The sequence below is a fragment of the Eulemur rufifrons genome, chromosome 15, assembly GCF_041146395.1.
Source record: "Eulemur rufifrons isolate Redbay chromosome 15, OSU_ERuf_1, whole genome shotgun sequence".
Classification (NCBI taxonomy): Eukaryota; Metazoa; Chordata; class Mammalia; order Primates; family Lemuridae; genus Eulemur; species Eulemur rufifrons.
This window is the reverse complement of record NC_090997.1, coordinates 47,755,310-47,827,398: the sequence shown is the minus strand read 5'-3', so window position 1 is coordinate 47,827,398 and position 72,089 is coordinate 47,755,310. Positions and strand designations below refer to the sequence as shown.

General features: G+C 36.5%; 1 pseudogene; it reads right to left on the bottom strand.

The window, feature by feature from the left end:
• Positions 1-55,898: 55,898 nt before the first annotated feature.
• LOC138395329 (heat shock protein HSP 90-beta-like) lies at positions 55,899-58,136 on the bottom strand (annotated as a pseudogene).
• Between the last annotated feature and the right edge of the window lie 13,953 nt (positions 58,137-72,089).

Below are 72,089 nucleotides of genomic sequence, written 5' to 3'. Positions count from 1 at the left end.
TCTAGTGCCTCCTGTGAGTAAGGTTTCCACCTGTCATATTCTTTTCATCTATTCACTACTCAACGTCCAGAGTGAATGTTTAAGAATGCAAGTGTAATCTCAATATATGCCTGTTAAAAGCTGTTTAATTTCTCCTTAGCTAGCTGACTAGATGTTACAGTGGTCCTGGCATATTTATTAATAATGCCTCCTTTCACTATGTATTACATATATACACGATATATTAAACATATAATATTGTAATCACTCCAGCCTTACCCTAAAGTATAAAATCCAAATTCATCATTGTGATATGCAAAATGCCTTTCATGACCTGACCTTCGGACCCCTTCTGTCTCATCTCCAATCACTTTCTGTCTTTTCCAGTTACATTGAATTACTTGCCACCTCTGCATATGCTCAACTCTTTTGTGTTGTTATGGAGCAAGCCATCTTCCACCTGAGTCACAGTGGAATACTCCCCATTCATCCTTTAAGACTCAGATCAAGGATGTTCTGTGATACCTTGCCTGAGCTCTGGGAAGGGCAGACAGCTTTCTCGTTTTTGTATCTACTTTTTTTATAACAGCCGCTCATTTTATTCCTTTTCTTCTTTTAATTATATCTATGTATATGAAATTGTGATTCCTTAGAGGTCAAGAGCTATGTCTTATTTACCTTTAGTTTCTTAACACATTAACACAATTCCTGGCACACAGAAAGTGCTTAACACCTGCTGAAAGAACAGGTGCTTGAATTGATGAACATCTTAGCAAGTTCTAGTTGATGAGAGAATGGAAATGAGCAGAAGAATGTTAAGGTCAAGAAGGTGAATCAACATGGCAAACTACAAAGCCTCATTTCAACCCCTGTGTCTGAGCTTTAATCTCCCAATTCAAATTCCATCTATGCATAGAAGTCTTTGGCTTTGAAATATTAACCAGCAGTAAAGCCACCCACTTGAACCACTGGTTCTCACAACAGGAGAACAGGGAACAGCTGCCCGTAGGACTCTTTTTCAAATTCAATTTTCAATTAAAACAGTAGGGAATTGCCATTTAAATAATTTTTGTTTTGCTAGAAGCCTGCAATCTAGAATGAGTCATATCTCAAAAATAAATAAATACCATCAATAATTTGAATTAGGAAGCTTCACTGCCACCCACATAAAGATGTTTATCTCTCTAGGAGAAGCTCTTGGTTTCCTTTCCCAGTGGTTTACCTATTTCAAAGCTTTATAGTCCTTATCCAGGGAAAATCTTTGACTCCTTAAATACACATCAGATAAGCATCAGAGCTGGACTGGCCTTTAGAGATACCTAGCTCTATCCCTTCATCTTTACAGCTGAAAAAAAAAAATGTAAGTACCCAAAATCATACTTCCTGTGAAGCGAAGCCCTTCACCTCCCTTCTAGTCCTTTCATCACTCCCGTTATATTTAAAGTCAAATAAAGCCCTCAGATGAAGTGGTACGTGTATCCAACCCCAAACGCTACTTCACTCTGGTGTTGCTGGAAAACTTGCATCACCAGAAACGCTCTCGATGTTCATCAGTCATTTTTCAAGATGCTATTTTGAACACAAAATCATATCCTTTATCATGTGTATTTCTAACGTGACTCCTTGTCCCACTCCTCTACTCAATCCTCTGAAAAGAAGAGTACTTTCTACTTCATTCCCATTTACAAACTGAGAAATGACTCAATAAGCCCTTTGGTCTCTAAAGCACTTGCTTTATATGAAATAATCACCATACTTTTAATTCCACCACTCTCTAATCTACCATCCTTCTCCCCCTTTAAAGTGATAATTGTAGTAATGACCTCACCATCAGGTATTTCTTGGGAATTAATGATCAACTGAGGTTAATGGCCCACAGAATAGCTATGGTCCATCAACTCCACCCAGCCTGTCATTAATCCCCAGGAAATGTCTTGCTTCCCAATTGTTATTGCTTAATTTAGATTCTCTTCATTCTCATCAAGCTTTGCAATATTGCTACATCCACCAAGCAGCTTTGTTTTGTTTTATTAGTCTACGTCTTAATGGTTCAGCAAGAGTGGTTTCCCTAACTGATGATCAAATAAAACTAGAATGTACCTTATTAAAAGTTACCTTAAGATCCATTAAATATCTCTAGACATTTTAATATTTTATACATTTTTATACTACTTTTAAATCAGCAAATGGAATGGAATTACAAGAATATAACCTTCAACAGTCCCTCCAATTCAACCTTAGCCCTCTCCTTTCTTTACCTCATAGAATAAATCTAATCCCTGTATTTATTTTTACAAGTCACTCTCCCAGGCTCAAAGTGGTTTTAAACACTAAATGGTGTCATAAGTTGTCTACAACACTAAAATGTTACATATCCCTTACTAGCAGTTTCCAGACGTTATAAAGCCCACAGGGCTCTCACCTCTTTTACTTGCTGTGCCTACAATGCAACATTTCATTCAGAGATGCACAAAGCTTTGCTGGCCCTCTTTTTGGTCCATTTCCTTCTTCAGGTTGATGAATGGTGCTTCAGTGGGGCTAAGGGAGGTAGGACTAGAGTGCATGGAGAGGGAAGTCTGGGGCAGCATTTAACAAGCCAGAGCTCTTTCAGCACCAAAGTCAATTTTAAAAATATAACCAGGTCCCTATTTCAAGAACAAAATATATTATCAACAAATTGTACTTAATAAAAATAGAGGAAAAGGATATCTGTGTTGGAAAAGGATATGTTACACCCATATTTGTCTATTGGTGTAAAACATAAGAAGGAAAATCGGAGAGGGAACCAATGCTTCTTGTTAATTCCATAACGGTTCCTTTGACACAGGTAAAATGCACTAACATATATTGAGGGATTCAAAAACAAGTATAGTGGGACATACATAGGCATCAAAAGTACCCGAGAGGTGTGAGCTTTAGTCTTAGATCTGCCATTCATTAGCTATATGACCTATGACAAGTTATTTGTTCTTTTTCAGTTTCAGCTTCCTCATCTAGAAGAAAAGGTATTGAAATCAATAATGTCCTAGTTTCTTTTCAAAAATAATATTTTATGATCCTTTCAATCTACATAATAACCATTACAATAGAATTTCATTATATATGACATGGATTTTTTCAAAATATTTATTTTCCTTTACTCCAAGTTCATGTATTGACTTATACATGTCTTTGTTTCCCAAATGTTAGAACATATACTATGAGGTAAACAATGTATATATAACAGGGAATACGGTAGAGTTGATACAAAAACCAAAAAGTACATGGAAACCAGAATGTGATCCCTCCCTCCATGCCAAGTAGCATACAATCTAGTGGGAGAAACAGAAAATAATATTAATAATGACAAATGGAAATGAAGAGGGTGAGAAAAGAGACTAAAATGGACTTGGAACAGGAGATAACTGAGAGGCTGAAACTAGAAGCAGAAGAAACTATTCATATATTAAAGCTTAGGGTAGCCGGACAACTGGGCTAGAAAGCAAGGAGAAGTAGGTGAGGTTGGAAAGGCAGGCATGGCTAGGTCGAATTAGACCTCAGAGTTCGTAGCAAGGAGTTCGGATTTTATTTGAAGTGGAATGGGGAGCTATTGGATACTTTTATTAAATGATTAACTAGAAAATTAATTTTTGACTTTTCCAAGGAGAATATAAAAATTGTTTTATTTAACCAAACATTAGAAACAGAAAGGATTGCTGGTCTACCAAACTTTGAACACAACTTTTTAAAGCCACATTTAAAATATATATGTATATATAGGTATTTGTATTAGATAAATGGCTATGCTAATTAGTTGGATCAAAATCTCTATGTCAAGTTTATATTTATACGATGAAGCCCAAGTGCTGTTTTTACCTCCAAAATGTGAAATAACTCTATCAAACATTTCACAATTATTTGGAAAGGATTTAGAATTCAGTTATAAGTCAAATGGATTTACCAAGAGAGAATGGACTTAATCCGTACAGATATGCAACTCATAGAATGTTCAAAGACAAGAAAAGAACCAAAAGTCACGAGGGCATTCATGAAGGAAAAAAAGGGAACTGTGTCTGAGCAGCAAAATCTCACAAGTGACAGCAATAAACGAGCTTACTTTGGGTTTCAGGAACTGTTTGGTATGCTCCAAACTACAATGTGAGATATAATCTTCCAAAGGACTTGATAAAAGCCTTAGCATTTGGGGCTTTTAAATCCAGACTGGATAACATATTAGGAAGGATTTTCAAGGAATCAGTTCTGCACCAGAAGAAACTGAGCTCCATGACATGTTTGTTTCTTCTACTTTTCTACTGTTCAATATAATTTTAAAGAATGGGGGGGGGGCAGATAATTCAGAATCCTTCTTATCTTCACATATACTAGGTTTTATTTTTTTCCTCTCAAGGATAACTATACTAGTACAACTAATAAAAGTGAAAATAGAACTTGTATTATACCAATGCAAATTTAGATGTGTAGGGTAAGATGACATAGAGGAAATAGATGCAATTTGCAATTGACTAGAAGCTGAGGAGTCATGAGTTTTTACAGAGATTTGAGGCAAATCTTTTAGCTTCTTTGCAGCTCAGATTTTTCACCTGTAAAATAGGAAGACTGGGGCTAGATATCTATATAGCATGTTTGTATGTTTATCAATCTTTGATCTATGTTTATAACATAAATAATAAATACATATATTAACAAATCAACATACACATACTGTTCAGTCAAAACTCTTTCCCTAGCAAATTGAAATTGGTTTAGGCAAAAAGAAAAAAAAAAGGGAATATGTTAGTTACTGTAACTGAAAAATCTAGAGGGTAGATCCAGGTACTGCTGGATCCAGGACCTCAAACAATGTTTTCGTGAGAAAACTCTAGGCATGAATATAGAGCATAGATGGGGTGGGGCAGTGCTGGGCAAAGGGAAAAGATACCAAGGCATTCTGAGCAATAAACAACAATAAAATCAACTGCAAATCCAAACATAATGTTTTAACATGAATTAGACTCAGTTGCTGGTAACAGCAATCCACAGGAAATAAAATTTTATTTCTTTTTTTCTAAACAACCCAGATGTAGGCACTCCAGAACTGGCTTGGAAGCTCCTTCGTCATCTGCAAGCCAGGCTACCTTTGTGGGTGTGGTCCTTGTCCTCCTTTTCCAGGAGGGGGTCCTAGCCATTATACCTATATTCCCAAGCAGCAAGAAGGAGAAAGGAAGAAAGGTGGCAATGGGACTCAACAGCACTTTTTGGAAGAAATTTTCTGGAAGCAGCCACACTAGATTAGACTTCCACTTACTCTCTTGGCCGTTCTCAACCCCAAGGCATGTTGGGACTTGGCATTTTTGTTCTGGGCAGCTATGTGCCACCTAAAAGTTGGGGGTCTTAAGGGGGAAAGTGTGTATATTAGAGTAACAAACTGTTTGCCACAACATTGGTACATATGCCCATAGCAAAACGTAAGTGCTACGATCAGGGACTTTTGTCTGTGTTGCTCACTTAATGCCAGATTGTGAAACAGTTCCTGAAACATAGTAAGCATTCAATAAATATTTATTGAGAGAATCAATCAGTTAATGCATGCATACGTAGGTACAAAAACACCCAGAATGTGTGACTAGTACTACAAGTTCACCAAAACTTCTTTAGATTGCAACAGCACAAATAACATAAAAGCAGCTTCTTCATGGTTCACAGATGATGTGGAAAAAACATGAGCTGTGAAGTCACAGATCTGGATTGCTAACCTAGGCTCACTGCTTATTTAATATTGTGACCCTCGAAGATTTATCTCACTTTGTTGACTCTGAGTACGTAAAGTTGGGTCTAAAAATCTAAACTTTCAGGAGAATTTAACTGAATTAAAGTATGTGAAAACACAAAATATAGTGCCTGACATATAATAAGCTCTCAATTATGATCACTTCTTTTCCTTTTTCAATTAAAGTCTGTATACCTATATAAACCTTGGCCAATTACTCCAGCTCTCTCTAAGATTAACTCCAAAAGACTCTGTGCTTCATAAAATTATCCTTGGCTGGGGTTGATTGGTGCTCTTGGCATATAAGGGCAGGTACTAGAAACTTGAGTTCTACACATTTTTAGTTCAAATCTCCTTTTGGTAGATTGTTACATGCAAATGTATTAAAGTTAAGGCCCTCAAAAGGAACCTGATAATGGGCAAAGCCCTTGAAAAGAATGTTAAATTTTGGAACGTGACTCTGTTAATCACAGACATTATTTTTGTTCTTAAATATATTCACATGCATGAAATAAAGCATTCATTTTAACACGAATTATAGGTTGTCATACTCTGGTAGTCAAATCTAACATGCTCTGATAGAAAAATCGAATTTGAAGAAATGAAAACAACAAAATAATGGAGGAATAATATAACATAACATGTTTTCTTAAAAATATAAACACAAACACACACAAAAAAAACTCCCGCTAATTCTTAAGATCATCATATTTTTATTTTTTGCTTGACATAATTCCGAAAAGAAAAAAATACATGACTGACTAAAAGTAAAGTAAGCCTGGTCAAGATACATTTTATCTTTGCGAAGTCGTCTGAAGAAAGATCTATGGCTAAGATAATCACTGAAGGTTGAGTTCACGGGAAAAACTAATTCTGAAGTAGGTCAAGAATTTCTTCAAAGCAGTAGATACACTTAAAAACATCCAAACTGTCAACTGCAAATCGAGTAACAGTGTTGATCCTGCAAAATTTTCTCACTGTCACTGTGAAGTGAACTAAAAAGAACCAAGGAGGTGGTCAACGCCACGAAAACTATAAATTGCTTTTAGGATTTATATTTTTCCATCCTTCTAAAGGTAGCATTTAATAAAATAATCTGGTTCTTTCTCAAATTCGATCATAATAAAACAGAGATTTCCAAATCCAATTTGCTATTATTTCTTCACTGAGTTTTAAGCACCCTTCATCCTTAGAACCAGTCTTGTTATCAGAAAAGGTATTTACCCATAAGCCCAATAAGTATTATGAATTTTTGTGAGAAAATAGCAATGACTTGCAACTGAAAGGCATTTCCTCCTAAGCTACATGTGTGGACAGCCCATATAATATAAAGCCCATATAAATTCTCAGGCATCAATCCCTGAGAATTTGCTTGACCATGTTTGTGGGAGTTTGTTGTTTTGTTTCTTGATGGAGAAGAGCAGAGAGGGAGCTGGCATTTGTAGAGCACTTACACTGAGCCACAGGCTTTGCAACATTCTATACTCAAAACCTGAGAAGTGGAAGTTAATATTTGCATTTTACACTTGGAAAATTGATGCTCCAAAAGGCAATGTGATAACTCACCAGGATGTGTCAGATCCTGACTCAGGCAGGACTTGGTTTTTCTCAGAATACCTCTATCTATCTTTTCAATAAAGTGGCTAAACAAATGCTGCTTTTTGTGTAGTAAGCTAAGGAAAGTGGGGGGAAAAGATACACTCTGTCATGAAGAAGTGAAAAGCCCTCTTATCAAAGATAGCCCATAGCCCAAAGCAGTGAACTGGTATAAGCAAATGATGTATATATAAGAACTTCAGTTTAGCAAAGCAAATTTTCCATCCCTCACACAAGCTCTTCTTGTGTGCCCTCTCATGCATACACAGCCATCACAGATACCAGATCCAAATTTGTGACCCCAGAGATATTCCAGGGGGCAAATATTTACAAACAATTCTCCTCAAACTTGCAGCCAAAGGAATAACAGGAATCAGATTTCATTTGGGGAGGTCCCCTCTTCTGGGATCAGAACCATGGTAAATATAGTGGTAATAACATCTACCACTTGTCAAGAGCTTACTACACACTGTGATAAGGGGGTTTCAAGCACTATGTTAATTCATCTTCAAAAATACCTTGCGGGGTAAGAACTATTAGGGCTCCATTTCACAGGTGTAGGCAATGTGTCTTAAGAGGTTAAGCAGCCCAGCTGAGGACACACAGCTGGCAAGCATCAGCGTGATGCTGGAGATCTGATCTGCCCGATGCCCGAATCCACGCACACTGGTGCACTGTGCTTCCACCACGACCAGGTCCCTGTCCCCTTCACTCTCACCCTTTCCTTCTCCCAAGGATGGGCTTATGGCACAGAAATCATGCACAGGAAGTTTTCTCTAATGTATTGCCCTAATTATTTTCTATAATTTATATAGTTTATACAAAAAATTTTTCTTCTTTGAGCATTTCCTTTAATTGAGATCAGCTTTCTTCTCCATTTACCACCTTTGCAAGCCCTACATAATCTAAAATGTGTTTAAAATATTAAAAAGTCTGGTAAACTCAGAGGAAAGAGGGAGGCTTCATTCGTAGTCTCTCTGAAGCAATATAATTCACAAACAAAACAGACCCACTCACAAGAGAGACAAAAATCCTTGCCTATTCACATTCTTATTTATCTCCTTTGGAATATTTTCCAATTGCTTTGTTCGAGGAGTGTCTTAGTATCTCTCCCTTTTTACTGCATTAGCAGTTTCTCATTTATTTTCAATCTTCTCTTGTTATCAGCATTTTTTTTTCCTATCTTAAAAGCAAAGTTATGAGTTTTCTGTCCCTTTAGACTTTATGAGATAGTAAAAATATAACTCTATGGAGACTTTTGCCTTATTCAATTTTTTACTCAGCTTGCATGTCAGGATCAAATCATTTCAGTGTTAATTGATTGGAAATACTGGTAGACTAGTTCAAAACTAGAAATAAAAGTTGATGCGCTCGACCTTGTCCCTAGGGACACCTATCACCAAATCCATGTGGGAAATTCTAATTTTAGAGAAGGTAAAAATGGAAATGGCCAGACGAATTTTGTTGGTGTGTCACTTCAATGGATGGGTGTCAGAAATGTGGAATACATTTGTCTTTTTTTTACAGAGGCTTTCTGACACTGTTGTTCTGTGTTATGAATCTCTAAAGTAATGATGCTGACTCCTACATGTTTCACTTGACAATCTCCTTCTTACTTTTGTAGTCCTTTTATTTATACATCCTATTCTATCCATTAATGGGAGTCTCCACAAACATGTCCCGCAGTATTTTAAAATGAGAATATTGTGTGACCTCAGAAAATTTAACTGACAATTTTCAAAGCACAATAACTTGGGTAAAGAAAATACAACCTCTGTTACTGACAGGAAACTTCCCTGTTTATCCGTCAGTCATCTTGATTACTTGAATCACAGGATGACTTCCTTTTAACTGCTGAAAATATCCTCTCTAATTTGAGTTTAAAGGGGTTTCTAAATTACTTGCATTTCCTTTTCACATTTGGAGAGTAAATACTCCATAGAAACTTGAGAATCGCTTGTAAAATTAAAATGAAACAAGTAATGTTTTGATGATATGACTTTCTTTTTTTTTAAACCCAGTGAAATAGAGGATCATCAGTCATATCTCAGGCACTCCTGGAAGACTGAAAACACTTAGCAGCCAAAGTAAAAAACTGTCTTAAGTGGGAGGTTTCCAGTCACACCTTTGATATAAATCGACTAGAAAGCCTCAGGAAACAAGACCAGGGTATTAGCTCGTTGGTTTGGAATCATCTGGCTGCAGGCCCTAAGGTAGAGCTTCTAGAAAGTCAAATATGGACAGCAGGTAGTTTCAGTTGTGGCAGATCCCAGCCGGGGAAGAGGGGAGCTTCTGTTGTTTTCAGGGATAATCTGATGTTTCTGGCACACTTGCCAGCTAGAAAATCCATGTTAAATCCTTACTATATAGAACAGTCATGTTTTTAGGATTACTAGGGGAAGATCAGAGCCCTAAATATTCACTAATTGGATTCCAAATAGATGATCTGATGTCTATGACGTTTGAGTACTAACATAGAGGAAGAAAAAAAATCAAATCTATCTGCCCTTTTCTCACATGAAAAAGCATTTCCATTTTTCAGGATTTAGCAGAGTATAACAGGAGTAACAAATGCTTTTTTAATAAGCAATGATTAGCAGCACCTTAAAAGCTTTTTTACAGGGCTCTGGGAGAATTTTGTCCTTAGCTAGGTGTCCCCATGTTCTCGAGTTTTCGAGGATTACTTTTTCCCCAAAATGTATTCCATATTTCCAAATAATAGCTCAAAACATCATGCATGACCTCAAGAGTATAACATTTTTGCCAAGTTCTCCCGGCTGAAGGCTCCCTCATGCATTCAATAATCAATCAGTGGAACAGAAAGGCATAGTGTTCTGCACACAGTAATGGGTGCAACAAACAATTTTCCAAGGAATGAGAAAAAGCAGAGTTAAAAGGCTATTCTCTTTCATCCTCCCTATGATGCTTAACTTGCCCTCCACCTCACCCCAGGTGGAATAAATTGCTCCTCTGTGCTCCCAGGTGGCTGCGTACATTCCTCTACTATGTACAGCACTTACCACAGTGTTGTATGGAGGCTTATGTCTCTCTCTTCCTATAAGACCCTTCAAAGCTTACACAATATGTTCTTCTGCTTCGGAGCACTGACATCTAGCACAATGCCTGGCATATCAAAAATGCTTCATAAATGTTTATTATTTAGATATCTTATATTTGAAGGGAAATCCTAACACAGACATTTAGCTGATAACTGTAGCCAACTGCTTATTTGTGATAGACTTAAATCATCCCAAATTTGGACTGCTGATAGACTAAAATATATTTTCCTCCCTATTATTTCTAGAAGACTCTTAGGGGACAAGTTTGTCCCAGTGACTTTGGTCTTTCACATTCATGGGGGAGTCAGAACAATATGAGTGACTGCATTTATTGAGCTCTTAGTATGTGCTATGTGTGATACAGAGAGAGGACGGAGGAGAGAGGGAGAGAGACTAATTTAAGCCACTTAGCAACACTGCAAGGTAAATGTTTAATATGAGACTGGGGGAAAAAAAGTTAAAGGATTTATTGTACGAATTAGAAATCTTTGTTTAATTGAGATTCTTAGCAATGTACTTTTTAAAACTAAAATGATCACATTTTAAATATATTCTTGCTGTTTAAAAATCTTAAAAACCATTTCTTGTTGATTTCTATCTCCTATCAAAACATGATTCACATCTATTTCCTTAATCATCAATTTTATAATCCACATTTTAGATTTTTTTAAGAGAAACAAAATGTTTGTGCACAAAATTACATTTATATGGTCTTGCCTCATCTTTTACAATGGTCATGAATGTGCTTACTCCAACCCCCCTCCAGTGTAAATCCTCTAGGTGTGTGGGTCCCCAACCCCAGGGCTGCAGACTGTTGCCAGTCCTCTGCCTGTTAGGGACTGCGCCACAGAGCTCTGCCCTTCCCCACCCCCACCCACCCCCACGCCGGTCCCTGGAAAAATTGTCTTCCGTGACACTTGGGCAGGGGTATACAGCAGGAGGTGAGCAGTGGGTGAGAGAGTGAAGCTTCATCTGTATTTACAGCTGCTCCCCATCGCTCCCATGGCCACCTACGCATCACCCCTCACCCCCCTGTCTTCCATGAAACCAGTCCCTGGTGCCAAAAAGTTGGGGACTGCTGCTCTAGGTCACTATTTTTCAAATATTTTATATAGTCTAGAACCCTTTGTTCAAAGAAAATCTTACCACAACCATTAACAAAACACACAGAGAAAACCACGCCTTCTCTTCGTAGGCTGCTGGAAGGACCATTGTAGAGTTGAAAGCTGTTGTCTCAGGACTAAGTTGATTCCTAATAAGAAATAAGGCTCTTAGAAAGTCTTCTGCTGGGTAAACATCGAGCCCAGTCTCAAAAACATTTAACACTTAAAACAAATAGCCAGGAAAAGTTACTTACACTAATTAGTTTATTTAAATGTCTCCTATATTTGTATGGCCATGAAAATAGATACTGGCTCCCTTTATCTGCAAATGTTAAAATTAAGAAAATTGAGCAGTGAGTGAAAATTAATGTATTCAATTTTTCTTCAAATTTTGTTTGGTTTCCGAGATTGTCACTGTAAGTCTCACTGGGCTAAAAATACACAAAAACTCAACAAGAGACATAACAAGCAATTCTATAGCAAGTAATAATGCACAATTTTTATTTCACTATATCGTTTACCAATTTATTTTACATGATATTTAATCCTACCCAATACCAAGCAGAAAATATCCTCATTTTGTAGGCAAAGAAACTATGGCTCTTCAGTGTGGTTGACATAAAAAAAAAAAAAAAAAAAACCTGGTGGGAGCAGGCTCAGGATTAACATTTTAATTCTCAAAAGGACTAGTATTTTTCTACTATGTATTGTTAAAGAATAATTTTTAAAAGGGTAAAATTATGGCTCTCAGACGAACATAAAATGGGTGCATGTCAAGGGTTTAATATTACACATTAATTAATGAGGTAACTAGTAAGATGCTAAAACCAAAGGTCATTTAAGAAGCTAGGTATATATAGGCAATTTAATAGATTAGATTAAATATGTGTTAGATATGAAGTTGGTTAATATCCAACATAGCTCTAAACCAAAACTTTTGGAGTTTTCTGTTCTACCTGACAAAAATCTACAAGTTAACCTCTGCCAACACATCACTTAAAAATAGCCCTATAAATTAAAAATCAAGCTCAGCTCTCTTCTAAAAGAACACCCAATATTCTCTTTTGCTTATTTCTGTGTTTTGGATAATTTTTCTAACAGTATATTATAGCTGTTTTACTACAGACAGAAGAAAACTTAAAGACACATTGCTATGAATTTTCCAATAATGGGGAATTGGCTATGAAATGTTGAGAAATTACAGTACAGAGAAAACTTGGCCTGAAGGCATTAGGAATAGTAGCTATTAATTTTCAGTGAGGGAATCAAGAGTGTCTGCCTAAAAGGAAGAACTGCAAATAATGCTAGGCTTGGAAAATAACAGCTACAGCCATAAACCAAAAGTATGCCTTTATGAATCCATTTTCATTTACTATTTCACAGGGTTCCTGTGCCAAGTAAAGCAAATACTCAAAGAGAAAGTGCCTGCCTGCCCTCCAGGTGCTCATGGTACAGAGGGGAAACCAGTTCTTCAACATAATCTGGTTGTCATAGATAAACTCCTTTGGAAGCATAGGTGAGAGGCATTTGGCCCCTTTTGGGAAAAGAGGCGAAGGGATTAGAAAAGACTTCCTGGAGGAAGTGGCCAGCCACTGTGGTTTGAAAGAAACATGACAGTTGTATGGAAGAAGGTAAAGGAATGCTACCAAGAGCAGATGCAGGGGCTTTAGTAGGAAGTGAGGCAGAGTGTACTGAGAAAGGAAAAGTTAAAGAGCCATGACAGGGGGCAGGGGAGGGGGCGGTAAGACAGGTTAGGAGCTTCTCTGCTTTGCTGAGATTTCTTCCTCCTGCAGGGAAAGGAGGCTATTGTAGGATTTTACACTGGGAAATACAGGCTTTAACTGGGTCTCTGGTGGCAGGATGAATGTTTTTAAAGCGGAGGGGACCAGAAGCAGGGAGACTAGTTAGGAAACTTACATGGTATAAGATAAGGAGGTGATATGGAGATAAGAAAGTCTAATCCAAGGCTGCATTAAATTGGGGGAAGATACAGTTCCTGGAGATGCTCCCCTAGCTGGCTGGCTTTCTGCTCATTCTGTTTTCTTCTGTGACAACGGGGGAAAAATGGTTTTCTGCTTCTTGCGATGGGTTAGCTGGAGGAGAGGCACGGCCAACTCCCCAGGAGCCAAAGGCGGAGGCAGCAGGCTCCCCTCCCACCCCCGTGCAAGCCTCTGACCGCTTGGCACCCATGCCGCCGCCCCCTCGCCGCTCCCCGCCGGTCCTGCTCCCTGACCTGAAGCCACATACATTTATTTCTTTACTTCATTTTTTAGTTTTCACACTCTGGGCTCCACCAGTGACTTCTGAAAGGAAGCACTTGCTCGTAAAAGAGCCATACATTTAAACAGAGCAAAGGAACTTAACAGCTTTATTCAGCAGTTTCTTCACAATTACCCATTTCTTTCTCAGGGCCAAAAAAGTTTAATCAGCTTTGAAATCCAAATGAAACCTCCAAGTACTTGCTGGGTACTTCATTTTGAAAGTAAGGGAGTCAGAGAGAAAAATATTACTTCAGGCTCTGCAAGACAAGAAATAGCCCCTTTCTCTACCCAAATCCATCCACTCCCTGGCCTTAGTTCTTCCTCAAACTTTTCTGCTTTAACATTCTCTAACTCTCTAGGAAAAAACAATTGTTAGTTTGGTGGTTTGTTTTTTTGTTTGTTTGTTTGTTTTGGCTTTTGATGGTCTTTTTTTTTTTTCTTTTTCTTTTTTCAAGGTACTTGCTCCATTCAACTAGTTACTGGTATGTCTCCTTTGACATATTCTCAGTTGAGGGGTGCTTGGGAACGAAAGCACACAGACTCAGTTGAAATAGAGAGACATCCCATGGGTGCTGAGAACCTCAAAGATGCTTTCTAATTTTGTATCCTTCAAGACTTGAGAACTTTAATTAAGAAAGGATATAAATATAACAAATGTGGAAGAATTCCCTGAAGTTTAAGATAGGGACCCCAAGATTATGCTAGGGATAAAAACTGTGCCTTGAAAATTCTTGATTGACTCCACTAATGAGAGGCTGAGATTTCTTCCGCGTAACCCTGTGCTTGTCTCCCGATTAATTTCCTCCAGTACTTAATCTTCAGTGCATGACACTTTAACCACTAAGCTTATTATTCTAAAAATAGTATTCTAGCCGTGCCATCTTAGCAGATATATATGTGATCTCATTTCTACATTTCCTTAGTTGCTTAAATATTAATATCAGACGTGCACAAAATGAAATAAACAAGCACACTAACAGATATAAGTAAATTCTCATCCAGCTCAATTTCCCAGCTCCTATATGCAAAAAGACTTTCGCATATTTTCCCACTCTGAAACCTCAGTGGAATTGGTAGATATTCTTTTATGGGAACAAAGAGGAAAGTCACTGTTTCCATCTGAGAGCAGTTGTGTATCTGTATGTATACAAACAGATCAAGGTAGTTCATTCCACCGTGGGCTGTGCCTTGGCAGTGAATTTTTATGACAACTTCTAAGATAAAAATAAATTATAGAGGATTTTATCACCAATCTAGGTTAAGAAATTCATTATGCCAGGGGAACATGGCAAGAGTCAGGCATCGAGACAGAATCAGAGAGAACAATTTAGGTTTGGTAATAAGATGAGATTTATGTTTCAATCCTTTTCTGTCTCTTGGCAGTGTTAGGTGAATAGATACACAGGAAGACATTTCAGTTTACATAAAACCTTTACTAGGAGAATGAGACACCCTCACACCTCACTGTAGTTTATTGAAAGCACAGTGCTTCCTGTCATGAATGTGGTTCCCTTGGTGTTTCAGATTTTCCTAAAATTATAATGTGATGTCTGCTATTACCACCTGCTGGGAATACTGCCCTGCTTCCTGGGCACACTGCTCCCTCCCTCACAGACAGAAGACTCAGATGGCCAGAAATCAAGATGAGCTTGGCTCTCTGCCAGGAATACTTGTAATCAATAGAAAAAACACACTAACCTTGCAGTTCTCCTTTACCAGTCCCCCAAACAGAGGTTCTTACCTCACTCTCTGTCCAAGGGAAAAAAAATTAGTTAAAAATTACCCATATAATTTTTGAGTCAGCATTGTTAAATACATTTGTAAAAAAAAAACACACAAATCTCAATGGCTTATTATAGCACATCCTAAAACTTTTGCTCTTCTTCAACATTGTAGCTTTTTAACCCCAGCAGTTCAGGTATGAAACAGAAACCATTTCATAGTCACTTCACAAGTCTGGGAAAGCATACACACAGGTGAATGATACTGTACTGTCATTATTTTAAAAATGCTGATTCTAAATATGTTCCAGTGAGCTCTCTTGTGCATTGTGCAAGGACTTTTAAAATTGTGGTGCTTAATTATGTGACAACTATTTAAAGATGGTCAGAAAATGTCATACTCCTCTGACTTTTTCCTCTTACTAACCACAACAAAATAGAGGGAAAAGATGGAATATGTGTAAATTGAAAAATCTCTTGGCTGTATATTGCCTAACACAACACATTTGCTGCTATGTATCAGTAATGCAACAGATCCATCCGTGTCATCTCCAGACATCTGGGTCATTCTTCATCCCTTCAAGTCTCTGTCTCCAGCCCAGGCTCCATCATTACCCTACAAACAAATGCAATACGCGCATGATGGCTCATTCAATAACTTGGCTTCTTGGTTCCTTGACATCTCCATCTCCAGAGACATTCTCTTTCACTTGCATGCAGTCATCCACTTTATCCCAGCGTTATAGACACTGACTCTTCCACTTGCAAAATAAATTTAGACATCTCACCCTCCTATCACTACTTTGTAACCTCCCAGCATTCTTATACATTACTATGAAAAAAAAAAAAAAAAAAAAACCTGTTTTTCAGGATCTCCAAGCCACAGGCCAATCTTTCCTCTCCATTTTTTGTCAATTCCCTACAGGTTTCATTTTCCTATGCAGGTTAGTTCACTACCCCCAAAATGCTGTTGCCCATGCCGTCAATTTCCTTTGCCTATTGCCTTTCTATCCACCCGCCTGAAAAAGTCCAGAAAATTCAATGTCTGTCAAACTAGGAAGATTGGTGCCAACATTAAATAATAGTCACCAATATCAATTGGACACTCAACACTGTCCAGATATTTCTCTTGTTGGCACTCTCTCCAATTCTTCATTATAGCGATTTCAAACATTCTGGAACTGAAGAGACAATGTTTATCTGAGATGTTGGGGTTACTGGCATATATAGTCAGTAAGTGAATCCGTGAGAGAGGATACAATTACCCAGGAAGAATGAGAGAAGTGAAAGGGAAACGGGCCCAGGAAATAGCCCTGAGTGACACCAATAATTTAACAGATGTTGAGAAGAAGAAAGAACTAATTTGCAAATGAAAGTGACAAGGAGTGGCCAAAAATGTAGGGCAAAAAACTAGGAAAAGGTGATGTCAGTTTAGCCAAGTGAAGAGATTATTCCAATAAGGAGGAATAGGTAAAAATGTCAAGCATTATGGATTGATTGTATAAGTAATGAAGACTGGCCCACCAAGTTTAAAGACAGTGATGTCATGAATGACAGACAGTGATGTCATGAATGACGATGGAGAGGGAAGGTTCAGTGTGAAAGTGAGTACAGATGCCAGATTTCATCAGGTTGAATCTTAAGGAGGGGTTGAGAAATTGGGGAAGAATGTAATCATTTCTGAGAAGTTTGGCCAGGAAGATAGAGACAGGAGTGCTAACTAGAGGGAAACATGGACTTGAGGAAGAGGCTCGATATTACTAAAAGGACCTGTCTTTTTAGTATTTAAGGGTGATTGGAACGTCTATGGAAACCATCTGAGATTGCCTCTAAAGACAGAAAGAACTAGTCCACAGAGCTGAATTGAAACAGACAGCGGTGAGAAAGGAAAGATGCAATTGTTTAAAGTGTGTTTCCATTTAAGTTCTGCTTATACAAAAAGGCTTTACACTCTAAATCCTTTGATTATTTTCCATTGCTGTTAGCATACATTCAAACTCTTTCATGTGAATTAAAGCCCCTTCATAACCTAGCACCTGCCTCTCTCTCCCCTGGGAAGTCACCCTCTTCCCCAGCGTCGCTGCTCCAGCCACACTGAACACCTCTTAGTTCTTTATATGTCTGTCCCACTCTCTTTCACCTCTATGGCTTTAGACAAAGATTCCATCCTCCAAGGATAAGATCTCCACTATTTTCCTGGCCCTCACACACCCTAACTTTGATTTTATACAATGATAAAACTGCTGAGATTAAAAAGCTACAATGTTCCTCAAGGGAAGCCTTCCCTGTACCCACAAACAAGGCCAAGGGCCCTACCACCACACTCCTATACCTCCTGCACTTCCCCATCACACCTTCCATCCATAACATCCTGCATCTGTAGCTGCCTGTCTCTTTCACTGTGCATTTGAACTCTATGAGAACAGAGACCGCATCTGTCACATTACCAATATGTCTCCAGAACCTTGTATGTTGCCTGGCATATAGTTGCTCAATAAAATCATGTTCCAAAATGACAAATTAACACATTTTAAACAAAGTCAAGTAAAACCATTAATTTAATCATGTAAGAATCTTGTTCAATATTAACTGAGATTCTTGAAAATAAGCGTATTTTGTCTATTAATACTGTGGCTTAAAGCATTTTTCTTGACTTCCAATATATCATGCTCTTTTTTAATAACACATTTCATACTCTAACATAATATATAATCTATTTATCCATCATGCTTATCATCAGAGCCCCCTCTCTGTCTCCATGGGGGTAAAGATCTTCTGTTTTCTCATTTATGTATGCCCGTATAATGATGTCCTAGCACATGAATAAAGAAAAGAATGAATAAGCTATGTAGGTAGAGTTTCCATATGTTCTTTTCATTAATTAGCCATTTTATAAGATTTTTACCCTATATATGTCTGAAAGTATGTAAAATGACTTAAATATTCAAACACAGCGCAAACTAACATTTACATTTAAAATAAATCAAGTATACCCAAAAGTAGCAGAGCTTCCAGGAATTACAGTTGAGAATATTACAATTCTTGGACAATTCATTCAGCACTAAATGTATTACTAGATAAGGTAAAGAGGAAAACCTGTTGTATTACATCGTTTTTATTACCCTAATAACAAAAAAGGATAAAACTTTCATCTGCAGAAGACTGCTTTTGCAACTGTTCTCATGTAGGAATTTATGACAACACTACTTGTATAAATACATAGAGTCTTACAATGGATAATATCAAAAAATTACATTTTTTTAACCAAAGGCATAAATATAATGGGCAAGAGGACAATTCTCACATCAGCAGAGGGCATACCATTTTATCATAACTCAGCAAAGGCATTTTTGTAGAGGTCTGATAATATAGTCTAGGCACTCTGCTTTTTATAGTCTATCAACACAAAGAAAGATAATCTTTGTTGATTAAAATGAAAATGGAGACAAATTAACATTCTATTATGAAAGTGTAAGAAACAAATTTAAAGCATAGATAGCTTACGCTTTTTAAAAAATAACTTTGTCCTAGGGAAAAAGCAGTACCTTTTCATTTGTTCAAAGTGTGAGAAATAAAATAATGTACACACAAAAATCACCTAAAATCCTGCCATTCCAAGGGAACTTATTTTGGTATATAGGTTAACATATAAATCTACCACACATACACACACACATACAATTCCCAGTCACTTTATATATAAAGTGAAATTATGGATCTCACTTGAGTTTAAAATTCAATATAGTCACATAATTATATATATATATATATATATTACTACGTGTTTTTAACTGAAATAATATCATAATATGCACAATGTTTTATAATTTACTTTTCTCCCTGATTAAAAATACACCATGACCACTATCAATTTCAGGCCAGAGGGCATGTGCTTTTATGCAGAATATATGCATATATATGCATATGTATATTTTGATTTTTTTCATACTTCCTTACCAGTGACTCATGTGACCTTAGCATTCTACATCAACAGTGTAGAGCAACATAACCTAAAGGCTGAAAATATTTTAAATTTGTTTAATCCAACTGTCCCCTCCTTTCAATAAAGTAAAGAAGCAACAGTAGGTCTTTGCTTCATTGTGTGAGTACAGCAGCCACTGGGTCAACCAAAATATTTTACCTGCAAAATACATCCCTGAATAGCTAAATATAACAGGCTGAACATTAAAAATAAAATATTCCCTCTACCTAAAGGAGAATGCTTATCTTAAGGAATCTTTGGGATAACTATATGGTCCAATATCCTTTATAGCTACAATTTCCTTTTATTCCTTTTTTTTTTTTAAACAGACTCTCACTCAGTCTCCCAGGGTTGGAATGCACCAGCGTCATCATAGCTCACTGCTGCAGTCTCAGACTCCTGGGTTCAAGTGATCCTCCCACCTCAGCAGCCTCTCAAAGTGCTAGGATTACAGGTGTGAGCCACTGCGCCCGGCCTCCTTTTATTCCTATACCATCAAAGTATGGTGGAAATTCTAAAACCACAGTTCTAATTTGGCACAAAAACATTACATGAGTTATACCCATTTTGGTCTTTCAAAATGATGGTCTTAGAGTATAGAGTGGGCAGACCCAGGTCTCTGAATTGTTTGCCAAGTTGTTTGAATAAAAGTTTTAAACGAGCATTAAGTTGCTGCCTGTTTGATATAATTTGGGATCACATCTCATGAGATTATTTCTTCCTGTTATGATTTTAGCAACAGTATTTAGAGACATGTTCATATATATATATATATATATATGTGTATGTGTGCATGGATATATATGCACACACAGTTGTCCCTGGGTATCTATCACATGGGGGATTGGTTCTAGGACCTCCTGAGGATGCCAATCTCCACAGATGTTCAAGTCCCAGTATAAAATGGCATATCCCATATACTTTAAATCATCTCTAGATTACTTATGATAACTAATATAATGTAAATATCATGTAAATAGTTGTTATGCTGTATTGTTTGGGGGATAATGACAAGAAAAAAGTTTGTACATGTTCAGTATAGATACAATTTTTTTTTAACATTTTTTATCCATGGTTGGTTGAATCTACAGATGTGGACTCATGGATACGGAGGGCTGACTGTGTGTTTGTGTGTGGGGGGGTGTATAAAATACAAATACGATTATAAAATTGAGGTTTTATAATCTGACCACACAGGTGACTTCTGTCTGTTGTACCAATAGCTAATGATGATTTGATGAATGCTGAAAACATCCTTGAGCTACTCTGAAAATTTCATTAATAAGATGAAACAGGGAACATCAGTGATTAACATGACTATCTGTGTCCTTATTTAAATCATTCTTCATACAAAGAATTATTTTGCAAAACCCCAGCCTTACAACTTAGGCTATTGAGGGAAAAGTAGCCTATATTTCTAAACAAGGTCTAATAAAATGATTGTTCTGTCCATATGAGACAATAAAGTATCTTATTTTCATAGATGAGATCAAGTATGATTTACACAAATTTTGAAGAAATTGGCTTGAGCAATATTTTAGCAAGTAAAGGAACTTACTCCTTGTATGAGCCAGCTCAGAGTGCCATAACAAAATACCATAGACTGTCATAAACAGACATTTATTTCCTCACAGTTCTGGAGGTTGGACTTCTGAGACCAGTGATCAGTGTGTTAGCAGAATTAGCTTCTGATGAGGGCTCTCTCCTTGGGTTGTGTTCTCACGTGGCCTTTCCTTGGTGCAATATCTCCCTCCCCTCCCTTCCCCTCCCTCCCCTGTTTCTTATAAGGTCATCAATCCTATTAGATTAGGAACCTAGCCTTATGACCTCCTTTAAGCTTAATTACCTCCTAAATTAAGTCACATTGGGAATTAGGGCCCCAATATATGAATTTGAGGGAGACACAATTCAGTCAGTACTTCTCAAAACAAACTTCAAAAAGTTATAGTAGAAAGAGAGTCTCTTAGAGAGTATTTAAAATTTTATTTTGTTAAAACAAAAACTTTGAATAAATGAAATTACTAATACCTTGGGTAGAAACATTTCTAGCACCTAAAAAATATGGAGATTATTTTAGGGCCTGAATTTTTGAACCAAATATTGGTTGAAGAGGGACACAGATTTGAGTTTCAATAATTTCTCTTAATATTTACTCAATTCATTTAACTTATCTTATTGAATTCATAAAATATTCCTGGCATTGCCCCATGCTCTTAGTATGTATCAGTAAACAAAATAGATACAAACTATCACCCTAATTGAGCTTTCTAGTAAAGGGCAACAAATGATCAATACATTTAAAAAATACTTTTTTTTGTTTTTGTATAGTATGTTAAAAGGAGAGTACTATAGAAAAAAGTAGAACGGGGTAAGGAGATAGGAAGTGTTGGAATATCATTTTAAATAGAGTGCTCAGGATTGGACTCATTGATAATATTTGAACTAACACTTGAAGAAGACAAGGAAGACATAGTTTATTTCTTCACTTCCCTGAATTTGGGCTGGCTTCTAAGTCTTTGATGGATATGCTATGGCAAAAGTTACACTAGACCAAGTCTAGCTGTCGATTTTAAGAGGGATTGGCAGGCTCCATCTGGTTCACTTGGACTACTCTCTCTTGGGGCACACCCTCTCAGCACCTAGTCACTATGCTATGAGAAGTCCCAGCCACTTGAGGGCCACCCCATGGTGCTCCAGTTGACAGTCCCATCTAAACTCTCAGTCAATACCCAGCATCAAGTGCTTGCCATGTGAGTGAGCCATGTTGGCTGTCCAACTCAATGGAGACTTCAGATAACTGCACCTTAGCTGACATACAGTTTCAACCACGTGAAACACTCCAAGCAAGAACCTCTCAGATAATCACAGTCAACCCACAGAACTGTGAGAAATAATCACAAATTTTTATTTAAGCCACTCAGTTTTGAGGTAGTCAGCAGGAACTGATGCTCAATTTGAGGTTGTTTATATCACTACAAAGTAACTCTCATCTGGTTCCTTACAATTAAATGTTCAGAAATATCTCCTATCTGCATGGATGTGTGTGCACACATATGTGTGTATGTGTGTGTTGGACATGAGTAGAGTTAGTAGAAATATGGAAATTATGAAAGAAACTGAATTTCACATGTAGGTTAAAGAGAAGCCATAAAAGTATATGTGGATACATATAGAAGTAGTAATCCTAAAAACAGCTCCCTGGGGAATTTTCTAGAAACCTGTAGAGTTATTTAATTTTCTCATGATATAGTATTACAAACTTAAAGAGCAAGGAGACATCAGCTGACATAAGGCTTCCCACTTTCTTTAGATAAGGGGAAATCAAACTCCATTTGGTCTATCCAAAACTGTCTTACTCACCTACTTATGTTCAGTGCCTAAACCATATATAGCACGTAATAGGTGCTCATAAATGTCTGCTGGTTGTTCAGCACAGAGTTAAGAAAGAGGATAATATAAAGGGCATTTCATTCCTTAATTCTTAACAAATTGACAAGCGAATTTGAGGTACTCCCACTCAACCTTTTCCTTTATATTCCAAAATATTGCCACTGCAGGAGTGAGACTAGGCAATCTGTGAAAGGGAACAGATGATTTCCTAACAATCTGTCAGTACAGATAAAGAATATGGAGACTAATGATTTGTTAGTCAGCATAATAGCACTACAGTTCAAAGTATACCTATATCTATTTTCTTTTAAATTTATTCATGAAACTTCCATTTCTCCAAAAAGAATGTGATGATAAAGCAGTTTCAGAGGGTGTTTTTTTTTAAATTTGGTTTAGCCAAATATTCTTAGAAAGTGTGTTCAGATTTTTAAATTAAGAATTGAGAGAACTATACTTTCATTCAAAATTCCCAATACAGAAACTGTTATTTTTATACACACGTATTATCAATATTTATGTATTCCTTCCTCTATGCAAAACAGATTTGAGACCATTGACACCATTTCATCAAGAATAAAATACAAAACCAAGAAAAATAGGATTATGATTATAATTATTATTAAAATAAACTACCTACAAAATGGTGCGCATTAGGCCTAAACCTCAAATTTGCTTCAGAGTTTTCTAACCTAATAGTCAAGAGAAGATGGTATAGATCTCATTATTAGAAAGGACTTTAAGGATATGCTCAAAGTCTCTCTGATTGATTTCAAATAGCCAAGGGATTGTTGCATAATGTATTTGATGCAATCTATACATTATGGATTTGTAAGAAGATGAATCAATACTGAAATGAGTAGGTTCACAGTGAATGGTTCATTCAGCACAGAGACTCTGGTCTAGGCTAAAGATGAATATACATAAGGAATGTTCTTCACAGGACAGATGTGAATTAGCAAAGCATTCAACTTAGATATATGTGCTAGGAATGTTGGTACACTGAGTGAGTCTAATGGCATAATAGAAGGCTCTGTACTCAATTCTATCCTGTTGAACAAAGTTTGTTAAGGATATTGATACTCTGCTGATAAACTTTGGAAATTACATATAACTGCAATATTAGTTAATGCGAAGGATAAAATAATCAAGATTAACAAGAAAAAGAGATTGTAGGAGATTGAACTAAAAATTATTTTTGTTTAAGGAACATACTGCCCATGTAGGTGTCCTCCACTGAAATGCAGAGGTCTGAGGAAGGATAAGAAGGACTGGAATCCACATGGGACCATCTACTCCTCCACCCAAGATAAAAGTGAGAGTCTCTGCATCTCAAGTATATATCTGAGTCAACTAACGCAGCCACATGGAGCCAGAGAGAGGGCAGAAAAGTAACAAGGTCTCAGAGATATAGAGAAATAATCTACATAAATGAAATTAAAAATTCAAGAGAGAGGGGAAAACCTGGGATTATGCTTTGTAAAGTATAGTGACTGACCTTGTAGTAATTGCAGACTAAATAATGTCTTAGTGCTGAACAAACAGATTGAAAACTTCTTCCTCCATTGAGAGGAAGCCTAAAGGAGGTGATCAGAGGTTGAGTGTGATCAGAGTTGGCCCTAGCACAGGAAAGGGGCATTCTTCTTCCTATGTCCCATCATATTTTTCTCTCTTAGCCCATTAGACATGGCAAACAAGCCCATGGTTAAGCAGGAATATGGCTGAACATTTCTAGGAATGAGCCTACGGGTGTGTCTGGGGGGACCTGATCCCACTTTACTGGAGCCATTTCTCAACATCTACACGGCTCTTTTGTCCTCCTGAGGATGGTGAAATGGGTGGTCTAGCTGTGGCAATGGAGAAAATTTCAAAATTTAATAAGTATTAACACAAATCAAAGACAGAGTCGACAGGGTGTTGAGAGGTTGTAAACACATTTTACCTGAATAACAGCTGAGGGAACTGAAGATGTTAAGCTTACGGAAAAGAGTGCACACAAAGACCAAAAACAATCGTATAATATTTAATAAAATGTGGAAGGCAGATGAGATGTATTCTGTAAGATCCCAGAGGGTCAAACTAGGTCTTCCAGATAAAGGTTATAAGAAAACAAATTTTGATTGAATGTAACAGTGCTGTAATAATTTAATCATCCTCATATTCCATAGGGTCAGGCACTAAATGAGATTCTTGGACACAGCAATGCTAAAGGCAAAACTCTAGTACTTACAGCATATTCTGATGAGGGATATAAACAAATCTATAAACAAGTAAATAAATTATACGTAGTTACTATTGTTATAAAGAATGTGATCGGCGTGCTGTGAGATCCTGTAACTGACAGAGGCCTTCCTGAGACAAGAGGGTCAGGAGGTCTCACTGAGAAGAATCAGCAGCCCCATGAAGAGCTAGAAGACAAAACAATAAGGAAATGGGTCAGCAGAATAAAGAGCTTGGCCTGTCCAAGGCACAGAGGGAAGGCCCACAGAATGAACAAAGGGTGAGGATGGTATGACACGCAGTCCGACAGGAAGGCAGAAGCCAGATCCTGCAGGAATTTGTGGGCTGTGGTGAGGACTTTTGATTTTATCCCAAGAGCACTGGGATGCCTCTGGTGTGCTTCAAACAGAGGAGTAAAACAATCATTATGTGTAATAGGGAAAGAATAACAGAAGATCAGTGGGAGAATTGGTGACCATAAACAACTGTAAATGACTTTCTTGTATAGACATAAAAGAAAAGGAATGAATAAAGATGACAGAGTCAGTAAGAAACAGAAGAGAAATATGGCAACCATCCATGAAAATAATTGAATTAATTCCTACCTGGTGGAATTAACAAGGGCTCTGCGACATGGAGACGACAGAAAGAACTGGGGAAAGCAACCAGCAATAACTGCTGGGCACGTGAGAGGGGGCTGAGGAATAGGAAATTGTCCAGAGTGAATTAGGAAATATTTTCACCCAACTCAATCACACTGAGGTGTGAGAGGCTCAGGTCTGGGGAAGGAGCACACTACTGTTTATCACAAAAAAGAAAGAGCCAACAGCAAGCTGAGAAGAGATAGATGTCCTTAAGTTCAGGAATGCCCTGGAAACACTGGGATCCTAAGTCGTGAATCCAGTGTAGCACAATGGCTCACGCCCACCCAGAAAAGAAATGAAACGGTGATATTGCTTGGTATCTGCAGGGTATTTGTTCCAGAATGAGGGTTGCAATGCATTAAAATTTGTTTTGGGGGGCATAGTACATGAAAATTGGATACCTAATTAAAGTCAGCTCTGAAAAGAAAAACCTAAACCAAAAACATACCTAATGGTCAGTCAATGATGTTAATTTCCAAAATATTAAGCTGCCCTTCCCTAGGGAAGTATTATACTTTCCAATCCCTCTGATGTCAGGCCTAGCCTTTTGACTGGCTCCAGAAAATAAAATATGAGCAAAAATGATATGTGACATTTTCAGATAGAAGCTTTAAAATCATGGATGTGGTCCACCATAGTCTATCTTTAATCTCTGTCAGATCTTCAGAGTTCCAAATAGTTGCAGCCAACCTACAGTAGACATGCAGCACAAGCAAGAAATAAATTTTTGCCAATGTAAATCACTGGAATTTGAGATTATTTGTTACTGCAACATAAATTAGAATATGTACTTACTTATACACCATTCATCGAGGTAATAAATCTAAAACAACAAAAAACATGCTTAGACATAGACATCATTGCTTTTCTTGGGACCATTCTTTGAGCCTAATGGTCCTTGATTTCTTTGTGTGGTTGATGGATAATCTTAACTCATTTTGGAAGCAGAATGCATTTCCTGAAGTGTAATTTTTTTTTTTATAAAGGACTCGAGATTGACAAAGCCTTAGTGCTGGTAGAAGCTAGAACTTCTCTAAATAAATAGTTGTTTTTCCTGTCCAGAGCAAGCTTGGCTGGCAAGGTGGAGATAAAATGAACTGTATGGAATTTAGAGCAGTGGAAGCATCAGTGAAACAGCTTAAAGGGGCCAGCTAGAATCAGAAAGCCACAGAATCCACACATCTATAATCTCAAAGAATTCCAAGATATATCCTTAGGTTTCCAGTAAGGGCACAGGGTGATAAGAGGAGAGCCAGAAATACTTTCTATTCATTCGTGTCTAGCTAGGACTTATGCAAGTGAGCACAATTCTTGCATAACTCCTGATGATCCGGAAGGTAGCTGCTATGGTTTAAATGTGCCCCCCAACGTTCATGTGTTGGAACTTAATCCCCAGTGTGACACTGTTGAGAGGCATAATCTTTAGAAGTGATTAGGACATGAGGGCTCTGCTCTCATGGGTGCATTAATGCTGTCATCACAGAAGTGGGCTTCTTGTCATGAGAGTGGGTTTGTTGTAAAAGCGAGTTTGGCCCCCCCTTGCTGTCTCTCATGCGTGCTCTCTTGCCCTTCTGCCCTCCACCTGGGATGATGGAGCAAAGAGGCCCTCACCAGCTGCCAGCCCCTTGACATTGGACTTCTCAGCCTCTGGAACTTTGAGAAATAAATTTCTTTTCTTTATAAATTACCTAGCCTCTAGTATTCTATTATAGCAACAGAATGTACTAAGACAGTAGGCTGAGACTCAATCCACATGGCCCTAAATGTCTCAGGTACTATCGATGTTAGAGCATCAGCGAGCCAGAAGGAAGTATAAGAGGTAGAAATTGTGAGATATGGTGTCCTGGCTGGGAAGTTATAGTGAATTTTTTCATATAAATTACTCTGTAGCAAGATAGAGTGACAAAACATGTTACCAGCAGTGTCTCTCATCCATTTGGTTGCTGTGTCCTGTTTGGGCATCAGTCTGTGGGTGGTGGGCTTAGGACATGTAACCTAAGGATCTGGAATCTTTCTTCACCCCTGTGAGAGTTGCCATTGCCTCAGCACTCCATGCCGTACTCTACATGAAATAGAGCATTCACACTACAACAGCTCCGTGAGACACAGTGAATTATTATCCTCATTTTAGCAATGAGGGGAATGTTGCTCTCTGGAGCTTAACATCTACCTTGGGCTAGCTGCCCCTGGGTTGTCACAACATTCCAGGAGATTCTCAGAAGTGGAACTGTCTCATGTACCCTGTGCTACTCTGGATTCTTATAGAAGGCATCCGCCTGGCCATTTTGGACTACCTGACAGTGAAAGAGTCCCAGAAAACCAGAGTTCCAAAAAATGATCACCAATGCCCATCCAAGAATAGGAAGCTTCTAGGCTACTAAACTCAAGCTTGGCTGTGGCAAGGGAGCAAGATAATAAAGGACTGACTTGCTAGCTGTGATAAATGAAACCAGGAAGGCGATCCAGGAGGTAGTGCGCAAGGACACATAATAAAGGGCAAAGCTTTTGATTGGTAACACAAATGTCATAGCAAAATCACGTTCATGTCCTCTCCCTATGTAAATTCCTGCTGGAAATTCTAAACTTTGGCTTTCTTCTTTCTCCAGCCTCAGCTATTTTAAGTTTGTTTGTTTGTTTATTAGCGGGTGAGGGGTTCAGCCATCCCTCAACAGGATACAAGATAATCTTTGGGAGAAGGTAAAACACACAGGCAATTTCATGTGTAGAAATTCTCTACAAAATTTTTGAGGTTCTCTTTTTCACTGTGACTTTCTGTTTTTTAAGGACTTTTGTTCCATAAAATCATAGGTTCTGTTTTGTTTTGTTTTGTTTTACTTTGACGTGAAATTCCTAAACTTTATCTGCTAATAAATATTTGCCAAATTAAAATGAGCTAAACTAAATTGAATTGAAGAGTAAAATTACTCAGTGGAGGAGCAGACTATTTTCTTTATTTCTGAGGCAAGGGAGAAGTCCTAGATTACTTTATTCAGGTCTCTTAGAAAGACAGGTGCAAACATGAGTTTCTAGAGTCCTCAGCAATACACATCATACCTTACCCCCCGGCAATCGTCAGACCTCAAAATCCCCTCCCTGCAGACACATACACTTGGAGAGTTACTCTTGTCACCTGCCCCTCCTTACTCTTAGCATCAATAATCTCAAGGCTTTGGGGGGAAAAATTAAAGTATCTATCTCTTCCTTAAGTTCCTTTCAAAATGCTAAGGGACCAGAGACAGAGGAAACTGCCCTGTTAACAGTTCCCTTGGAACCTCTTCTTGATCTAAGCTGTCCTCTTAATAGAGAGCATACCAATGATAAGTATCTGCATCTTCACCTCCAAGACAGTCCAGGGAGGCCCATCAACCACCCCAGGTAGCAAGTTGGGTCCAGATGGGGTCTGCGGGGAGCTATCTGGAGAGAAAAATAAATCTGGTCTCCTCTGCTTGGTGCTAAAAATTATTAAACGCAATAAAGTTTGTTAAGCTATGTGACATAATACTAAGAGCATTTTCATCTTTAGAGAACCATGTAAGTAATAAAATGGATTAAGGATTATATTATTAATAGCTATTATATAATAATAAATGGACTGGAAACCCAGTATTTTAAATTAATTAATATGAATGTGTCAGTAAGGGTGTGCCAGGGAAACATATAAAACGTAGATGATACTGCCTTTGTATGAATCAATCATAAGGCAAAGAGCAGCACCGAGCTTTCTAGTTTACTTATATTAATTTCTGATATTAGCAATTACAACTTGTGCTTTCAAATTCCATAAAATGCAAAGCTACCATGAAATAGAATTAACAGGGAGCTTTAGAAATTCATTAAACTGAACCTTAGTAGCAGCATCATTTTTTTTGGCTAATATAGGAATATACGCCTGTGCATACACTATTTATGATACCATTTGAGACTTACATGAAATATAAGTTGAGCGAGTGTATTGCCTTCAATAATTTACAAAGGTACAAAATAACAGCAAGGGGAATTGAGAACAAACCTCGTCTTTTTTCGTACTATAATATACAGATATTGCATCTGTAGCTTCCAATACCGACTCTTAATTTGAGCCCATACAAGCCTTGTACTGTGAAGAGATTAAAGGAGTATCTGCGGGAAGACATATAGATGATGTTTCTGGTGCATAATTGTGTTTGCAAACATGTTAATCAAATCTGGGTGCTTGCTAACCTGATAATTAAATTTACAAATGATTGGAAATATTTGCCACAGAAAGATTTAAAGTCATTCCTGAAATCCTAATGACAGCTCTAGCAATATGTGTATGCCTCTTGAGGACCCACCGAGGATAGACGGTATTAAAAATATAATTGGTTTTTAAAGCACATTAGATTAAATTTTTTCCTATGATTCATTCTCTCTTCTTTGTATTCACCTTTCAGGTCATTTCCTGCTTCCTGAACAAGGTAACCATAATTCAAGTGAACTACCATATGAATTTGCTTATTTTCATTCAATCCAACTGGTTCCAAAATGTTTCGTTTTTCACTTAAAATTACGTACTTTGTAATGAGAGATTAAACTTTCAAATTAAGTAATATTTAGAAAAAACTGTCAACAATATTTGAAATCTGGACTAAAAGCACATTGTCCAAAAAATGTAGAAAGCAATTGGGAAGTTAGTTGAGGTCACTATAAATTAGAAAAACCAACAACTTCATTTACTAGGTCCACTTTTAGCTCTTCTATACAGTTTCATACCAGACCTAATATTACATTTACATGACAAATAAAAGAATTCTGGTTGAACCAGAATTTTTTAAATGATGCATGAACATTCAGCTGCATTAAATGAGTTTCTAACAATTTCCAACTCCCTATTCGTGGGGGAAAAAATGCCAACTTCCCAATTTTCGGTGGCTATCCCTAGCAATAGTGCATGGAATGTTCTTTTGAATGCACACATTCAAATGAGGTCAAGGGTTTTAGGAATAAATTGGTTGGCAAACAATATCAATGGTGCCCTGGTCTGACCTTGTATATAATTGTTTGCACAATAAAGTTGACGAGTAACAACATGGTTAATCTGTGCGTGTTTATTTCTAGCCATCCGGAGACCTTAAGGGTCAATATGATTTACTAACATTCACTAAAGGTTATTAAAATTGCTGTACAAAGTTGATGGAAAGGTGTTATTGATTTTGTAATAAAAAATGACTTTCATGGAACAGTTTACACATAATTTTTTATTAGACTGTACTTCCCATCCTCCTCCTCACTTCTTCAGAGTTTCACAGTTGGTAACAGTTGATTATTTGTGCTGTCTAGTGGCAATTTTTATTTTTTATTTGTATAGTACCATGGATGTGGATAGTACTTTTCCAGGACTTAAATTATAAATGAGCTAGCTCTCTGCCCCAGATAGCTCCCAGGCTCCTGCCTTTGCAAAGGACACTAGGAGGAAAGGAGTCGATCTGCCCTCAGCATATGGTAACTGTCCAAATTAAGAGCTTTCAATGATACTGGAACTTTCATACTTATCCAGATTACTCCAGGCAGCCAGAGAGCTGTTTGAAAATGCATCAGATGAATTGCTAACCTTTTTTCTCCTGAAAATAGAACCATTACTTTAGAAAGATCCTATAGCCACCAGCAGACCTAGATAGAACAGCAAAAGTGAACAGCATGGGAGTCGAGCAAGGACTACATGTAGGTGTAAAAAAGAGAGGGGGAGAAACGGAACAAACAGAAAGGACAAAAGGCAACAGATTATTATAATCACAAAAACATTTATTAAACGCAGTGTCAGGCAAGGTACAACATAGATATAGGTCCTGCCAACTGGGAATTTAACATCTAAGATGTCAGCTGAGGAAAAACACAGTAAAAATAGAGAAAAGTTATTTAAGAGCAAACTTATAAATAAAAAGCTGTATGAGGAAAACATAAAAGTAGGAACTAGCAGAAAAGATGGTTTTTAAAAATGTAGTTCAATTAGAACACTTATAAAATATCACTATGACGTTATGATTATACACATCCAATATAATCTATATAATGCAACCTCATTACTGTAGTGTGTTTTATTTCGATTTGCTTCATACTAAAGCATAAACCAGAAAAAAAAATCTAATCTAAACTGTATTTGGTCTTTATGGAAAAATAATAGGGCCGCTTGATTCTGATTAAGGATTTAGTAAGTGTTTAATATTAATGTATTGTTTTTAAATAAACAAGTGACTCCAAAATTAAAATCATTTGTGATTTACTATATGGAACTCTAGATGTATTTTTCACTTTAGGTACATCTTAGTAGTTCACATTCTTTCTCACTCTATGCATAAAATTTCAGATTCAAAGAAATACCCATCACATTTCTATCATTAGAACTCAGTGCATAATCTCAGAATACATAGTTTATAATTATAAAGTAATTTTAAATTTTAATTTAGATTGTAGGTTATTTTCTTCTTTAGGAATAAGAACAAGAAACTGTAATGAGATTCAGATTAAGCTAACATTTATTGAACACTAAATATGTGCCATACACTGTTATAAGTGACAGTAAAATCAAAACCAATGGAATTTTTAATTTGTCACCATGAGAAAAGGCCAAGAGAAGTATAATTATATATCAGGAAGAAGAAAAAGTTAAGTGAACAACAGTATCAAGGGTTCTCCATGCCTACTTAAGGGAGAACAAAAGAAAATATCCCCATAGCTGGGAAATATTAATGAGAAAAGAAGGAAATTTTAAGTGGAACTTATGATTTAAAAATCAGTGCATAAAGTTAGGATTTTTTCCATTCTCCTCTGGGAACTCATTTTAAACCAGTAAGGGGAGAGGAAAGGAAAATGCAAACACCATCCCCTGTGAAATTGACATGACTGAAATTCTAAATCACAAAATAGGAGTAAGCACTAGCAAAGCTCTGAAGTTCAAAGAAGGATGTGGGAAGACGAGAAGAGAAGCTATAGATATCAGAGAAAACTAGCCAAGGACAAATCTTCTGAGTGTGGAAGACCCTGAAGTTTAAAACCACACAAAGCAAATAAACAAAAAACAATAACTTTTTTGGAACAGACTAGAGGCACTACTTCGCTTGACCCCTGTTTGGCACAAAGTCTTGAGACAATAGAGCATGAGGCTGGCTCAGCCTTTGGGAATATGTCTGAGGGACAGAGGTAGGCGATAGTAAGAGTAAAGATTTGGCAATATGAACAGCCCTGGAGTGCATAGAAAATCAATCTCTGTCTCTCTCCCTCATAGACACACATAAACACACGCAGACAAGTCTTACGGAGAATTCCAGCTAGCCCTGGCCCCTCCCCACCAGGAGCTTCCCACAACAGATGGTGGAGGGAAAACTGTAGCCAGAAATGAGATGTAATATAAAAGGAACCAGCAAAGGACCTTCACAATCATACCACAAGGAAAAAATTAGGGAACACTAGGGAACACTGGAAATACAAATGGCAGATAAAAAATGCTAACAAAAAAAAAAAAAAAAAAAAGCCACACACACAATAAGGAGCAAATAAAAAAATATGACCCTCAATTTTTGTGACATAATGAAACAATTTATTTAACAAAAGAGTACATAGAAGTCTGTGCTCAAGAAAAGAGCATAGTGTTATGTGTCTGTGTAGGGGGAAGGGGCCACAGTATGGAAAACCATAACAATGAGTATCTGACTGGAAGCTACACAAGGAGGACTCAGAATTGGTGAAAACAGTAAGGATGATAAAAGGACATTATTGAGATAGGAAACTAAGTGAAGTGAAAACAAACAAATAGTTAAAGAGGATCTGGAATTAAAAATATTAAATAGAAAATGGACAAAGAGACCACCAAAACATAAATTTTTGTTTATACATAAAAGAACCAAAGTAACAGAACAGAATAAATACTTAAGGATATAATTCCAGAAATTTTCCAGAAATAAAAAGGATTGAAATCTACAAAATGTAAATACCTACTGTATATTTCTTCTGTAAATACCTCCCAGAAGAAGAAAAAAAATCTGATATAGAACAATCAATTCAAAGGCATTTCTTAATAAAGTTCCTGGATTTCTAAGATTAGAAATGTCAAACAAAAAAATGTGTCAGACAGAAAAATAATAATAATAGCAAGTCACCTATAAAACGAAAAAAAATATGTTGTGTACTATTAATAGATTTCTCCCTAATAATACTGAAAAAGAGTGGGTAATTCCTACAAAGTTATGAAAGAAGGAAAGTTTGGCTCATAATTATATTTCTAGGCAAATAATTTTTCAAGTAAAATAAAAAGACATAAGCATTTAAAAACACACTTTTAAAAATAGAAGTAAATAGAAAATAAATTTCAGCCAACAAAGTAATAAATGGGAAAACGGGGTGAAAATGTCTGGCAGTGAGTAGAGAGTCAATTTAAGAGTAAAACTAAGATCAAAACAAATGTGAGGAGTATGGTTATGAAATGAAAATGTAATATATGCTGACAAAGCAGAAATGGAAAGCAAAAAAAAAGGAAAGCAGCACTTTCAGAGCTGGGGGAGGTCAAGACATTTTAGTTGTTAAATAATTGAGCTTAAGTTTATTTGAAGGTATGAGGATGAACATTGAAAAAGGAAGAAATGAACAGAAATGAGTCTTGTCATTATTCAGAAAGCATAATGTAAAATATGACAATCAACCTAAGGCAAAACATATATATTTCATATAAAAATGCAAATGAGACAAACTCACTTATTAAAATTGACTTTCAGATCAGACTAGAAAGCAAATCTCAATTATATGCTATATTCAAGAGAAATACCCAAAACACAGTGACTCAGAAGAATGATAGAGCCACTTAATAAATTCAAGAACTGGCTGTAAAAACACACCCATACACACAGAGTAAATTGATACATCACTAAATATCTAGTCAAGAAGATAACAGAGAAAACAAAAATATGCAGAATAGGAAATAATTACACAAAAATAACCCCAGAAAGAAGAAATTAAAAGAAACTTAAAATCCTAATGTGCTTATTTATTGTAAATAAATTTAAGAACCAGGGTAAAATGGGTCATTTGCTGAAGAATATAAATTAGGGACACTTATCATAGAACAGAGAGAAACTGTAATAGTTCATTATAAATAGAAAACATTATGAAAGCTCAACATATCACCAGTGTCCTGGGGCTCAGACAAGAAAGAGCAGAGGAACAGATAATTCTAATATTATTTAAAATGATCCTGGGCATACAAAAGTAATTAAATCTTTCAAAATATTTTTACAACAAAAGAGTCAAAGAATATTTCAAATCAATCTCACTTCTGAGTATGGTTGCAAAAATACTAAATAAAATATTAACAAACAATACAACAGTAGATAAAAATAATTTTCTGTGACAAGGTGTAGCTTGTTTTAGGAATTCAAAGAAAGTTCAGTGTTAGCATTATTTTTCATAACAACAGATTTAAAGTGAAAACTTACACTATTATCTTTATGGAAGCCTAAAAGTCATCTAGTAAAATTCAACATTCAATCTTGATAAGATGAAAACTCTTAATAAAATAGAATAGCTATATTTTCCTAATATTATAGTGCATATCTTAATATGATAATGTTTATATCAAATCTGGCCTAAAATTAAACATTATGATTTATAGGGAAACATTGCAAGCTGTTCCATTAAACTCAGAAACATAGTATAGATATCTTTTATCTCTATCTCCACTGTTATTCAATATGTCTGGAGTTAGTAGCCAAAGCAATTAAATAATATAACTAATAAGAGGGATAAGAATTCTAAAAGAGTGTATAAAATCATAGTTTTTTTACAGATGATGTTTTTAATCTGGATAATTCAAGAAAATGAACTCTATTGTAAAACATAAAATACTTAAATGTGGAGATGACTGGGGAAAATTGGCAGAATATAACCTGCAGGTTGAAAACAACATCATTTAGAAGTTATTAATAGAACAGAAAAAAAAGAATCTATTTTCAATAGCAACTAAAAAGACAAAACTTACAAATATTATTAGTTGCCCCCTCACCCTAGTATTCATTCTCCTCTTCTACTTTGAATAGAACTCTCTGTGCTTTAGATGTATGCGTGCCCCACCCGGTCATGGACACTCCATGCCCAAGTCTGTCTTGCAGCCAGGTGTGCCATATTTTGGGGGCCATTAAATGTGGGCAAAATAGGCAACCTCCTGATCATCTCCTCAAAGTCTCTGGACTACTCTCTTTCCTGTCCCAGTAGACTGGAATATGGATGTGATGCTGGTAAACTGGCTTTTACCACAAGAACAAAGCACCCTGTAGAATAGTGGAGCAAGAAGAGAAAAGCAAACTGCGCCTCTGAAAAATCCAACGGAGCACAGGACCACTCACTTCTGAAATGCTGCATTGTTATGTAAAAATAAACGTATTTGTTTTGTTTGTCTGTTAGTTTATGATAGCAGCTGAGCCCATGCCATAACAACACCAAAGAAATGGGAAACTTCTGTATGCTCTATATAGAGAAAAATTTTAAATACTATTAAGTGATGGAAAAATCTTAAATAATTGGAGAGTGGAAAATCACACCATGTTTTAGATAAGAACAAGTATCACAAAGATATCCATTTTTCTCCTGGTTAATCCATAAATTTAATTTAATGTCAACAAAAAGTGCCAACACATTTCCTTTGGAAACAGGTAAACTGAAATGGAAAAGTTATTAAGCAAAATTATCTATGAAAATTCTGCAAAACAATATCTTTTAAATAATAAAATGTTATAAAGTGATACACTACTATTGTAGTGTATCATACAACTACTGTTTTGTGAACAGAAGGACAAAACAGTGAATTCAAATAGAAATTCTATAACAGATTTCAGTGATAAATTCTACATTTCAAATCAGTGAGAAAAAGATGGATTATTCAATAACGGGTGTGGAGATAACTTTTCAGCCATGTGGAAAAAATAAATTGGATCTATATCTCACACCCTACACAAAGATAAATTCCAGATGATCAAAGATTATTAAAAGATTTTAAAAAATGAAGCCCCAAAAATATTTAGAAAAAATATTTTTTATAACCCAAGATTGGGAAAAGATTTGTTAAATATGAATTAAAACAAGATGTCAAGAAAGAAAAAAATTGATAAACTTTATTACATTAAAAATATGTGGCATAAAAACACCATAAATAGTCAAATGACAGTAAATGTGGCTGATATTTGCAATTCATATCAGAGACACAGGATAATCCTCTACTATAAAAAAAACACTGCCTATAAATCAATTAGAAAAAAACAACAACTCTTTAGGGAAAAAATAGACAAATAACCAGTTTAGGAAAAAAAAATAAAAATGTCTCTAAAATTTATGAAAAGATCATAACCTTCTCAAAAAGAGAATAGCTGATTCTGAGTCTGAGGAAGAAAGTACCTAAGATGTACCTGAGACATCTGGTGTGCCAGAAAGCAATGAAACTATCAAGGACTAAATGGGCCATGTTAGAGGGTCACAGGAGCCAATATGAAGGGGATACAATTGCCCAATATGTAACAATTTGAGCTTGAAAGAGAGTAATGAATGGAAATGATGGAAGAACACAAAATATATACACTCAAGGGTTTATATTGGCAGCTCCCTCAAAGAGAGAGAGAGAAAAAAACTAATATTTAAGCAAAACTAATAGAACACCACTGGAAATAATGAGGGCTCCAAATCCTTATTCTGAAAACAGGCAGTTAAAAGGAAATAATTTATCCTGCCTTTCCTGTATGAGATATAGTTCAGGAAAATTAATTAGCCCTAATTGGTGGGGGAAAGTTATTCTTTATTGAAGAATTCTAATTCATAAATGTAGAAGAAAAGGTTGAATTTTTTTAAATCACCATTCTGCAAACGGTTATAAAATAATTAATTCAGGCAATGATCACATGGATAAAGCTATTTGATAAAAGGTAAATGGAGAACTTTGCAACAGAGCGAACAGACGGTGACCACTTAAATCCACTGATCATCAGTCTAATCATCACAGAAAGTGGCAAAAGCAGATATTATGTGTCTCTTGCTTTGATACAATATAAAGTAATATCTATGATATATTGCCAAAACGTTAAGCCTTAATCTAATCAAGAATCAAGTGTTAATTTTTCTCCACAGGGGATAGATAAACAAGTTAAATTACACAAGGAAACAAGCAGACAAACTCAGAGTGTAGGATTCTGCACAGCACAATCAATCCAGTTTCTATTAGTCCATGTGAAGAGATCAAAAGGAAAGGATACTGTTTTAATTTTTAAAAGAATTCAGATACATAAAAACCAAAAGTAATGGGTGGGCCTTGTATAGATCCTAATTCAAACAAACCCATTGGAAAAAGACAAGTTCTTCTCACATCTGGGGAAATTTTCTTATGACTGTTAGATGATACAGAACAATATAGCTATGGCATTGTGGCTATGCAACAAATGTCCACATGCTTCACAGATTCTTGCTGGAGATGAAATGAAATGATGTCTGGATCTTTTTTAACTACTTCAGCAATGCAAAAGGAAAAAAAGAAAAACTTGCAGGAGGAAGATCACTGAAACAAATGTGGCAAAATCTTCAATATTGTTGAATTTGACAGATAGTTACCTGAAGGTGACTGGTTCATTCTTTCTATATTTATGTACCATGAGGTTCATTTTTTACCTATCAGTTTTTATTTAAACCTGTGTAAGGAAAAGTTACTCTCATAAAACTGGTGGAAGTATAAACTGATATCTCTTATGTGCAAAATTTGATAATATTTATTCAAATTTTAAATGCACATACCCAGCATTTATATTTCTAGGTGCTTATTCTACAGATGTGTGCTCATATACACAGAGTGCCATTCACTGGAGCATTGTTTGTAGTAGCAAATGATTAAAAACTATCTTAAAGTCCATAACTAGTGACTAATCAAAGAATCATGCAGCCAGACAGTGGACCACTTGTGGCCCTTAAAGAAGAGTAAGAGAATTAGCTCAGGCAAAATGATAGGCAAAATAATCGAAATACTAAATATATTTAAATGTGATTTAAATAATTTTGAAGTTCTTTAAGTGCATGAATAAACTTTCCAAAAATGAAATAAGTCCCCTAAGGCTAGAACAAAGCAGAAGTAAGAATTCAAAGGAGTAAGTAAAAGCTACTGGCTACCCTGAGAGCACTTACCTATCTTGTTTGACCTAGAATAGGTTTTCTCAGCCTGGGCACTAGAATATTCTTTGTTGGGATTGTCTTGTACATTGTAGGATATTTAGGATTATCTCGGGCTTCTCTCCACTAGATGCCAGGAGCACCTTCTACCTCCTCCCCCCAGTTGTAATAACCAAAATTGTCTCCAGTCTTTTCCAAATGTTCCCTGGTGGGCAAGATCCCCCAGGGTTGAGAACCACTGCTCTGAGTACCAAAAGGGCCACAGAGGACAAAAGTAAGAAGGCCTCCCCCCAGTAAATATGGAAACCAAAGAAAAAATAAATTTAAAATCTAACCAGCAGAGAAAGAGAACAAGGAAAATTATCTCTTTTTGCTTTGGCTCTGAATAGAAGGAAAAAACTCTCCCATAATAAATTGTGATCATGAACCAGTCTTTACATGGATTTCAGTGTTTATATTGATTCTATCCATAAGATCTAAAGAAATAAAACCCAAGTTAATATTTAATTGAAACCAAAATGTTTGTACCCCATAATTTCCTGAAATAAAAAATAAATAAAGAAAGAACACAAATAGAAATACTCTCAGGAGGAAAGTAACAAAAATGCAGTCTTCAAATGATTCCCACAGATAAAGTTACAGTAAACAGAAGCTCTCAAAAAAAAAAAAAAACAGCCAAATACATGATTAAACAAGTACCATGAACAAGAGTCAGCAAAAACAACAACTCACAAAACTAGGTATAAACAGAAATACAAATATTGGAATTATCAAATACATACTAGAAAATAAGTATATTTAATATATGTAAAGAAATCAAAGAATCAAAAACATAAGTAAGGAAATAGTAGTTATCACAAATTATCAGAATAATTTGAAAAATTAAATCAGACATCTAGAAATCTAAAATATAATTGAAATTAGAAAATTATAACATAAAAATAGGATATGATAGTAGATTAGACAGAAATGAGCAATTAGTGAACTGGAAGCTAGAGCAGATGAAATTTACCCAATGCAGCACAAAGAGATCAAATTGAAAGACATGAAATGCAGCTTAAGAATAAAATGAAGGATACAATGAGCATGTCTCATACTCAGCCATCAGAACTTTAGAGGGAAGCAATAGAAAGAATGAAAGTGACATAATATTTGAAGAGATAATGACTGAAATTTTTCCAGAGTTGTTGAAAGACACCAATCCTCAGATTCATGAGGTACAACAAATTTCAAAGCAAGTGTAGTTGATATTCTGAGATGTCATAACAACAATAATAATAGCTACCATATTGAGTGCTCACTCTGCACTAGGCATTATACTAACCATAGTGCATACATTATCTTAGTTGGCAAGTAGCTTTTCAAAAAGAGGAAGACAGATAGAACTGCTTTATAAATTAAAGATTATACATTTGAAGAATTTTATGAGACAACCAAAACCAAATGCAATGTGTGAACAATGTTTGGAACCTGACTGAAGCAAACCAACTATAATTTTATGATTTAATCTCTCTCTGCAGTGAGATTTCAACCCAGACCTGGCTGACTACACAGACTTTGCCCCAGAGTTACGCAATGTTTAAACCACACAAAAATCTGAATGTTTCCATTGTTCTGTACTCTTTCTTTCCTTAAAGAAGAAAAATTGTTTTATATAAAAAAATATTCTGTAGAGTTCCTACTGGAATGAAGAAAAAAGGAGCATAATGACAACAAAGGAGTAAATTAAAGATGAGGTAAACAATAAAAAGGAGAAATTTACGATAAATATTTGTCAAAAACCATCTAGTGATAGCAGACAGAGTTGATCATTTCTATTATGCAAGGAGTTACCCCATAAGAATGTAATGCACTTGGTGGTTCTCTCAGAGGCTTTTACAGTGAAAATATAAGAAATGTGTTTTCCAAGTTTTTATTTAAAACTGGAATAGTAAACAATATGCATAAAGAGACCAACTGTCTCCCTGACTCCACCAGGACACCGCATGCATTCCTAATTTATAAATAATATTCTGTGAGGGAGAAACTTTTTACATGCTTTTCTCGCAGCTTTGCTACAGAGAAAGACAGAGCATATCTCTTTCTGAATCACCACCATCCAGTTCTGGTGCCTGAACCAAAACAAGTCCCAAGCTGAGCCCTAGGAAGGTGTTTACCCCCAGGAACCCCAGGGGATGAGTGAGGAGGTGGAGAAGAATCAGGATCACCATCAATGGACATTGAGGTCATCCTTCACACAGGGTAACACTAGGATAAGAACAGCCGTAGGCAATGAAGAGTATCAAAAGTGGGAATAATTAGATGCAGGGAGCCAATCGAGGAAGTTGGTTCTAAACTGAGAACCCAAAAGATGGGTACCTCTCTTATGTGATTCTGGTCTAGGTATTAAATAGATAGCCCTAAGAAAGCCTGCATGAGACTGAGCTATTCACTCGGTGAATTCAAAATTCACTCCCATCACCCATGAATTTTTGCCTCGCGGATAATCATTTCTTGTGCTGAATCTCTAGTCTTATTATACTTAGGCTAAGTCTCTTGAGACCAAAACTAAAGGGGAAAAAAAAAAAAAAAAAAAAACCTATTCAAATGAATATAATTCCTTTACAAAATTTATTTGGATAAATAAAGAGCTGAACTACACATTTTATTCAGAGTACTTATAGACAGAGCAATGTAACTGAGTCACAATAATTTCATTTGATAATTTTCTATTCCCTTTTCCTCTGAATTGACCCTTCTGCTTTTAAAGACAAACCTCTTTAATCTTCTATTTAATGGCCTAGATAGGTATAATTGTGTTTTAAAATATGTGATTTGATTACCCTAGAGGAGAATCTGGTAGAAAAGGGTCAGGTTAGAAAGAAGAGTGGTTGTGCCAGGTGTGGTGGCTCGTGCCTATAATCGCAGCTACTCAGGAGGCTGAGGCAGGAGAATTTCTTTAGGCCAGGAATTTGAGACCATCCTGGACAACATAGTGAGACACTGCCCTATTTCTCCATCTCTAAAAAAAAAATTAAAAAAAATAGCTAGGCATGGTGGCATACACTTGTACCCTATAGTCCCAGTTACTCAGGAGGCTGAGGTGGGAGGATAGCTTGAGCCCAGAAGTTTGAAGCTGCAGTGAACTGTGATTCCACCACTGCACTATAGCCTGAGCAACAGCGTGAGACCCTGTCTCTAAAAGTTAAAAAAAAAAAAAGAAAGGAAAGAAAACATAAATAAGAAAAGAAAAAGAAGAGTAGTGTTGCTACAAAGGCAGGCAGGCAACTTGGTTAGCTTTCTTCTCATATGAGTGTGTTCTTGCACCACGGAAAATGAAAGTTAAAGGCAGAGGGGCAGTGAATAGGGATTTTTTTTTTTATTATTAGAAGTAAGTACAAGGGGAAAAGCCAAGAATGCTGTTAATATTTCCCATTTTGTAGGGAGTAGGAGAGCATAAACTAACACCTTCCATTAACACACCTCTATTGTTGAGACATACAAAAATTACACTAGATCAGAAACGTAAAAGAGAAACTACCAGAGACCAAGTCACTGGGATCATGAATTGATTGTAACAGATTCCTGGTGAATCGAAAAGAAGCCATCCACTCCGTAATGAGGAAAAAATAAGAATAGATTCAGTTGTCACTTCCAGAAAAAAAAGATTAGCTAGAAAAGTTATGCGTTAAATCTTATTTATTTTCAGGGTAGAAGGCTCTGATTTATGCTTTAGTATTCTTATAAATAGTTGCATTTCTGGCATCTTTTAAAATGAAGAATAATTAATTATAGACATATTAATTATCTATGGGAACTGTTACTGTTCTAAATAAAAGGTTATGACTTAGGGAATGTCTTGCACTTGGGAGAGCAGGGAAGCAGGAGGGAGGGGCAATGATGGGTCGTACACACCTTCTGTGTATTACGCTAAGTGCCATTGCAGGTGTTACTTCATTTGACCTTTACAATGCCAGGTGGTAGGTGTCCTGCAACCCATTTGAAGAAGAGTCAAATGAGACAAAAAGAGGTTAAAGGATCCACTGAAATCATTCTACAGTAAGTAGTTGAAATGCAATTTAAACTCAGATTGTCTCTAGAGATCTTTCTCTGATTGGCTATTTTGGTAATTTGCTTTTAATAAATAAACCTTAATAACGAACATGAATGGCATAGCCATAAACATGTGAAAAGGCGATCAGTGAGAAATGATTTGGTGGAGTCTGCTGTAAGTATTAATAGTTTTCTCTCTGGTAAAAATTATAAGTCAATTTTAACTGCTATGCCACTCACTATCTCCAATTTACATAAATTATTCCTTATAGACAAAAAAATCCCTCTTTGAAAATTATTCATCTATTCAACAAATATTTGTTGAGTACCTATGTATTCCATGATTGTGCTGTACACTGGAACAATGACTACAAATAAAACGGACCTGGTCACGTATATCTTACAGTCTGGCAGGAGTTCATTTAAATATCTTTATTTAAAATATGGAAAAACCTATCTTTGAATATTGGATCATTTACCCTTACAAATCAATAGTGTTCTCCTTCTCTGTTTGCCAATATAGTACTGCAACTTTCTAGCAGTACAAAGAAAACTGAATGAAAGAAAATCAGATATTGTGACCCTTTGAATATAAGTATAGGTATCATATCATGGAAAGATTGTCCAACACAAATAACAGAGAATAACAAAATCAAATTTGGTCATCATAAGGCTTTCTCAGAATTTTCAAATTGGTCATATTATCACCAAGATTTTTTTTCTGGAACAATTAACTTCTTAACTTTAAATTTGGAATTTTCTGTTTCAAAAGTACAGTATTAACAAATGACTACTTCATTGACTCATTTAAGAGAAGTGTCACTGAACTTATATTCTCCATCTTAGTCGCACATAAAGAAAAGAGATTTTGGCAAGTCCTGATACAAACCGCGTGGGAGGGAGATTAATGGAGAGCAAATTGGGGAGTAATTAATCAAGCCGCATAAGAAAGTGAAAAGAAGAAACAAAGATGCAAGATTTGACAGGAAAATTCTAAGCTCTTTGTACTTGGCACCAGTCAAAAAAAAAAAAGGCATAATAGGGCTGAAAAGTTCATGAATATGCTCCAATTAATCTGTATGTGCACTGAAATGCTTTTTAGTTTGGTTCATTTAAATCTGAAATTCCCTTCCCCATTGATGTCAGCTAGTTAGCCAAGATGGTGCATTACTGTTATGATCACTGCAGCGCACATAATTTAGATTTATCTCTTTGGGGACTCGGCTCCACCCCCTGCTAGCTAATATGTTCACCATGTTTAATGATGCAAAAAATTTCCCTGAGTACAGGTTATTTATCTTTATCAGGGGCTGCGTTTGGCTGGCTGTCTGTTATCAGCCAGAATATTTGTTCCTAAATGGTTGGTTCTCATACATATTCCAGGGCAATCCTGAGGCACATATTATCACTTAGATTTGCAATGAAAGTGTTTCAATTCTTCAGATACACCTTGGTAATACTGATTTGTGACTTTGAAACAGCTGAAATTATGATTCAATCCATGAACCCTGAAATCACTGTCATGAAATACAAAATCAATCTAAAATCTGAGAAAAGACTTTCTTTGGGGGAGTTTGGGATGCACAGAATAAACAACACAAGAATATGAATATATAATATAGAAAAGCGTTACAAATGATCTTCCGGTAATCATGTATGCCACAACATAACCTGAGAAGAAAAACTGAAAGATGGACAAGCAGGTCCAAATAGAATAGTCAGTAACCAGTGACCAGCATCACCATCCCCCAAAATTAAATGAAGAAAATGAAATGAAGGGTCCTTGATAAGATAGCGAACAAACAGAGGCAGCCGGTGCCCTTCCCTAAACCCAAAACCGAAGATGCACAGAATGAAGTGAGATGTTTATAATTCTAAGAATAATATTTTAAAACAGCAAGAAAACTGTAAGACAGAAAATTTTAATGTACAAGAGCATAAGAGAGTTTGGGTGAACAGTCTGGGTATGAAGAAGAATTTTTTAGTTGAGCTCTTTTTTTCCTCTTTAAAATACTTGGGTGGATTCCTAACTACCTATTTCCCAAAAGAAGCAGACAAACAGCTGTCAGCAGCCCAGCCCAGGCTAGGCAGTGTGTCAGCCTCAGTGTGGGGCTCGGACTGCCTGGGATGGGGTGGATAACAGTATTTGCATGCAGAAATTCTATTCCTGCCAATAGCCTCAGGCCCCACCCTGCTCCACATCCTGAATTCTAGGTAATTTAAGTAAATAGCATGTCAACGGAGAGATTCAAGGAAATTCCCTGAGGCCTAGTAGTCCTGTGGGGTGTGGCAAAAGGAGGGTAGTCAAGCCCTACTATAAAGGCAGATTCATTGTCAAAGTCGGGTCCCACCCCCTTCCATATTCCTAAACTGGCAAGTAGGAGATCATGTGAGTGTCTGCTCTTTAGCATTCCCCATCCCTATCTGCAGAGGAAAATACATATACCCAGCCCAAGTTACTGCTATAAACTTTGAGGGAAAAATAAAAATCACCGAGAAACCCAATCATTATTTAAAAAGACAACTAACTAAACAATCAGAGGAAGTGGAATTAATAATCGAAAATAAAAAGGAATGCCAAATTAATAAAAAGATGTTTTCAAGGAGACAAGAGATAACAGTAATTACACGAAATATGAACAGCAATTATAAAGAGGAACCAATAGGAAATACTGGGGTTGAAAAGCATAACAGAAATATAATATAAAAGAAAGAACTTAGTAAGTAGGCTGAAGAGCGGAAAAGTTACATCCAAAGACTGAACAGTGAGCTGTAACAACAGGTCAGAAAAGACTTTCAGAAGGCATCAGAGAGCAAGAAAATGTGAAAAATAAAATTTAATTTTTTTTAATTGAGAGGTAAAGAAGAGGAAATATCAATATACTTACAGCAGGAGTGCTTTAAAGAAATGTATAGAGAAGAGGAAATATTTGAAGAAATAATGATTGATAATTTCCCATAATTAAAGGAAAATAGAAGACTTCAGATAAAACGAATCATAGGATATCAATTAAAGTAGATAGAAAAGATAAAGACGTTCTCTGATATAATGTAGTAAAATCTAATAATTTCAAAGTGTGAAAAAAATTATAAAAGCTTTCTGAAAGAGGAAGTGACCTTAAAATAAGATGAATCAGAGTGAGTTCAGGCAGCTTACAGAAATATTGAATACACAAAAAGCAATCAAATAATGGTTTTGAAACTAAAGAAATAGAACTTTGGACCTAAAATTGTATGCATTGCTAATATTGTCTTTAAAATTGAAAATTAAATAAAGATATTTTCAGCCATACAAGGCCTCAGAGAATACAAGGTCCTGAAAAAGATTTTTAAAAAGTCTTCTTAGAGGCAGTACTCAGTCAGAAAATAAAAATAAATTCAAGAATGCCACAATAGATGTGGAAGGTATGGATGTGTAGATAGCAAAATAAATTTTCTTATTACATAGGTAAGCAATGACACCTCCTTCAAAAAAATTTAAATGCAAATCAGTGATATTCCAAATCCCTAGACTCAGATGGTCTTACTAGACAATTCTTCCACACTATCAATAATCTCTGTATTATACTAGTTGTTGCAGATTTTAATAGATGGGAAGCTTTGAAAAAGTTAATGTAAGCTTTATTTCAAAACTGTGTAAAGACAATAAAAGAAAATAAGAGTCCTATTTATCTTATATACATGGAAGGAAAAACTCTAATTAAATATTACCTAAATTATTCAAAAATATACATTAAAATTATACATCATAATTAGGTACAGCTTATTCTAGCAATTCAAGGATGGTTTGGTTTCGACAAATATAGAAATAGAGTTTCTCATATGAATGGACTAAAGAAATTATTTTAAATCACATGAATTATCCCAATAAATTAAGAATAAATAGCAAACTCTATCGAAACATATTTGTGATACAGTATGATTAGAAAGGTACTTATTTAACTTGAAAAAAGCTACATGTCAAAATTTATAGCACACATCACATAAAGTAGAAAAACTTTGATTTTCTCTTTAAGTTAGAATAAGACAAATATTTCAAAAATCAATTGTTTCAATTCTTGAGTGTAGTTAAGAACACGAAATTGTCAGTTTTCAGATGGTCTGATAACCTACATAAAGAACGCTATAGAAAGCAACACTTGCCAGATAAAACTCAACTTGATAAAATCTAATAATATTTCCCCATATCAATACATTATCAAATAGAAATTTAGGTAATACTCACAATATAGATAAAACTATTAAATATCTTATTGGCTATCATCTGAACAAAAAATGCCCATGACCTTTAAAAAGAAACTTTTAAAACTCAAAGAGGGAAATATTATGTTCATGAATAGAATAACAATGCTATCTGAATTAATCTATAAATACAATTCTAAATAAAATGAACAGTAAATTTCTGAGAAAGCTAACAAGTTATTAAGATTTATTTGAAAAAATAAAGATCCATGAGTAGGGACGTCAATTCTGAAAAATAAGAAGAGATGAAGAACTCACCCAATAAGAGACCAAGATATCCTACAGAGCTCTAGAAATAATTTTTAAAATAATAACAATATAATACTAAGGCAGGTTCGTATACTAGAAGAAATTGAACATACTAGAAGGCTAAAAAAATAGACTCATGTAAGCATGGAAAGTAAAAGGCGGCACCACGAATCAGAGGGAGGTAGCTTAGTAGACGGCATTGAAAGAACTGACTCCATATGGAGAAAAATAAAGTTGAATCCCTAGCTCTCTCCATCTGTAACAGAACCACTGATGGATTCAATAAACAAATGTAAAAGGCAAAATTCTAAAGAAGAATAAAGACAAACTAATAAAGACAGAAGTAGGAGACTTGCTTTGTAATCTTAAACAAGACCCCAAAATGACAATGCATAAGGTAAAAAAGTCAAACATCAAAATTAAAGATTTTTCTTTAACAAAACATTTCAAACAAAGTTATAAATGTGACAAAATACTGGGATAAAATACTTGCAAATTCTCAGACAAACAGAGGATTGATATCTAAAATACTATACAAGGAACTCCTATAAATTAACAAAAGGAAATCCAATAGGGAAAAAAAAGCAAGTATGAATAAAAACATAAGGGAAATAGAAACCCAAATATCTAAAATGTATATGAAGAGATGCTCAACCTCACCAATAATCAGAGATACACAATTAATACAACAATTAGAAAACACTTCACACAAGATAATAAAAATATTTGGCAAGTGTTTAAAAAAAACTGGTATCCACACTCACTGCTGGTGCAGACATACTCAAGAAAAGCTTAGCAGTATCTATTAATAATAAAATAAGGTATTATGTGTGGTAAGTACTTGTAACCCAGGTATATCCCAGAGAAAGAGATTGTCCATTGACAAGTTATTTATTGAAATGGGGAGCTGGAGTCAACCAAGGTGACCATGATTAAGAGAAATAAATCAGTAAGATGTGGTTGTTGTATATGATGGAATGTGAAATTAACATTTCTATAAGACTTCTGATCACTAGGAGTGTTCAGAATACCCTTCCTATTAGGAGGAATTTTTCACCATCTGAGTCCCATCACCCCAATGTCAGAAATTTGCTTTTTCAGCACGCTTTTCAGCTAGATTCAGGCATGTGACCTAGGTCCTGATAATGAGCTGCACCTGTGTAAGACTATGATTCAGAGGAGAGTCAAATTAAGGAAAAAGCATTAAGAATTTATTCTTATAGGGATGGCAAAGAGTCGCAGAGACACATGCAGATTTCAGAGACAACATTGGCAGAGATCCAAAAGGTAGCATCCCATGCCCACAGCAGTAAGCTGTGATGCTGTGATGCCCATGCAAGTTGCTGTGGCAGAGTCTCTGTCAGGCCATTTGCAATTGTAATTGGGACATGGGATAATATTCCCAGCTGGGTAACCACCATGCTTTCTCTATCTATCTATCTAGAGAGAGAGAGAGAGAGAGATTTCCCCCTCTTCAACTCTGTTCCCTGCCATGTGAGGACAGTGAAAAGGTAGATGGCTGCAAGCCAAAAAGAGAGCCCTCGCCAGAAACTTAGAATGCTGGCACCTTCATCTTGTACTTCTAACATCCAGAACTATGAGAAAATAGATTTCTGTTGTTCAGGCCCCCCAGTCTATGGTATTTTGTTATGGCTGCCCAAGCTGACTGAGGCAGCACATATTCCTCTAGAAATGGAAGGATACTGAGATGGCCTATAGGTAAGAATTTTCACTTTACATAGTTGAAGGCATTAAGCCATATATTAGAAAGTACTATGCCCTTTTGCTCAAACCATGAAATTTGGTAGCAATTTTTAAAAAATGAACAATGCTTATAAAATGATTGTGATTTTTTTCTGGTACATTATAAATAAAATTCTTTGTTGTAAGACTTTCCAAGGAGAAAGTAAAACTGGTTATGGCTCTCTAAAATGTCAAGGTCATGAAAAACAAGAGAAGACTGAGAAACTGCTATAGATTGAAAGAGACTAAGGAAACATGATAACTTAATGAAACATAGCATCCTGAATTAGGTCCTGGGACAGCAAATGGCCTGATATTATCATTTTATCTTATCTCTTATTATGACACATATTGTGACTCAGAATAAAGCACCTTCTTTTGGGGGTCACCTCCCTACTGCCTTGCATACCCTCCTAACCCTAGCATTAAGGATCCGAACCCTCTGTAATCCCTTTTCTGCAAATTAAATTTTCCACTTTTCTCCAGGCACAGCTCAAGTTTCATCTCTTCCATGACACTTCTGATTAACACAGCCCATGATTTTTATTAGAGCCTGGAAATCCAGAAAGCAGTTCACATCTGCGGCATACACTGAATTGATTACATATTATTTTTTGTGTGTCTCTAGATATTTCTTGAAGTTATCTCTTGATATACACATTATATTTCAAAATTTTCAAAGTCAGTGTTATTTCCTAGTTTTTGTTGTGTGCATGTGTATTTTAATCTTCTATAGCACACAATCTGTTACTGGCTGTACAATCTGCATATAATGTGTTATTTTCTTCACTACCTCATTGCTGAGAAACTTAGCTTGTTTGGATTGATATTTGTGAAGGAAAATAACTGATATAAAGATGTAAATTAAGTGCAGTTTTCAACAAAGTTTTTATTGTCATTTGGTTCAAACAAAATCATGTACAAATTCTGGGGAAAGCACTTGAATGAAGCAATTTTCGCAGGAAGCTGTTGACCTGTTAAAACACTGAGAAATACAAATCGCACTGAAATGGGATTTAGTTGTATATTTCTTGATTCAACTATTCAGATAATGTACTTTCATTTAAATCTGAAGCTAACCTCGAGAGAGAAAATGGTATTTCTTAGACAGGTGTAATGAGACATTAGTTCAGTGACACAGATAATATTAAAGAGGATAAACGGATGCTGAGAAGCACAGGCTTAGTTACACTGATTCATGCCAGGTGGCCTCCAACAGTATTATCCAGGGAAGAGACTACTTTTCACCAACATTGCCTGTCCCATAGTTCTCCAGACTCTGTCATTATGGAGTAAAACATGGGCCATTGCAACTGCATTTTAAGACAGGAGTCTCCAACCTCCTCATTTGGTGGCAAATTAATAAACTCCTCTTTCCCTCTCCTCAAACCATTTGTCCTCATTCTTCTGATAGGGTCTCAAGGACAAGTGCCAAACTTTTGGTAACAAGACTGTAAAAGAATAAATTTCCATTGTTTAACCTCCCATTTTGTGGTACTTTACTAAGGCATCTCCAGGAAACTAACACGTAGAGGAGCTAAAACTTCCCCCAGACATGTTGTACTTCTTACCTTCCTACTTTTTATCTTCTCATCCCCTGTTTCTCTGCTCTATACACTGCTGGGTCACCCCCTTCCCTTCTATTATTCAACACAAGGGAATAATCAATTTGTTTAAATCTCTTATTAATAGATTATTTCCTGATCTATTTCCACCCATCTCCAAAGTCTGACAGAGCACAATTCTTAGAAATTTCTGAGACATATATGCCTTGAGGTTTGAATTCAGTGCTCATATGTAGGTATGATCTGTGGGTGTGTTTCAGGAGGAGTAAAGGTGATAATAATGTTTTCAAATCATGGGGATGATGAAAGGCAAATTTGCATATGCCTTTAGGCACTTTGGTCTATTTATTAAAACACACTATTAGTGGAATAGGGCTGAGGAGACTAGATAATTTTAGCAAAACATTGGGATAGCTTTATGGCCTTTATGAGCTCTTTGAATTTCTATTAATTATTCTAGCTTTTAATTTTTAAATTAATTTTTGTCATTTATGCCTCTTCAAATTATTTGGTGAGATTTTAGGAATGTTAAAATTTTGCTTCTGCCACTATATGAAATGTTCAAAAGCAAATTGGTCACAAAGGAATGTTTCTAATCATGAACTAAATAATGTTTTTGAATATTAAGCTAATTTCCCTCCCCAACCCCAATCTTATGAATTTTTAGCAATGTTATATATTGACTAAAATATATTTATCAGGGAATGATTACTTCTTCATCTACTTAACCTTGCTTCTACATTTTCTTTAAATTTCAGCAACGTCCACAAAGCTTCCTTCATTTAAAAATACACGACAGGAAGGAAGAAATGGTTAAAGTTTATCTCTGTGAAGATATAATTAAAATTTTAAGTGTTACTTTAACACTGGAATGGGAACAAATAGTGAGCTATAATTTTCAGGATCATCTTCATTAATCATGGGCATTCCTCTACTATTCATCCCAAAAGTACCAATTCAGAACTGCAAAGTGCTTTTTGCTTATTTCAACTAATCACTTAATAAAGGTCAAGCATGGCTCAATGGTTAATTACTGTCAATGTAAAAACAATGACAGAGCCAGTCTTTCAGTTTTAACAGGTAAAACAAACATCACCACCAAGTTTTTAAGTTACCAAACAGTGACTAGAAATATTCTGTTCTTATCATTTTCTCAAGTCTGCAATTTAAGAGACTAACAAACTGCTTCCCAATTTATTGCCACCTGGTTGTAGGATTGAGCCATGGAGTGAAAAATCAGAAATAAATATGTGCCATAATCGGTTTGAATACATCAGTTTTTCAAATCAACCTAAATAGTTCTAGGTGAAGCCTAAGTAATAGTTTTCCCAAATTTGACAAGTCTAATATGAGAAAATGGAAACTGAAAGTCAGTATAAAATTCTGTTCTTCTTAGTTAAGTGAATGACATGCAAATTATAACTAAACCTTGGATATCTTGAATTTATTATTATATAGTCAAAATCTCAGGCATAATAGTCTTGCAGGCCTAAAATCAGGAGAAGGATTCAACGATTCAGTGAACTTGAAGATAAAAAGATAATCACCTTAAAGTGATTCTTGGATGCTTCCCTGGGAAATGAACAACTGGAGCATCATCTTCAATGATTAGGAAAGTTAAAAGAAGGAAACGCTTGAAAGACAAAGACATTTATTCTGGTTTCTGGCCTCTTAATTTTAAGAAAGTCATAATGCATTCAGGTGGACAGATTCATTAGAAAAAATATGAACTTAGATCAACAAGAAAATGTACGAGTTTGAAAGTAAAAATGGCTGTTTTCCACACATAGATATTAGAGGAAAATAAAGATACTTTGAAGATTATTTCCTATAATACGGCCCAAACATTTTGAAAGGCATGATAATGGGATGATGGCTGTCATCTTAGACTGCCTAAGGACCGCCAAGGAGCATTATCCAGAGTCTACCAACACTAGCAAATGAAAACTCTCAAATAACACTTACTTTGAATGGAACTTCTATCTGTTTGGGAAAAATAATATACAGCAATATTTTCAAAATGTGTAGAGGTGGAAAAATAAAAAGTTCAGTTAAAATGTTTAGACCATTGTGGGAATAGGCCCACTTTAATAGGCTTTTCAATTCTAAACACATGGGCAGTGCTCAAAACACATTACAAAAGTAATAACATGATAATGGAGTTGGGAATCCTGTAAAGGTTACATGGAATTCAATTTATAAATCAAAATGCCTAAAAATAAAACTTGGGCCAACTGCCTAAAGGTATTGGATTTTCACTACATTGAATAAGACAAGAATCTCATAACCATAAAAATAAACAGTGACCAATATGCCCAGGGCCTAATTTTAAACTATTTAGATTCTCTTAGCTATTCTCTCTCCCTCCTTTTAAAACTTTTTGTCTGCAATTTTTATTGAAATCTAAGCTAAGAGCCTGGAAAATCTGAGTGTGTGTTAGTAGTCAAATATTTCTGAATGTGAGAGTCCACAAAATGGAATAGTCTGGAGAGAGAGATATGAGAGAGAGAGAAAGAGAAGAAAGAGAGAGCACTTGTCAAACCTCATGACCCCATAATTGTCAGCAGTGGAATTAGCACCCCCCACAAAAGAAAACACTAAACTTTAAACCAGTTGAATTATTTTAAGTTATTTGAAATCTTTCAAATATTATTCTTGTGGAACGATCTTTATTTCTGTTAATAGCATATGACTTAGGAATTTGTGAGGAACAAGTTGACAAAGCTACAACATGTGATATGAGGAATCTGAAACGAAGCATTCTCAATGCAAAATTAAAAAAAGGAGCCAAAATAACTTTTCTGATTAAGGACAGGGAAACATTGCTGTCACTGCTAGGGAAGGATCATTCCACTCCGTCACAAGATCTGTTTTTCCTTCCTCTATTAATGGGTGGAAAGAGGGAAACTGAGGCAGAGGAGAAAGATATGACTGGAAGACCACCCCCTACAGTCTGCTAGGGAATGAGAAGAAAATGTATACAACTTCAAAGTTGAGGACAGCTGATGAAGAAGCTTTTGACTCCCAACCTTACTTAGGATTTTGTAGTGATCCTGGGATGCGTGCCCTCAAAAATAAAAACTCCTCAAATAGAAGGAAATTCAAGGAGAAATTTAAACAGTATTTAAACTTTTTTGCTCATGGCAGAGAATCAGCCATCCATTCAATATAATTATATAAAATTGGGGCAATTTTATTCCCAAATTGATAATATGTGAATAATATAGAATTAATATCACAGTTGTTGATGGGAATAAACAAAATGCTCAATGAAGATGCATGGCTGTTTCCTAATTCCATTTTTATTCATTTCATACTGGTTTGTAAATTTTATCGTTTCCTAGGCCAATCAGGTAAGTTAAAACAGGTTAAGAAAAAAATGTATATATTTGGAGCACACACATAGTCACTATGCTCAGCACGTTGCTTCTGCTGATTCATTTAATCCTTTCAACAAGAACAGGAGACAAGGCTTACTGTTATCCCCATTTTACAGATGAGGAAACATGAGGAAACAAAGAAGGAGAGAAATATAAATTAAGAAAATAATACCATTAAAATAATGTTTTCAGAAAAACGAGAATGATGACTGTTATTTAATTAGCAATAGAACATTTATAGTTCATTTTGTAGAATAATAGTACATAATATAAGAATTACTGATTTAAGCAATATTTGTTAATGTTTAGAGAAAAAGTTATCAAATAGACTTAGATACTTAAGGCATTTAGTAATTTATTTTCTTTTCAAAATTTTTCACAGTTATTTGTAAAAAAAAAAAAAAGAAAAAAAAAAAGAAAGACAAGCTTTAACTTTTTTATTTTAAAAGTCACTAACCATGAAAGTCATGGCTCAGAATCTCAGTTTCAATTTGGCCTTGGCAGCCCAGTTGGGGATTTCACTGCTGTCCTCATGTTCACCTCATTCTTATTAAAGCCCAAGTATCTCAGAAAAAACAAATAGCCTCTAGAATATGTGTCTTTCAAATCAGACTAAAGTTTTGAAATATAATAGCAAGTCAAATTTTAAAATACATCCATTCCCAAGAGAGCTCAGATGGGTAAATTTCATGCTTATTGGATGCTAATAAGATACATAGCAAAGTCCATGGAAAATAGTGAGTCAAGACATTTTGAAAGTAAAATGCAGAGAGAAAAGGTTGTCCAGGATATCCAGATTATATCTGGGATAGTGTTTTATTATATTTGATTCACTTAAATATTTATTGCACTAAATATATGCATGAATAAAGGAAAATGAGAACCGGATCCATTTTTCTAGGTGGAAAAAGTACAAGTAAAAGTCATTCTGAGAAACTATTCTCTCCCATCAACATATCTTTATTATATCTGAGAGTGGGATACCAATGTCAGCAACATCTACAATCACAACCCAAATTACCAAAAGCCCTCACATCTGGGAACCAGGCTCAGAGACTGTATGTAGAAAGAACTGTTGAAAGTTCTACTTGACACCGTAGGAGTTACATTAAGTACACAGGGTATGATGAACACTATTCTGATGATGGTACACTAAAAGCCCTGACTTAAGCATTATACAAGATATCTGTGTAACAAAAACATTTGTATCCCCCTAATATTTGGGGGGAAAAACTAAAAATAAACAAACAAAAAGAATAATTGCTTCAATTATTGGTCAACCTGGTTCTGATCATTTTTTTAGAATTAAAAAAGAAAGTTACTTCTTTTAATTACAAACTATGTACCATCCCTTAAGTAATATCCATAAGATGTATTTCAAACTAGGATGTTAATCTAGTTAAATAATAGGCTTAAATAACAGGAAGTCCTCGCTTTCTGAAAGTATATTTTAACAGAGACTAAAAGTATGTTATAAAAACTCTTTAAATTTTCCAAAGAAATAATCATAAATAGTTTTGGAAATTTCTTTATCTTTACGGGACTTATCTGGGGCATGTACAATTATAACAGACTTACATGATTTAAGATATTTTTTGTATAAAACTACACCTTCTTTATTCTGCATACTTTAATTTCAGAGCAAAATAAATAAAAAAATCCCACAATACACAACATCCAACTCCCTTGTCATATTAGGGAGGGAATGGAGCTTGAGGCCCTTGTTTCCTGCCTTAGACACAGGGACAGCAGGGAAAAGAAAAAACTAGACATCAGCAAACAAAGCCAAGTGGGACAGGGCCACTCAAGACTGCTGTGGGAACCATGGGGACACTATACAGAAGGCACAAGGTTTTCAAGTATAAACTCCTAATCTACTATTTCCATGTGAGATGCATCCTCATCACCCTCAAGGGGTGGGATCTCATCAGGAACAGCAGTGGTGGGTTCCTCTACTGTCACTTCATCTTCATAAGTGCCTAGGCCTAGCTTGATCATGCAGTAGATGTGGGTGGAGTGGTTCTGGGGATCTTCGAGGGAGGATCCAGAGGAGAGCAGAGTGATTTCAAACAGTAGCGCCACCAGGTCCCTGACAGCCTTGTCGCTTTTGTCCACCATAGTGTCTCCATAATGGGATGGCTGGGGTTTATCTCCAGGTGTTCTTTGGCCATCGTGTAGCCCATTGTAGAGCTGTCCCAAAGTGCCTGGGCTTTCATGATCCACTCCATGTTGGCTCTCCAGCCCTAGGTACTGGTCACAGTGCAGCAGGGTGAAGACACAAGCCTATTGGAGATTGTCACCTTCTCATCCAAGATTTCTTTCATGAGCTTGCAGAGGTTCTCAACCTTTGCCTTGCTCTCCTCCATCTTCTTTTCCTCTTCATCCTCAGGTAGCTCCAGGCCCTCGTTGGTAACTGAGACCAGGCTCTTCTCAAACTCCTTGAGCTGCTGTACACAGTACTCATTAATGGGCTCAGTCACATATACCACCTCAAAGCCCCATTTCCTCACTCACTCCACAAAAGCAGAGTTGGCCACCTGCTCTTTGCTCTCACCAGTGATGTAACAGATGGACTTCTATGTTTCCTTCATGTGAGAGACATACTCTGACAGAGAAGTCATCTCATCTCCAGACTGGGAGGTATAATAGCACAGCAGCTCATAGAGACATTGCTGGTTGGTGGAGTCCTCATGTTCAGATTGGTGGAGTCCTCAGGCTGGTTGGTGGAGTCCTCAAGCTTCAGATTTTTATAGAATGCCTCGTAGAATGTCTTGTAGTTCTTCTTGTCTTCTACCAACTCAGAGAAGAGCTCAAGGCACTTCTTAACAATGTTTTTGTGAATGACTTTCAAGATTTTGCTCTGCTGAAGCATTTCTTGGGAGATATTCAGGGGCAGATCCTCAGCGTCAACCACACCATGGATAAAGTTGAGATACTCTGGTATCAACTCATCACTGCTGTCCATGATGAACACACAGCAGACATAGAGTTTGATGTTGTTCTTCTTCTTCTAGTTCTCAAAGAGGTCAAAGGGGGCCCGACGAGAGATACATACCAATGCCCTGAATTCCAACTGGCTTTCTACAGAGAAGCACTTGACTGCCAAGTGGTCTTTGCAGTCATTAGTGAGGCTCTTGTAGAATTCTCCATACTCCTCCTGGGTGATGTCATGAGGGTTTCTGGTCCAAATGGGTTTGGTCTTATTTAGCTCTTCCTGACCAGTGTATTTCTCCTTAATATTCTTGGTTTTCTTTCCCTTATCCTTACTGCTGTCATCCTCCTCATCTGAGCCCACATCTTCTATCTTGGGCTTCTCTTCATCATCTTTATCTTCCTCTTCTTTCTCACCTTTCTTTTCCTCTGCCTCATAATCACTGATTTGCTTCTCTTGTTCCTTCTCCAGATAAAGGGTAATGGGATAGCCTATGAACTGCAAGTGCTTCTTCACTACTTCTTTGACCTGCCTCTCCTCTAAGTACTCTGTCTGGTCTTCTTTAAGGTGGAAAATCACTTTGGTACCCCTGCCAGTGGGTTCACCATGGTCAGCATGTACAATGAAGGAACCCCCAGCAGAAGATTCCCAGGCGTACTGTTCATCAACATTGTGCTTTGTGATCACAATCACTTTCTCTGCCACCAGGTAAGCAGAACAAAAGCCAACACCAAACTGCAAAGCATAGAGATGTCTGCACCAGCCTGAAGAGCTTCCATAAATGCTTTAGTACCAGACTTGACAGTGGTTCCCAAATTATTTATGAGATCAGCCTTGGTCATGCCAATACCGGTGTCCATCAAAGTCAGAGTACGTTCCTGAGGGTTGGGAATGATGGCAATTTTCAACTCTTTACCACTGTCCAGCTTGGAAGGGCCTGTCAGGCTCTCATAACAAATCTTGTCCAAGGCATCAGAAGCATTGGAGATCAACTTCCAAAGAAAAATTTCCTTGTCGCAATAGAAGGTATTGATGAGAGACAAGAGTTGTGCAATTTCTGCCTGAAAGGCAAAAGTCTCCACATACTACTCTTCATGGTGCACTTCCTCAGGCATCTTGAAAGAAAAGGGCTCCAAGTACTAGGGACCAGGGTGGGTCAGGACTGTCTGACTTGCATGCCACACCAAGGCAACATAGGAGTGACTCAAGAGGATATTAAGATATTGAAAGAATAGTGCTTGTGTATGTGTCTTGGTGGTAAAATATGGGAATTATATCATTTACTTTTCCTCTTACATATTTTTGTATTCTCCAAATTTTCTTTATTGACTATATTTAGCTTTTATAATAAAACATAAATATAAGAACTGCATATAGATAGATAAATTGATAATTAAATCTCAGAAGTGAAGAAATCTTTGATTGCAGGCACTTCTCCCAGGAGAGCTTTTAGCTTCTCTACACAGCCCTATCACTATAAAATTTTCAATCATGTGTTTATGATTTGTGTATATCATATATTAAAATTGTTATATGTGTACTACTCTATATTACTATGAATATTATAAAACTTTTCATGTAAATTAGAAAAAAAGACATAGAAATAAACATCGCTACAAGTTCAAATGTTTTCTTCTTTCACCCCAATCCATTAACTTGCCCACCACAAAGTTACACGTACTCAACTTTGGGTTCTCTTGCATTAGACTTCAAAGCAGAAAAAGAAACAAAATAAGAAAGAAGGATTATAAAAGAAAGGATATGACACTGTGACCTTGGAATTTTCAACATAGAATTCATAATAATTGGAATGTGAGCTAGACTGTGTCTTTAGAGCTGACCTAGATTAAAAAAAAAAAAACCAGAAATACTGCCCTAGTCTGAAAATATGTTATGAAATTTCAAGAGAAGAAGCTAAGATGGTATTACTTTCATTGAAAATATGCCTAAAGGTGTAGTATTTTTTCACAAACTTTGATTGCTTGCCTATTGCCTGGCTTTTCAAATCTATGCCATTTACCCCTTTAATTTTATTTGTTCCATTTTATATCTCTTCCATCTGTTATTACTATCCTTCTTTTATCTGTTACTTGTAGGTTTTGATTTAGATACCACCAAATCACAACTCATGATATGACCTTGGAGATCCTCTATCACACTCCTTCATTCTTAGAGAAGTTAAGCTGCTCAAGGTCATATAGCTAGCTAATGGTAAACTTGGGTTTAAAAATCAGGTTTTCTGCCTATAAATGTAGGGTCCTTTAGTATACTACAGGATTAAATTTCCTCATAGCACTTTGAGCTCTTCTGGGGGGAAAAAACATATATTTACACAAAATGTATGGCACTACCTCACTCTAGCTAATCTTTGGTGATTGAAAGTGGTCTCTAAAGATATTTCATAAACACTGTTATGTTCTGATTCATATAAAGATAGCAATTTTAAAAGTTAAGTCTCTAATGCCAAGTTTCCTGGGAATAATTTTTATTTTATATTTTGGGGCAAAAAATGTGGAACATATTGAAGGGCCACATTTTGGTAAGCTATTCACCCTGCTTTTCTTCTTCCTAAAAGTATTCCTTGTTTATATTAATTAGCATAGAAGTTATTTTCTGAGAAGTCATGCACAAATCCACCCCAAAACAAGCTTTGAGTCTTTTGTCTTTACTCAGGGTCAAAGCAGAAGCTTTAAGACACAGAAACTATATTAAATGATGAAGATTCATTTTCCTTGTTTTAAATAAAGAAGTGTGTTACAAAGAGAATATTAATGGCCATTAGAAGCATGCATATAAATGTTTTTGTCTGAACTAAAATTTCAGGAACCATAGTTTTGCTGTTCTTGTAACTAAGAGACTGGACTTAAAAAATGTATCTGACAAGAGCAAAGAAAAGGTAAATGTGTACCTAAGAGGAAATATCCCATAAGCACAGGACAATAATCTTCTGTCATAAGATTTTATAAGTGTAATTTAATTCATTCCATGAATATTGTTGGTGATGTTTTGCCTCCTCACTATATACACAGAAGCAGGTGGGATTCATGTGGTAGCAGACAGATATGTAAAAACAAAGCTACAATAAAACCTAAGCGCATTAACAGAGATGGGAAGAGTGCTGTTTTCTTCAGGTCTCAGTAAACGAGTAGGCGGTTGCCATGTGCAGCCCAGGAGAAGGACACTCCAGGACCAGAGGTGGCACACAGTGTCACAAAGGAGTTTAACAACTTTTGGTTTCCACATATAGAAAGAAATTTAGAAAATTTGGAATGCAGGAATTGAGAAGGGCAGTGGTGAGATAAAAGAATAGAGAACTTGTTCGTGGCCAGCCCAACAACAAAAGAGTGTGACTTTTATACTCTAGGGAGGAGGGACCTTTGGAGGTGTATAGACAGCAAGTAAATTGATTGTAGTTGAGTCTATACTTACTCAGACCCACTCAGATCTGGGGGGAGGGAAAATGTAGCTCTCTTTATTTCCTATAAACCTCTTTGTTTCCATTCTAGATGATGACAAAATAGAGAATAAAATTGTGCCAGTTAAAGATCATTGGTTTCTTCTGGTTTAAACAATGCTGCATGTTAAAATCAATTCAAAATTTAAACTTCCTGTTAGGTCTGATTCCTCCTTTCAGGGGTCTCTTTTCTGTTTCTCTGTTCTGAGTTCGTGTTTGCTAGCAGGACACTAGAGCCTATGCATTTTCAAGGAGGAAGAAGGCAGATATTACTCCTTGCTAGCTTCACTGAGATGGCCACACTGATGTGCATTCAAATGTGGCTACTCCCTCCTCGTCTTTTGGGTTATGATGCCTTTGACTGAATCAGACCCAATCACGCCCATAGGAGAGTCACTATCCATGTCCTTGCCATGAGTCTATGAGGGTCTCTCGTGATGGGCAGAGAACATTCTGGCCTTGAACAGCTGGGAGGACCCTTATCCTGGTCCATTTGTCCTGATACCTTTCTCCACCATCCTGCTAGTGGCAGCCCAGTGCTGGACAGGGATCTTCTCTAAGAGACATGCAGTCTTCTCAGGCATATTCAGCAAGGCAGGTCACTAGTTCCAGCTTTCCCCAACTACACAACCCTGAGTTCTTCTAGAATTTCTTCATTCCCAAAGTTGCAACCCTGAGGTAACAGTCTGGACCCCCACATTCAAACTTCTGCTCCTCTCTTTTCCTCTCCAAGTTGCTCCCAGCACTGTGATAGGAAAAGCCACAGTCAATACGCCAGTGTCGAAAGCTGTTTTTCTCAGTAAAAACAGAATGCCTAACCATCCGTTTACGTGAAGCAGGGGGCTTGACTATCAGGAAAACAGTAATCTGTGCCTACAGACAGGTAAAATTTTATGATGCAATTTGGCCTGGCTAGACAAACATAAATGTGTAAAGGCCAAACCTATAGAAGTATATTTCTGAGTCTAGAAAACCCTTTCATCTCTTAACAAAGCCATGCTCTCAAACAAACAAACAAAAAGTCTCATTGTGTGAATAGAAACTTTTTGAAAGAAGACAGACTAATGGCCAAAAAACATATAAAAAATGCTCAACATCTCTCATTATCAGGGAAATGCAAATCAAAACCATGATGAGGTATCACTTATCTCCAGCGAGAATGGCCTTTATCAAAAAGTCCCACAACAATAAATGTTGGCGTGGATGCAGAGAGACAGGAACACTCATACGCTGCTGGTGGGACTGCAAACTAGTACAACCTCTGTGGAAAGTAATATGGGGATACCTCAAAGAGCTACAAGTAGAACTATCATTTGATCCAGCAATCCTATTACTGGGCATCTACCCAAAGGAACAAAAGACATTCTATAAAAAAAATCTGCACTACAATGTTTATAGCAGCACAATTCACAATTGCAAAGATGTGGAAACAACCCAAGTACCCATCAATACATGAGTGGATTAATAAAATGTGGTATGTGTACACCGTGGAGTTCTACTCAGCCACAAAATCAGTGGTGATCTAGCACCTCTTGTATTATCCTGGATAGAGCTGGAGCCCATTCTACTAAGTGAAGTATCACAAGACTGGAAAAACAAGCACCACATGTACTCACCATCAAATTGGTATTAACTGATCAACACTTATATGCACATATATTAGTAACATTCATTGCGTATCAGGCAGGTGGGAGGAGGGAGGAGGGGATGGATATATACACAACTAATGGTTGCGGTGCGCACCATCTGGGGGATGGACATGCTTGAACCTCTGACTAGGATGGGACAAAGGCAATATATGTAACCTAAACATCTGTACCCCGGTAATATGCTGAAATTTAAAAAAAGTCTCATTGCGGATGAAAAAGAAAAAAAAATCCAGTGGTTTAAGAGTGCATGAATACTCTCCTAATTATAGGAGATAATAGGAAGTAGCTAGGCTGGGAAGGAGTGGTAGCATTAGATGTGGGTTGTTAATAAAGCATGCAAGAGATCATAGGGCCCAAACTCAGAGGAGCACAGCAAAATTGAGGAGAGAGCAGAATCTGAGTGATATTTAAAAGGTAGAGTTGACAGGATTTGGTGACCCACTGGATGTGGAAAGGTGGGCAAAAGAGAGTTGAGAGTCTGGTCCTGCTGCTGTGGTGTTCACAAATAATTGATCACAACCAGTTACAGATTTCTTTGTTCCTTTTCCACTCCCGCTGCTTCACTTGACTAGCCCTAAATAAAAAGAAAAAGAATTGAGGGTAAATTGAGGGTTCAAATCTTGAAGAGCCTGTGAATAACACCATCAGTCTCCATAAAGCAGTGGTCCCCAACCTTTTTGGCACCAAGGGCCTGTTTCATGGAAGACAATTTTTCCACGGACGGGAGGTGGGGGGTCTGGGAGAGTTTAGGTGGCGATGCAAGTGATGGGGAGCGTCTGTAATTATAGACGAAGCTTCACTCACTTGCCTGCTGGTCACACTGCCTGCTGTGCTCCCCCACCCCCAAGTTTCATGGAAGACAATTTTTCCATGGATAAGGGGGTGGGGTGGGTGGAGCTCTGCAGCCCGGTCCCTAACAGGCCACGGACCCATACTGGTCCTCAGGCCCAGGGGTTGGGGACTGCAGCAATAAAGGATACAAATACAAAACTGATGATGGGTTGGGGAAACAGAGTAAAACAGGTTCAGGTTTAGTTTGATGTGGTTACATTTGGTGCTCTGACACTAAAAGGTGACCAATAAATACATGCTGTATGAATGAACAAGTATATCACAGGGATGTGAAAATGCATTGTCAACGCACCAGTGTCTAAAATTGGCTTCTCTTTCTTCTCCAAGTAAAATAAAATGCAAAACCATTCATTTAAGTGAATTGTGGGGCTAGCCTAACAGTGAAACAGCAATCTGTGCCTACAAAAGAAAAGCAACAAAAAAAATGATGTTATGCAGATATTTCCAAAAGCTCAAACATGGACTATTAAATGCAAATTACTTTGCCTTTTCTATTGCATCCTAACATTTACTCAAGAAATACTTCATAGGGAGTTAACAAAAATAAAACTAAATGATAGGCTTTCTTTTCCTCTATCTTTCATATTAATAATTCACCCAAAAAGCCTAAAAACCCAAATCATCATAATTTTAAGCAATTCATTATAACCTGCCAACAAACTTAGAATAAGAGCCTAAAACCTAAAAATTAAAATGGGAATGAGTTAACCCTAAGTAGGAAACCAAAATAAATTAACATTCGGCTTTTATTTAGCCCTTTGTTGGAAATATAGGGCTAATGTGACAGGGACCTGAAGCAGGAGAGTTAAGATGAAAGTGGCAATATCACACAGGGAAAAAATTCCACAGTATTTCTCTCCTGCCTGACAGTTTAGTCCCATCATTCATTTCATATCCCCAGGACTCATTAATGAATGAAATGGAGATACCCAAAGGACATAGTGAAATTCTTCAACAGAAATTAAATAGAGAAAATGACAGGCTATGGAACCCACATTCTTTTTCTGGTAGTACATTAGGATTCCTGGAGCTACACTGGACACAGCTGGCCTTGTATTTTTAAAAAAAATGCCTTAAGAAAGTCATATGTTAAAATCAGGTTATGAATTATGTTTTTAACTCTTTTACACTTACCCATTACCAGAAATAATGAAAGCTTAAGTACGTCTGGTGTATTTTCACAAAATTATGAACCAAGGAGTTAGGAGAAGCCTGAATTTGGACTATAATTGATTCTACTGTCGATTATAGCTTAAAAGAATGTGGCTCTTTTACAAGGCAGCTAGTGTGTAATTTGTTTCTGAGACAGTCTCGGGAAAGGGGAATGAGGATCACCTGCACCCAAGTCACAACTTTGGCCTCCCCTACCCAAGGCGAGGCTCAGAAAGGTTATGCAGACTGCTGTTGGACAAGCCAGAGAGAGATTCTGAACTCATCTCCGAGGGCTGTCATAACAAATTACCACGAACTGGGTGGCTTAAAACAACAGCAACTTATTCTCTTACAGTTTTTGGAGGCCAGATGTTCAAAATCAAGGTGTCAGCTGAGTTGCTTCCTTATTGGAGGCCCTGGGGAGGGTAAGTTCCATCTCTCTCCCCTAGCTCCTGGTGGTGCCAGCAATCCTTGGTGTCCCTTGGCTTGCAAACATAGCTCTCCAATCTCTGCTCCCTCCTCACATGGCTTCTCTTTGTCTCTGTGTGTCTTTTTCTGTCTCCTCTAAGGCACTCTCCCTGGAATCAGGGCCTGCTCTAATCCAGTATGATCTCATCTCAACTCTTAGCTTAATTACATATGCAAAGATCCTATTTCTGAGGTTCCATGTAAACATGCATTTTAGGGGGACACTGTTCAACCCACTGCAGATGCTTACCAGGAAGAAACGGCAAAGCTGAGAAAAGAAACTTGAAAGACCAATAAACATACTATAATGGTTAATAATTTAGAGTCAGCAAATTATCATCATCAAAACATGTCACTACCCAGAACTTCCATATCAACCCCTCCTACAAGTAGAAGTAGAACAAATAGTAGAAGCACAAGAAGTGTACATTGATTAGACCACTTGGGAACAAGATGGCTTAAGTCCTGATGAAATGATACAGATATATGAGAGACTGACTGGAGGGAAAGATGTCACAATTGGTTAAATAGAATGAGTGCACATATTTGGGCAAAGAGGATTTTTAAAAACTGACTCTCTGATATAATTTGGTCCATTTCTTTATGCTTACAAATAAATTGATGTTGAAATTATAATGGAATGTTTTATTATTAAATAGATACCTACATACTACCTTCTCAGGAATTATTAATTTTTTCATTTCTAAAACTTTCCATACCTAAACCACTCTGTGTCATGTCTTAGGGCTCTACAAATTAATAGGTATAAGCTGCCATACATAAAGAAAAATTTTAGAAAGGAAACGTTCCAGATTCAGTTGCAATTTTACTAAAATTTAAATCATGCTAGACTATCATTTTGTGTTTTTCATGTGACTGCTACCTACTTGAGGATGCATAACTTATAACCTTAATGTCCTTTAGAAGATTCAATCATTCAATGAATATTTGTTGAACACTTATGTTCTATTAAGCACATTTCTAGGAACTAGGGATATACCAATGGCCAAGACAAATGAATCTCCTGTGCTCAAAGTGTTTACTGTCTAAATAGAATAAACACATAAACTAATAAATAAACCATTTAGATGGTGGGAAATGCTATAAGGAAATGTGAGCAGATAATGGAAGAAAGAGTGCAGTGTGGGGTTAGGTGTGGGGCTTATGGTATTTGAACCGAGAAGTAAATGACGTAAAGATTTGAAGAAAAAGCCCTACAGACAGAAAGCACAAGTGCAGGGTCCTACAGTATCCTACTGTAGTAGTGCTGATGAGCTCTGTACAGCAAATTGCCACGGAGAAGGCTAAAGGCACGTGTGCAAGCCTGCCATTGGGTTCTGAGAGACTAATCTAGACAGAAGTGAAAATGAAACTGGCTTCACAGAAGAGCAGGGTTGGCATCATAAACTCCAAGAGAAAAACAGAAGTACACTGGTCCACAGGCTCTCCCAGGATAGGAAAAAGCAAAGCCACTAAAAACACTAACATGACTCAAGACTGAAGGTCCAGGAAGAGTTGATCAGGTCTAACATGTGGTGCAAAGGCACATAACTCCCTGGGAGGAGCTGTTACTGTGAGTCAGGCTAAACTGCTATCATAAAGAGTCTTCAAATACAACAGATTAAATCAGACTCTTTCTCAGGTAACAGTCCAAAGATGAACATTTCTGGGTAAACGGAGGAATTCTACCATCCTTAACATATGCCTTCCATCTTTAGGTGTGTGATGGCAGCTCCTGTTGTCACCACTTCCCAAGCAAAAGGAAATAAGAAAAAGAATGCAAAGCATGCAACTTCTTTTTTAAAGTCACAACACAGAAGTGCAACAAACTTCTCTCACTCCAATCTCATTGTCCAAATTCCCATCTCATGTGTCACCTAATCACATCAAAGATGTAAGAGGCTAGGAAATGTGGTTTCTTGCTACATGGTCTTCTGCCAAGGTCAAACGGATATTGGAGGGCAATTAGCAGTTTATGACACAAATTGGGCAACAAAAACTTATAAAAGAGGTTATAGTCATGAGGGGGGATAAGTGGGCTATCCCCAAAGCACTACCAGCTCCTAACCTATGGATGTCCACCCAAGAGACAAGGATGACAAGAATGGGGACAATAGTAAGAAGTGACCATGAATACAGCTACATCTCTGAGACCATCCTGGGATGGTCAGTCACCCACAGTGAAGTGGGAACAGAGGTCTACATGAGATTGAAAGGAATCTCTAAGCTCAAACATTGAAATTAGAAGGGCTGTGTTTCCAAGTATCCAGCCCATCGCTGCTGAGCCAGAGATGAACCGTGGCTACTATTTTTATTAATTGTTGCTCCCTCCAGACTGAGAAGAATGTTCAGTGAATATTTCTGATATCAATTAAAATTGTTGTAAGTATACATAGACACACATATCCTTCTCTGTTGTGACTGTATTCAGTTCCTGAGCACAGATTGCTAGAGTTTGGCTATTGGTTTCAGATACAGAGAGATGCTAAGTAAGCCCAATCTATTTGTTCCTGAGTTTTACATAGAGAGACATCAGAGAACAGAGAGACCTATAATAAAGTTATTGGATACCATATCACAAGTCCTACTACTTCCATATTTCACCATTGAAACTTCTTTACTGGCATACTTTTTATTATATTTCCCATTTTATTATATTTCTAGTAACTTTCCCTAGTTAGTTTTCATTGCTCCAAGTAAAATTGCCTATTTCTTGTTTCATCCATTGTTCTCAACTGTCAAGAAAGTGTTCAATTCTTTGAAAATTTCTGTGCTTAGGCACATGACTTACAAATTATTTAAAGATGACAAATCATTTTTTCCCTTTCTAATTACCACTAAGAATTTATAAAGCAACTACTTTATATTGCATATTTGCACAAGTTTTGTGAACCTGTGGCACATTCTTTGAAAAATACTTCTTCTTCCCATCCCCTAGGTCATTTAATTAATAGAAGAGATTGAGGAAAGATGTACAGCCAGCAGCTCCCTCTCCCACTTCAGCACCTTAATAGCTGGTCCCAGAAAGAGGCAAGACAGGTGAGGTGATAGGTAGGGGCCAGTGTATAATCAATTTGGTTCAGATTACACATAATTCTTACTGTATTCTGGGTGCTCTTATATAGGACTTAGATTAGAATTTAATCTTGTTTAATATGCAAATACTAAAGGATTGAAATGGCCTCTCTATTAGCTCTCAAACTATGACAATGACCCTAGTAGTTGAGTTGTCGAGGTGCCCAAAAAGGAAGCTCTATCACTGACTGAGCCAGCTGGTCTCTCTCTGTCTCATCCTGCACTTTCCTTTTTCATCTTCCCCCCACCACCACCCCATACCCTCTGGTTTTCCAATCAGAAAAGCAAGATTTTCTCTAACCCTAAATGAGTCTTGACTAAGGTAAGCTATGTTTAAGTTGCTCTATCCAAACCACTTTCAGATGCATGTAGAACTCTGCACTGCATGATTATTCCTCCAAAAACACACAATGAGCATACATTATGCATGAGGCTATTTCCTAGGCACTGGACAGGCAGCAATGAAAAGGCAGGCAAGGTGTCTTCTCTGATTGATAGAATTTACATTTTAGTGGTTTTGCCCTCTAAATTATCTCTACTACAGCCTTAATCTGGATGTTAACCCTTGATCTCCCACACCGATTCCCAAATGTCAGTTGATGTTTGTTCTTCTCTATCATAGGAACTCATTTTGATAACAGGACATAAATACTTGAGTTCCAAAGCCAAGTCCCTTAGTTCATAGGATAATCTCTTAGTTTGTATATCCATTCTAAGGTTCTGCTCTGATAAATCTATTTTACAGTCTTTTCCTATAGAGTTCTTGCCAGTTTCCTGAGTTAAAACCCAGAGATATTTTATTAACTCCAAATAGTTCAAAGTTTGGCACTGGGAAGCCCCCAATGGTTGGCCCACCTGGTCTTTGAATATCATATCTCTGGATCCCTACTTTTATAATTGAGTCACCAGTTGAGACCTGGTGATACCTCATATACATCCTCTTTCATTTCCCACATTTGGAACAAACACCCCCCTCCTCACCCCAGTGTCTATAACTAAACATGCACATCTGTGTTATCAAGAAACACAGATGTTTAAAAGACAGATGTTTCTGTGTTAAAAGAAAATGTAGGCAAAACTATAGCCACAGAAACTCATGTATTGGTTTCTCTCTCCTTTCAAGTATATACACTACACACAATTGATAAATTGTCACCCCAGGTTTGTCACTGCACAATAGGATATGAATCTTTCCAATTATGACTGCTAAACACCACAGGTTTCTCTGGACCTCCACTTTGTTGTTATAGCAGTTCCTTTGGAAACACCATACTCAAAATTATATGCTGTTACATTGGTTCAAAGGGCATTAAAAACAGCAGTTGTTCATGAGCTAACATTTTATTTTAAATCCAACATGTTGGAAAAACATCACATATCAAAAAAATTAACCTTAAAGTGAAATATTTAATGTAAATTATATTATCCCTTGCTCTCTATTTTTATCTATAAGTGCATTTCTAACTGATGCTATAACTTATTTCAGCTCTTTCCTTAGTAAAGTGGAACGTATCCATCATGCCGAAACGCTTAAGTTACAGGCAGTTTACTCACATTAGATATCATTAGCAATTACACTAGTGTTCAAAATACATTACCTCATTTGTCTCATAGCCCATATAGTTTTTTACATAATGAATTACACCAATTAGTCTCACATGACAGAAGGAAATCTTAAATAACACTGTCCTTACTTTAAGACAAGCTTGACTGAATTGCAAGGAAAGAAACTATAAAATTAATTTGTTTTATATGATAGCAAAAAGAATTAGATAACCAAACTTCAAGCTAAATGTTTGTGGTTGAGTTTGGGCATCAGAGAAAAGAAAAGTAGCAAAAGGAGGAACAATGCATCATTCAGTTTGGTTTTTGCAAGACATAAATACATTATTTGCATAGCTAAGAGCCATGTCTAAATGTCCAAACTAACTTGCTTATAGACTTTTCAATTGAGGCCATTAATGTCCTTTGGGAAAAAAACCTTGCTGATTGTAATCAGCCAAGAAATTTACAGCTTTTGCACTGATCAATAGCTAGAGATTTTTGGACACACAAAGCCAGCCCTCTGTCCACGTGTCTATTTTGCCAATACAGAGTTGTTTCTTAGTGTCCCTCACACTTCCTTCAAATGACTCTTTCCAACATTGAATCCAATTTCCTATCCACTGTTAGTATCTCTATCTTCAAACTTCAGACAGAATCATAAAACACACAGGGTTAATAGCTGTTACCCAACCAAGGGTACATTTTACCCTTAGGAGGCAAATCCTAAAGGCTCCCAGCACTCCATCTGTGCTCTCCGTGACCCTAGAAGGGTGCTGTGCCTTGGTGCTCATCAGTATAGTAATTATCTGTCGTCTTTGTAGATCATAATTACTTTCCTCATTGTTCTATCAAGGACTTGTCTCTGCAATGAAATGACTGTGGGCCAGTTAACTAGCTTGAAGTGCCCCCAGTCTTCCATTTATGGGCATAATAAATTGTGTCACCTAAGGAGTCAACAGAAGATACAAATCTGGTAGCAAATCGGTTCCTAAAAATATGCTCAGGAACCTAGAGGCAAAATTTGACCCAATCATTCCTCTTTAATCAAGGTGACTCTTAATATGTCTTTTTTAATGTCATAGTAGTTAAAGATAATTTATCACTGAAAGGGGAAGTGAAATAAGAATCCTGGGTCAATAGGGAAAGAGGTTTCCAGAGAACCCTCACATTATGAGAATAAATTTTCCTTTTCCTTCTAAACCAAGCATCCTTTTCAAAGAAGTGTACATTACAGAAAATAGATCACCAAGACAGTAGAATTAGAGTCTTTTGAACATGCCTGATTGGAAAGCTCCTTCTCCTTTTTCTACAATTTTCTTCTGCTTTTACAAAAATATTTCACATGTGAAAAGTCATCTATCAGACTTCACTAAAGCATGTGCCTTATGTTCACATTGCATCTTTTAAGCTGTCATGATTTTTAAAAGAATGGGCTTTTGAAAATGCTTACCACTGGCAGTTGGGAAAATATTGACTCCAATATTTGCTATTCAGAGTTGAACTCAGAGAGTCAAGAATATTCCAAGTTAACTTTTCTTTTTCTCAACTCCCACAGTTCCACATAAGTTCTCATTATACCTGGTGGGCAAATCAGGGAATCTTGTGCTGCTGAGTTAGGACAAAATAGAAATGTTAATTCTGAATTTGCATCCTTAAGAGACCTTCAATATTGCCTTAAAAGCTCAAAAATGACCCAGTTTTACCAAATGAAAAATGCAGAATGTCCTCTACACAAGTGGTTGGAAATTCATTTCAATGAGTTTTTTTTTCTTTAATAAACTCCTGGTATTTAGCTTTTTGCTAGTCACATTTGGAGACTCCTAGAATTACCTGAAACAACCACTTGACCCCACCCCACCAGACTTTGCAGGCTACATGAATAAGCAGTTTATGCATGCAAAAAAATTGTTTTAATGTATCAGATATTATAACCTAAGGTGACAACTGACATTATCAGGGAGAGAAAAGATCAAAGTAAGACAAAGAGGATGGGAAAGATGGAACTGAGTATCTTTAACACTGGGAAGGGTTTGGCTGTTTGGATATGGTTCAGAGATCCCATATGTTCTCTCAAGAGAATTTTTAACTTTGCCTAATTGATCTCCAAGCAGAACTCAGTCTTTATCATGTTTAAGAGCCTCCCTGGCACAAAGGGGCCTGTGGCTCCCATCTGCCCTCAATAAGTAACTCATACCATGTGGCCCAAAGTCGCACAATGGGGCTGTACTGAAGAACCAGGCAGGGGCTGCTCTCTGCTTTCAAGATGCAACATTCATGAAACAGTAGATCTGAATTACTACTCACAAACTTTTTCTAAATATTTATCCTATTATTCATAGTAGTATTTTTAAATTACTAAGTCCCATTGGCTCCCTGGCTTTCTTTGGTGGCAATCAAAAGCAAAGCAAGGCAGACAAGTCTCTGACGATTGCCCAAATACATGGTCTCCTTGTGCAGTTATTTAGCATCTTGTATGTTTGGACAGCATAGCCCAGAAAATCTGTTTGTTTAAAGTTCTCTGATATATTAAGATGCTGACAGTATAAGTACCCTCTCCTGTCATTTCCAAGCCCAGTGGATTTGCAGTGATAGATCTATGTCATTTGGATTTCATTATCATGACCCTAGGCCTCCACAAAGACACCTTCTTCAATCTTCTCTGGGCATTAATCACTCAATTCTCTAGTCCCATGAGTAGCCTGTACTCAGGGAAAGCCTGCACTTCTAATCTAGATGGGAATAACTGAAATAATAATAATGAACATTTATTGCATGATTAGTGTGTGTCAATCACTGCACCATGGAATTTATGAAAAATAGCTCATTTAGTCTTTACAACCATGCTGCAAAGTCACTATCATATCTCTGTTTTATGGATAGAAACCAATCTCAATAAGTTTAAATGACTTACCC